Source organism: Zingiber officinale, chromosome 6A, assembly GCF_018446385.1.
Source record: "Zingiber officinale cultivar Zhangliang chromosome 6A, Zo_v1.1, whole genome shotgun sequence".
NCBI lineage: Eukaryota > Viridiplantae > Streptophyta > Magnoliopsida > Zingiberales > Zingiberaceae > Zingiber > Zingiber officinale.
Genome location: NC_055997.1, coordinates 69698669 through 69770757, shown reverse-complemented (window position 1 = coordinate 69770757; position 72089 = coordinate 69698669). Strand labels below are relative to the sequence as shown.

Below are 72089 nucleotides of genomic sequence, written 5' to 3'. Positions count from 1 at the left end.
ATAACATATTCATATTCAATCATGGCATATCATAAATCATAGCATCATCACAACATGATCATAAATTATATGCAATATGATTTTGAAAACATATATCCGAAAAACATGTGTATGTCTCATGATCTTTTAAAACCATTTCTTCTTACATATATACTTGAACATAATCTCAACATAAAGGGGCCCGGCTTAGTACCACATACATACATAATGCGCGCATCCTAAGTAGATCCAAGGTAGCTAGTCTTGAACCTACTAGGAAACTAGGCCCGTAGCTCGACCTAGGGGCACGTAAGGAGCCCACCCTTTACTAGGCCCGTAATTCGACCTAGGGGCGCATAAGGAGCCCACCCTTTTGGTACAAGCCATTCAAAGTAAAATACATGTCATACTTATACATATCATACATCATACAAGCATGCATCACTTAGGCATACATCATATAAAAGTATGCATCACTTAGGCATACATCATGTCATAAAAGTATGCATCACTTAGGCATACATCATATAAAAGTATGCATCACTTAGGCATACATCATGTCATAAAAGTATGCATCACTTAGGCATACATCATATTAACATGCATATCATAAAAGCATACATATTTTAAGCACATAGCATATCATCAAAGTATGCATATTTCCTTCCACATAGCATATCATAAAAGCATGCATATTTTAAGCACATAATCACTTCATCAAAACATGCATATTTCTATCCACATGACATATCACAAAAGCATGCATATTTTAAGCACATAGCATATCATCCAAGCATGCATATTTCTATCTACATAACATATCATAAAAGCATGCATATTTTAAGCACATAACATATCATCAAAGCATGCATATTTCTAAGCACATATCATATCATGGAAAGTAGAAATCACAAGCATACATGTTTAAGCATAAGGGTGTATCATGTAATTATACTATCATAAGAAACATGGTAACATAGTTAGCTTGGGTTCTAAGCTTCCTAATCTCTTGGGTTCTTATCATGGCCGAACCCCCTTAGATCTCAATTTAGGTAAAAACAACCTCCAAGCATGTGGAACCTAAATTATCATTACATAAATTTCATAGGAAGCATTATAAGTATGATTTACTTGGTTTCTAAGTTCTCCAAGTCCCTAAACTTCATGTGGCCGAACCCTATCAGGTGTGAAACAAGGTCCCAAATGTCATGAAAGCATGGAAACCTTAAAGCACATTTATAGCATTTTTTTCCAAGTAACATAGTAAGCATATTGAGCTAGTTCCTAAGTCCTTCAAGCCCTTAACATATGTCATGGTCAAACTTTTAACAAGTGTTCATTAGGGCTAAAAACAAATATACAATCATGTGAACTTGAACTATCATCATGTATAAATTCATAACAAGACATTATACAATATGTATGGCCGAAACTTACCCTAGCCTCAATTAGGTCATTAAACAACATATAGCATAGGAACTTTGTCTTTCTACTTATCATATTTCATGTAGAGTGACATAAGCATATTTAATTTTTGTTCTAGGGTTTCTAGGGCATCTATCCCTTCATGGCCAAAACATACAATGGTCCATTTAGGTCATGGAAAAATTGTACAAGCATGTGACACAATCAACACATTATGATATTTCCATAAGAAGCATGTTTAACACCTTTGGTTTCATTTCTAAGGCCTCTAGGTCTTTTAAACCCTACTTGGCCGAAACTCAACAGTATATAAACTTGCTTCAAATAGCCTAAAAGCATAAGAAATCATACAAGTTTCATAGCATGTATAAAGACAAGCATAATAAACATACATGTGAATTGTGTCTTAGGCTTCCTAGGTTTCTTTCCCTTTTCCTTTTATTTTTCCTCATAGCCGAAACCTACCAATCTCTAAACTAGGTTTTAAGTGGCCTAAATCATGGAAAACCTAAGTAAGTTTCATGGCAAAAATTACTAAGAACATCATATACAAAGTTGGTTCATAAACAAGCTAGGACCCTTGTGATCTTACATGTCATATATCATGTAACTAATTTTCTATACTCCAATTAAACATGAGAGCATTAAATAACTTTCATATCATAATATCACAGAGGTCTTGAGCATATTAGAATTTTGTTTAAGCTTTTCTAAACTATCCATCTTATCATGGCCGAAAATCTAAAATAAGAGTTCATGAATTTCTAGCAATGTTCAACATGCAATTCTTTAAGAGAACTCTATATTCTATCATACAAACATGGTTACTTAAATTTAAAGGTCTTCCTAACCCTAAGCCCTTTTCTTGGCCGAAACATATAAGTGGATTTCTTTTGGTTCCAAGTAACTTTTAAGCAAGAAAACCAATAAAAGATCCTTAGTAGTTCATGGAGGGAATCTTGTACTAGTTTGGTTACACAATATTTTCCCTAACCTCCTTAAAATATTTTTGGCCTAAATTCTAGGGTTAGGTACTCCTCTGATCAAGCATCATTTAGGTATAAAAACATGAAGAAAATCCTTCCTACATAGCATAGAAAAATATCATGAAATAAGGACTTGTTTAAACCTTCCTAGATTTGAAAACCCTTTCTTTGGCCGAATTTTTCTTAAATTCTTTCCTAGGTTTTCTAATCCTTATAAAATCCAAAAATCACATAAAAAGCCTTGTACCACAGGTGAGGGGAAGCTTACATCCTTTTCGCTTGTGGATCTAAGGTATGGTGATGGAAGAAGTAGCCTCTTCTTCTAGTTCCTTTCCCTTGATTCCCTTGCTTAGTCCTCCTTGTATCTTAGGCTTTCTAGGAGAAAACCTTGGCTTTGGGGCCGAAGGTGGAGGAGAGGGTGTTGGTGTTCTCGGTGAGGGAGAGGGAGGATGAGAAAATGAGAGAAAAATAAACTTCTCTTTTCTTGCTCCCTTTTATGTTAAGGGGGAAGAGGTAGAAAAATTGATTTTTTTGCTTTCCTTCTCCCTTAACCCATTTTCTATTTTTCTTTCATTTATTTTATTTTCTAATTTATTCTCACCATTCATGATGAAATAAGGGGGAATGAATCCCCTTAATTCCTCTTTAAATTTTCGGCAAAAGTAAAGAGGAAGAGGGAGAGAAAGGGAGGAAGGCAAGTTGCCTTTCTCTTGCTCCTTTCTTGTTTTCTTTTGGCTAGCTTTTACTCTTACCTTTATCATGAGTTTCCCTCCTTTGCTATCAACATCTTCTCTCTATCCCAATTGGTTTCTACTAATTAATTCTATGAAATATAATATAAGAGGTTCAAGGTTCAATCCTTGACTTCCTCTTCTTTTTATTTCATTTTATTTCTTTTTGCTTCAACTCACTTCTTATTATTTTTCTAAGGCAAAATCCCATATTCATATGTTTATCTTAAAAGCTTAGTGGGTGTTACATTCTCCGCATCAGCCTTGTACTCTTTGAACTAATCAAAGTACTTAGTCTTGCGGTACATTAAGTAAATTTATTTGTATATTGAATAGTTGTCTATAAGATAGACGAAATATTCAATACTACCTCTTGTCTGGATAGTCATAGGATCACACAAATCAGAATGAACCAATTTTAACATATCTTTGACTCCATACTCGTTAGACTTAAAAGCTTCTAGGTTATTTTTCCTTCTAAGTAAGACTCGCAGGTTGGAAAGATTTCCACTACTAATGAACCCAAAAGTTCATCAGCTACCAATGAATCCTACTCAAGTTAATATAACCTAGCCTTTGATGCCAAAGATATAATTGGTTCATTTCCGAAGGTTACTTTCTCTTAAAGTTAGAAGATGTGTTACTAATTTTCATTTGTTGTATCATGAGAGTTATTGGATTTATAAATTGCCAACCAACGTACCAGAACAGATAACTTCCCTCTTTTTCTTAATAACAACTTTGTTATTAAAAGAGACAGAATATCAAGTTCTTTGAATAGTTTAAAAACTGAAAACTAGTTCTTTCTAAACTTGGTGCATAAAGACAATTACTCAAAAATCCAAATTTTATTCCTATTAGAGAATAAACCTCTCCCACTGCAATAGCTGCTACTTTTGCAGTAGTGCCCATGTGGACGGTGTTTTTTATTTTCATTTAGTTGTCGGGTTTCCTGGAACCCTGCAATGAATTACAGACATGATTAATGGTATCTGTATCTACACTCCAGGTTCTGGTAGATAACACCACTAGACATGCTCCAACTAATGAATTAAATATACCTAAATTGTTCTTAGTTCTAAGAAGACAGTCTACCTTAATGTCCAAGTCCTATTTCCAATCATTACAATTGGGACTACTAAGTCTTTTCTATAGTATGACTACTAGGGGATTGATAAACATTTTAAATCCTAAGAATCACAAAAATATTTGGTCAAGATCAACTTCTTAAAATCCCCATGAATTTTGTATGCCACGATAGTGTGAACGCATACAAAATTGAAGAGGAGAGTTTATTCATTAATTTTATTATCTCGTCAACTTTACTTTATGACGAATAAAATTAATAGTTGATCTGTCTTTGATCAAATATTTGGTCAAAACTTTTTGAATTTAAAATAACATTGATTCGTTAAACAATATTATTTAAATTCACCAACATCTCAAACACCATGAATTTTGCATGCCACGATAGTGTGGACGTATACAAAAATTACTAGTTATACCTTTTAGAAAGACCTCTTGATCTTCTACCGTATTCCTCTTCTAACCTCGGACGTTGTGTGGGCAACGATCTTCCGAGATGAGAACCACCTAGGCACCTTCTTCCTTCTTCCTTCAAGTTTCGGCCAAGCATAAGAACTTCCAAAGGTTGAAGAATTTTCCACCAACCAAGCTCCAAGGGATGCATGCTTTCTCTCCTTCTTCTCTTTCCTTGATCCGGCCACATCCTCCAAGCTCCAAGAGATGATAGATTTCGGCCACAACAAGAGGAGAGAAGAGAAAGGGAAGGGTCGACCACCACACCAAGGAAAAGAGGGAGAAAAATAGAATAGAGTCCTTAGCCTTGAAGCCTCCTCTACCCCCTCTTTTATAATCCTTGGTCTTGGCAAATAAGGAAAATTTAATAAAAACTTCCTTAACTCTTTTTTCATTGAAAAGGAAAATTTATTTAATTAAAACAATTTTCTCTTTTCAAATTACAATGACCGGCCATAACAAATAAAATCTCCAAGCAAATAAAATTTTAAACACCAATTAAAACTTCCTTATTTGCTTCCGGAAATTTATAAAAATTTCTCCAATAATTTTATCCCTTCATGATTGGTTTATAAAAATGAAATTTAATAAATTAAAATCTTTCTTTTAAACATGTGGATAAAAAGAAAATTATCTCTATAAATTAAAATCTCTTTTAATCTACAAATAAGAAAAGATATCAAATCTTTTCTTAATCTTTTGTAGAAACTTATAAAAGAGAATATTTAATTTTAAACTCTCTTTTAAATCATGAACATGGTTAAAAAGGAAAGTTTTCTTAAAATTTAAAATCCTCCTTTAATCAACAAATAAGGAATGATTTCAAATTTTAAACTCTTTTTTAAACATGTAGATGATTTACAAATAAGGAAAGTTTTTACCAAAAATTAAAACCATCCTTTTAAACTACAAATAAGGAAAGAGATTAATCTCTTTTCTTAATCTTTTGTAGAAAGCTATAAAAGGAAATTTTTAATTTTTAAACTCTCTTTTAAAATCATGATATCCACATAAGAAATAATTTTAATAAAAATCCTTTTTAATATTCTAGTGGCCGGCCACCTAAGCTTGGGACCCAAGCTTTGGCCGGCCACCTACATGGTTCATCCACTTGGTCTTGGCCGGCCCTAGCTTGGGTTCCAAGCTAGCTTGGCCGACCCCATTGGATGGGTAAGAAGGTGGGTATGCAGTGGGTATAAATCTCTATATACTAGAGGCTACGATAGGGACCGAGAGGAGGAATTGATTTTGGTCTCCCGATAAAATTAAGCATCCCGTGCTCGCCCCGAACACACAACTTAATCTTATCAATAATAATTCATTCCACTAGAGAACTATTATTGAACTACCGCACCAATCCCAAATTACATTTTGCGCTCCTTCTTATCATGAGTGTGTTAGTCTCCCTGTGTTTAAGATAACAAATGTCCACTAATTAAGTAAGTTACTGACAACTCACTTAATTAATATCTAGCTCCAAGAGTAGTACCACTCAACTTCATCGTCATGTCGGACTAAGTCCACCTGCAGGGTTTAACATGACAATCCATATAAGCTCCTCTTGGGGACATTCTCAACCTAGATTACTAGGACACAGTTTCCTTCTATAATCAACAACACACACTATAAGTGATATCATTTCCTAACTTATCGGGCTTATTGATTCATCGAACTAAATCTCACTCATTGATAAATTAAAGAAATAAATATCAAATATATGTGCTTGTTATTATATTAGGATTAAGAGCATACACTTCCATAATAACTGAGGTCTTTGTTCCTTTATAAAGTCAGTATAAAGAAACGACCTCTAATGGTCCTACTCAATACACTCTTAGTGTACTAGTGTAATTATATAGTTAAGATAAACTAACACCTAATTACACTACGACCTTCCAATGGTTTGTTCCTTTCCATAATGGTCGTGAGCTACTGTTTATAATTTATAAGGTACTGATAACATGATCTTCTGTGTGTGACACCACACACCATATTATCTACAATATAAATTAATTAAACAACTATATTTATCACAAATGTAAACATTTGACCAATGTGATTATTATTTCTAGATAAATGTTTTATACCAAAAGCTAGACTTTTAGTATACATCCTAACACAGGGCTAGCTGGGTTTATCAATTTTATGAGTGCCAGTTATGTCTCGGATTGACTAAGTTTGTCACGTTCCGAGGGTAAGGTTGTCGGATAAAAATTGAACAGTACCTCCCTTGTAACAATGATAATTGAAATCTTGATACATGGTCATAAGGCAATACAATACATGAATTAGTTCGGAAAGCTAATACATGAGTAAGAGTAACAGCAGAAACAAAAACTTCCGATGCGACATAGGACTGGCACCATGACATTTAAGCGACACACATGTTGTTGGATCCCCGTGATAGTTTTGATGTAATCAACCAAGTTAAGTTAGGTTTTGTTGTGTTTAATCCTTATGTCTAAGTGTATAGGAGCTTAGGAACACAAGAAGTTGAGCGAAAGACGCAGCTAGCGAGAAGGATTGCACGGGAAGGGAGTCGACGGGCTCGGTGCATCCGAGGGACGAGATGTTACGGAAGAGTACACTGGTGGACGAGAAGGATGCATGTGGTGGTCCGAGGGACAAGAAGCCGGAAGGAAGCTGCTCGAGGATAAGGTCGGAAAATGAATTCGATTGAGCCCTATTCTGGTTGGCCTAAATCACCCAAGTGAGAGAAGCAGTGAAAGAGCAAGAGAAAAAAAGTGGAGCTTGGTAGCAGCTATTGAAGGCGCCTTCAAGCTATTGGAAGGTGCTTTCAAGCCTTCATGGAAGAAGCCTTCAAGCTATTGGAAGACTCTTTCAACCCTTCATGGAAGGCGCCTTCAAGCACTTGAAGGCGCCTTTGACTGGGCAAAAGTGAATGTTGAATAAGGATAAAGCTTTATCCTTTCTTGCTTCGTTGGAGACTGTTGGGACCGACGTGCCCGCTAGAGGGGGGGGGGGGGGTGAATAGCGTTTCGTCGCGCTTGCGTCGGTTTACTTCATCTTGTTGTTGTGCAACAGAATACTCGAAGACAAACACTCACAATGCTAACACCTAGGATTTACTTGGTATCCACCTTAAGAAGAGGTGACTAATCCAAGGATCCACACATGACACGCTATCTCCACTAATGAAAAACCTCCTTCTCGGTCGTAGCCGGAGGCGGAGAAGCCTCGTACAAACTCACATACAACACAAACACAAATACAAGAAGAAACTCTAAGAATACAAGTGAATACACCTTTCTTCTTGCTACTTGTTGTTGCCCCTTGAACTTTGAAGATACTCCTCAAGTGCTTTCAAGAACTGGTGTGAGTGTTGGAGAAATCCCTGTGAAGATCGCTGTAAGCTCGCAGGAGAAGATCGCGAAGATCTGGCGAAGAAAACTCGATCGATTCAGCGCCTTTCTATGCTCTCGCGTCCGCGTGAGAGCTTCTGCTGCCCAATCGATCGACCGATCGATTGGCAGCTCCCAATCGATCGTCCGATCGATTGGCAGCTCGTAATCGATCGCCCGATCGATTGGGAAAGCCTCTGTGCTCGCGATTTCACATCCCAATTGATCGGTCGATCGATTGGGCCTTCCCACAATTGTAGCACAATTCAAATTGATCGACCGATTGATTTAGACCCTGTTCAATCGATCGCCCGATCAATTGAACACTCTGAACTTGACTCAAACTCATGTCCAAAGTCCCAAACTCAACTTCCAGTCAACCGTGACCTGTTGGGTCTCTATGCCTAGCATTTGGTCACACCCGACCAATCTCGAACTAGCCTTTTAGCCTCCTCCATCAGCATTGCGTCCCTCAGATATCTCCCCATCCTTCACGCCTTGCCTTCAGGAGCTTCCTTCGGCCTCATCCTAGTTGTCTCTTCCTTGCCAAGTCATACCAGAACTTACCTTACCAAGACCACATGCTTGAACTTACATCCTTTGCCAATATCATACTCGGACTTTCCAATTGCCTGGCTCCTCACCAGGACTTTCCACTTGCCTGGCTCCTCACCAGGACTTTCCAATTGCTTGGCTCCTCACTAGGACTTTCTCCTGCCTAGCTCCTCACTAGGACTTTCCAATTGTCTGGCTCCTCACCAGAACTTTCTTATGCCTAGCTCCTCACTAGGACTTTCTCGTTGCCTGGCTCCTCACCAGGACTTTCTCCTGCCTAGCTCCTCACTAGGACTTACCAAATGCCTAACATCTAGTTAAGACTCTCCCAGTCAAGTCTCCTGTCAACCTTGACCTACTTGACTTGTATTCTCATCAACCTGGTCAACCCTTTGACCATCTCCATAATTGGATGATTGCTCCAACAATCTCCTTATATTATCAAACATCAAAACTCAAATCCCAACTCAAGCTTGACTCAACTCAAGCTTAGTTAAACTGGTCAAACTTGACCTAGGGAAATTGCCCCAACAGAGACATCTTCCAATCTCGGATAAGATTTTCCAAGGGGCATAAAAAGACCCTTGGACCTAGGAAATAGACAACAACTCTTGTATTCATTTCCTAACAACTGTCTGAGCATTCAACAACTGTAATAGGCTTCTCCTCCGACATGAATGAGATCTTTTTAGCGGTTTCTTCTGTTTTGGATTAATAACCATCTAGGTTGTAACAAAATAACTCCGTTGTGTGTTTTACTTATTAGTTGCTTAATTTCCTATTTATAAGTGTGCTACTAATTTAAGTTGAAAGATCGAGAAGGGTTTTGTGTTATTTATTTTATAGGTAATTCACCCCTTTCTTGCCGTCCCTACCTGCGTCAACAAGTGGTATCAAAGTCCAACCACCTTAGAAGGACTAACCGCCAACTAAAGCACCAAAATTATGGCTGGATCGACAATGTACTCACCAAAGTTCGAGGGAAAATTTGCGTCATGGAAGAAACGCATGGAGGTATTTTTTAAAATTGATTTTGAAATTCTGTTAATAATTAAATATGATTTTGTAGCTCCCAAAAACTTCCAAGGAAATAAAAAGGAAGAATATCAATGGACTAAGAAGGAGCAAGTAGACTTCGTAGCGAACAGACAAGCCGAGTTCTACTTACTCAGCGTACTTCCACCCTAAGAAGTAAATCAGATTAGAGATTACGAATCAACAAAGAAACTTTAGGAAAAGTTCCTGGAGTTGCACGAAGGAACTTTCAAAGCAAAGCTCGTGAGACGGGATCTACTTCAGAACCAGCTGACAAGCCTCCGGATGGAAGAAGGTGAAACAGTCACACATCGGCACTCGAGGATCAAAGAACTCATTACCGGACTAACGAATCTCAAATAAAAGATAATGAACCGAGATTCATTAAGGTATGCTTTAAATGTATTTCCTAGGACACCTAAGTGGGCCTCTATAGTCGACTTGTTTTATATATCTAAAGACCTCGAAGTCAATTCATTAGAAAATCTTTTTTCCACATTTGAACTTTACGAATCTAGATGTGCAGAGAAGAAAAGGGAGCTTAGTCAGAACATTGCCCTGAAGGAAGGAATGGATGATCTAGACTCTGAAGCATCATTTGATGAAGACGAAATGACTCTAATGGTAAGAAAATTTAGTAAATTTATTAAATTTAATAAATTTAATAAGTCACAGGCAAAGAAGCACTTTAGGAGCAAAAAAAGGTCTGATGCTACAACTGCCAAGGGGAAGGGCACATTAAAGATGACTGCCCAGAACGAAAGAAAAAGGAGAAGGATAAGAGAAATAGACAAACAAGATCCAAGTATAAGAATTTGAAGGCCACATAGGATGAATCATCATTCTCTGAGTCCACGATTGAAGCTTACTCTGGACTAGCCTTATTAGCCAACCACCAAAAAGAAGATTGAAGCAGCTCAGAGATGAGCATTGATGAAGGGGGAGGATCATCAGAGGAAAGTTGCGATGAAGGGGGAGCATCAGATCACGAGATAAGTGAGGTACGTGCACTATCTCCTGAGCAGTCTTTTAATTTTATCAAAATGCTTTCTAAAAATTTGTGCAAATTAGAAAAAGAAAGTATTGATTTAAAAAAACAATTAGTTAATGCATGTCCTCTAGAATTATATGATAATATGAAATTAGAAAATGAGAAATTAAAAATACAAATAGAGAAACTGAAAGATAATCATGCAAGTTCTAATGTCTATCAAAAACCAAGATTTAAAAATTATGGAAGAATCAATTGGTATATTAGAAATCACTATGGATAAATTAGAAAAATTCTTAAAAATTATGTTCCACCAAAATTTCTGATTAATCCAGTAGGTAGGAATTTATATTAGATTCCAATATCATGTTTAAACTACAAAGCTTATAATTTTAAATGTCAGAAAGGAAATTAGATATTAATTTCTTTAAAAGACTTTATTTAGAAAGTGGTTATTACTCTAATATCCAAGAAGCCCTAGTACTTCGTCACAGCTTGGAAGCCGATTATTAAAATAAATATTTAATTGACTAACTGTTAAACGGTTGACTGTTATAATCTTTTAACAAGTTAATTTTTTTTAGAAAAATTAATTCGTATCAAAATTCGATCTATGTATTGAAATGATTACTTGTCGAATACCAAGTATGACTTTATTTTTTTTTTTTGAAAAATTGTTAACATTCTATTTATTATTATGTACCCCATCAACTTGACTCTTTATGTTATTTTTTTCCATTTTTTGATGTGATCAAAGGGGGAGGAATAGGTACAAGTTTAGGGGGGAGTTAGGATTTTTATCAATTTAAATTTTGTGACTAACTTGTTTAAGTGACTAACTTCGTTAAATTCATTTATTTTGTAATAATACTTATGTTATTGAAATTTGTTTATTTTTCCCCCTAACTTGAACTTGGGTTGATACACATCAAAAAGGGGGAGATTATTGGAACCCCGTGATAATTTTGATGTGATCAACCAAGTTAAGTTAGGTGCTATTGTATTTAATCCTTGTATCTAAGTGTGTAGGAGCTTAGGAACACAAGAAGTCAAGTGGAAGACGTAGCTAGCGAGAAGGATTGCACGGAAAGAGAGTCAACAAGCTCAGTGCATCCGAGGGATGAGGTGTTGCGGAAGAGTACACCGGTCGACGAAAAGGACACGCACGGTAGTCCGAGGGATGAGAAGCCGGGAGGAAGTCTACTTGAGGAGAAGGTCAAAAAATGAATTCGAGTGAGCCCTATTCCGGTTGGCCTAAATCACCCAAGTGAGAGGAGTAGTGAAAGAGCAAGAGAAAGAAAGTGGAGCTCGATAGCAGCTGCTGAAGGCACCTTCAAGCTATTGGAAGGCACCTTCAAGCCTTCATAGAAGGCGCCTTTAAGCTATTGGAAGGTGCCTTCAACCCTTCATAGAAGGCACCTTCAAGCACTTGAAGGCGCCTTCGACTGGGCAAAAGTGAACGTTGGGAAAGGATAAAGCTTTATCCTTTCTTGCTTCACTAGAGGTGCCTTCCAGCTTGTTGGAGGCACTTTTCAACCTCGGATAAGATTTTTCAAGAGCTATAAAAAGACCCCTAGACCTAGGAAATAGACAACTCTTGTATTCATTTCCTAGCAATTATCTGAGCGTTCAACGACTATAATAGGCTTCTCCGCCTACACGAAGGAGATCTTTTCAGCGCTTTCTTCTGTCTTGGATTAACAACCACCTAGGGCGTAACCAAGTAATTCCTTTGTGTCTTTTAGTTATTAGTTGCTTAATTTCCTGTTTAAAAGTATACTACTAATTTGAGTTGAAAGATCGAGAAGGATTTTTGTATTATTTATTTTACAGGCAATTCAACACCCTCTTACTGACCCTACCCACGCCAACACATGTCATCTACCTGTTAATCTAGAAACAAAGGAAAAGCAAGGGGTAGTGAGTATTGTTAGAATTTGAGGGATGTCCTAAGGCAATCACTTTAAGATTTTTTTTATTTATTTAATAAGTATAGATTCACTATTTGAGTACATATTATATGTTTGATTGTCTTAAACTCATTTACTGAATGTCTGTAATATAATTCATAGCATGAGAGAATTTGTGATTGGATCACAACTAGTGATTATCTCTACATGTGTAATTATGAATATATTGAAATTTCCCTAGTCATTGAATTGATGCATTCAGACATCATCAATTCTGTAAGACTAGCATGGGTTATACTCCTTAGTTCGGCCAAGCAGTTATTTTCTCACTGGCTAGAGACATTGGGTTGTTGAGAATTAAACATGGATGCTGGTTATGGTAACTAATTCATTGGAGTGACTCACTGTAAGACTCCATATGATTCTCTACATATATATAGATATGTCTGTGAAGTTCTTACTACAACATGAGTGCAAGTTTCTATCGACTTGAGGTATACAAGTCATCTTGGTCATGAAGACTTATACTTTGACATCTTAAGCAAGTATCTCATTGAGGTATGAACTCGGAATGATTGGGTATAGGTTGAAGTGCCCGAAGGTGTTTGGATAGTCCACAAAGGATTCACCGCTCCTTACAAGGAGACATATATCCTATGACCACTCGTTAGGATTATCACTCAAAGTCTTTTGCCAAAGCATCACATGTTAAGAGTGAGAGACTCTTGTACACATCTACGAGTAATTTAAATCTGCAGAATGAGGAAGTATTACTTGGGCTAGGTGTGACGTAGTCAACCTAGTGGGGACAAGACACATAGACCATGTTCTGAACCAAGTGGGTATAAGACGAGTGAAAGGAACAAGGCATGACTCACTCATGGTCATTCTATAATTAAGTAGTTAATTATGGACAGCTAAGATAAATCGGGAACCTATTGGGTCACACACACTAACGAGTCTCTAAAAGACGTAAAACAAGTTAAAGAATAGGATTCTTAGATCAAAAGATAAATATTTGGTTGGACCATACATAAGATAATTATGGAAATACTTGTCACAATGGAAGCACTGATGGGTCATATCTCTTATGGAAGAGTTGGACCATATTTGATTTAATCATGAATTAGTCATAAACCAACTTGGTTTATTTTGAACCAAACAAAGAGGTTAATGGGCTAATTTTTTATTAAGGGATAATGGGTTCGATTTGAGATTTCTAATTCAATTCATTAATGAGGGCTATATATTAATATGGTTGAGAGAAAATTATACACATAAGATCATAAATTGACTTGTAAGGTTTTTAAGAAACCTTAACCCAATTTCTCGTCTCCTCTCCCTCTCCCTGCTCTCTTTGCCACTGCCAACCAGGGGAAGCCCTTCCCTTTGTTGTCGTGACCACCAATCTCTTCCTTATATGCTTCTCTTCCTCTTCCTCTTGATCCCTCTTCTTCGCTCGTTATTAGTAACTTTCGAAGGAGAGGCTTGTACTCAAGGAGTTGTCTTAAGGAGCTCGACATGGATACGAATAGAGGTAAGGTTCGACAATGTCGCTATAGTTGATGCCTTCTCGTTACAGGTCATCCGTAAGGTACAACTAGCGTAAATTTACTTTCCGTAAAAAAAATTAATTATGCAATTATGTTTGACATGTTGTATTCTTATATACGTGTGGTGCGTATGATATAATAATTTAAGAATTATTATTGTTTTATTTTCCACTGCACATGTTTACGAAACATGTTTTAGTACACACCGCATCGGGCATATCCCAACAAGTATAACATACTCCATAGGTACAGGAAGATAGTGCATGATAATAACATAAGAAGATCAAAGGGGGCAGTCTCAAAAAAAAAAAAATACTTACTACAAAAGTAATAGTGTCATTGTAATCATTTGCTAACTAGAAGCATAACCAACATATAGTCACTGTTCGCAGGAGAACACTCTACCACAGATAATCTCGTGGGTGGATAGGATGAGGTAGCTGTCTTGCTCCCCAACCACTAAATGTAGGAGAATGCTCTACCACAGATAGGCCCGTGGGAAGTCATGGTATGTAAACAATCACTGTTTGTAGGAGAACGCTCTACCACGAATGGTCCTGTGGGCAAACAAGATCAATAAACAGTCACTGTCTATAGGAGAACGCTCTACCACGGATGCTCCCATGAGCAGACAGGATATCTAAGTGTACAAACCAGAAATGATAAGTAAACAGTAATAATCACATTCAAGAGTGAATTCTGCTAGCTACACTGTGGTATGGTCTCACTAGCATATATCAAGTATAACAACGGTTGATGACGACTCTTTCAACCATAAATGGAGACAATGGTCAACACCGGATATAACAATGTATTGATAGAAGGGTTTAACCTTACTAGTGTTTAGGCATGAGCCTAAATAACAAACAAGACCTTGTAGGATACTCGATATCTTACACTATAGTATGACCTTACTAATATATAATCCTGAGCCGAAATAACAAACAAGGATCTAGTAAGATACTCAATATCCTACACTACGGCATGATCCTACTAATACTCATGTATGAATAAATGTCAAACGGGTATCTTAGCACAATATTCTATATTTATGCTACGGTATAGCATTGCTAGCGTAGCATAAATGACTACAAATACTGTGGACAACAATAAGACTACATGAATATCAAAATAGACTAAAATATAAGATCGAGCAATGAAAGGTCTAACTAAGGAAGTAACATAGGGTGGATATCAAGGTAAAATACTACGCAATGAATACAAATAACGACATTATGCACTAAGGTCAATAAACTATGAAAGAAAGGGAAGAAAATACCCACCTTAAACTAAAAAGGCCACCTCAAATCCAAATTCAAATCCAGCAACATAAAATACATATCATAGCTACGTTCTACCATTCATCAAGTAGAAAAACCCTAATCCTAATCCAATTAGGTAATCATGTTCAATTCCACCTAATGATCCAAATCCAATTAGGAAATCCTAATCCATCCACCCTTCCAATCTGGATGTCAATTGTAACCAAATCAATCTATGAATCCTATAATTCCTCTCAATGTAGTAAATAAAATTAATTGTCAACATCACCAATTAGAACATGAGAGAAAACAAAACCCTAATTGAATCCATCTAATTTCCCCATATTTCGTTCGCATTCTAACATACATTTCCATAAGGAAATTAATGAACAAAGCATAGGAAGGGGTTTCGTTACCAATGTTTCTCCTCTTCTTTGGCAACAGTTCACAGAAGCATTGAATGACAATAGATCTGCTATCCAGATTAGATGAAGGTTGTCCAAATCCAATGAAGGGTTGCCATTGGTCGCGAGGCTGCCCACGACTGTGGCTGGTGGTGGCTAGAACAAGGGGAGTAGAGGTGAGGTAGGTATGTAGTTGGCAGGCTCGACACCAAACAATGGCAGCCAAAGCCAGCAAGGGTGAATGCCAGTGGTTGTGGTGGTTGCAATCAGCTGTCGCATCTAGCCATTGAGTCTGTGACGACCGGAGTAGCGGAGAGATGGTGATTCGATAGAGCAGAGGGATGGAGATGTCGGCTGGGGTGAGAGGTGATGGTGATGAGGCTCTCGGGCAGCCGGTGTAGCGTTGCCCCGACGTGATGCGTGCGTGAAGGGGAAGGCGTCGTGACGAGGGAAACTTGTTGGTGCGGGAAGCATCACAAGATCAAACCTGTGTTTTGATAATGACAAAGGATTCAAAGTTAAGGTTACTTGTTATCTAATAGGTTTGAATGAGCTTGCAAGAAAAGTCCTAACTGTACTTAGGCAAAAGTCCTAGCTGCGATTAGGAAAGTGGAAAACTTTAGGGGCTGGTAACCCTAAGTCCTAGGGGGTGGTAACCCTAGGTGAGGAAAATTTCTAGTTGCGGTTAGGCAGATGAAAAACCTAGGGGGTGGTAACCCTAAGTCCTAGGGGTGATAACCCTAGGCGAAAAGTCTTGGCGGGTTGAGAGCTTCGGGTAAAATCCTAGAGTCGGGGACTCTAGGTTGAAATCCTGGTATCACAAGCCGGGTGGAAGTCTAGACAGGTCGTGGAGCGGATAACCAACATAAGACTGAAAGTTTCGGACGCTGAGCCAAAGTCCAGTTGGTCTGCAGGATTAATCTGGCAATAGGTAAACTCTCCTGAGAGAAGTAGGTGAGGACGCGTTCTCCGTTGAGGGAACAGTAGGCGTCGGTTCGACCTAGGGTTTCCGGAGAAAATTTGAAGTCAGAACCAGATAGTTCAAAAGCTGTCAACTTAATTGTTTAATATTATTTGCTCTATTTGTCTAACTCTATTTTGCAGGAAACTAATAGTTCTGTAGGGTCGGACATAGCCTTGATCGGTCGACTGAATGACCTGATCGATCGACCGAACCCCAGTACACAAAGGATCAGAATCTAGCTCTCAGTAAAGGGTTGACCAGAGGGATCGGTCTACCGAACCTCGGGATCAGTCGACCGAACCGAAGATAGACAGAGACTTGGTTGAGCGAGTTGATCGGATCAGATGAGGCAGAGACCATCAGCTGATCGGTCGACCGAACGCAGGCGCTATCTAGAGAGGCTACATCTAGACAGAGGGTCGGGCAATTTCAGCAAGCTCGGTCGGGCGAAATAGGGGATCGGTCAACCGATCTGGGTCGAGTCAAGCTTGATCCTGAAGATCAGGGGATCTGGATCAGGCTTGAAGCTGCTATAAAAAGGGGTCTCGACTAGCTTCTTCGTACAATAATTCTATAAGCAATCTTTGAAGATGCACTCTACGCCGAAAAGACTCAACGACGCTCAGTTGTTGTTCCGACAATCAATGACTTCTTCCATCATCTTTTGTATTGTCGGTATGATGCTATTGTGGAAATTTCTTTTCTCTTATAAACTCATGATCTTTTCCATGTGTTTTCAATATGGGACTATGTTTGCAACCTTGCAACCCCAACACATTATTCCATGTCCTCAAATATTCACAATAAAGGAATGACAATCCAAAGTCCAAAGGGTCATTTAACCTCTTGATTGAGAGTCTACCCATTAAGAGGGTATTTCCATAACTCTCATAATCGTGCCCGTAAATGTCCTCAGATAACTATCTACAAAAAGTTGAACATTCTAATCAGAAATATAGACTTTAAAACCTTGGGAAAATGATCACGTGATCATGACCTTGAGCTACTTGATGGAGACAGTGCTAGTTGAGTTGACTAATCATTGTCTTATAACACATCACACTGCACTTGCTCTACTACAGGTTCGGAAACCTTTAGCGATGAGCAATGCACACAATGGTAAAGGAGCACTATCACTAAATAGCTGGTCGAATTAACTGTCAATTGACACTCTGCTCCTTGAAGATCATTTTCTTTAATTTTTACTTAGTAACAATTGAATTTCATAGGTGCAGGTCATATATCTCTATGTACCATCAAGGATATCTAACCATATTCGATTGATCCATGAGTCAGAATCTCCCATGGACCAGCGATAGGCGAGTCAACTAACCATTGCCTTGTTAACCATTGTTACTTGATTCCTCCTTTTCAAGTTCAAGAACCCCTGATAATGAGTTATTCCTAAGGAGTTAGAGAAGTACCCTCTCTCAAAAACATCCCAAAGTAAATGCTAAGTGATACCTTGTTCTCAAAAATCATCTTCTGCCTCTTTCTTCACGTGGTGCCTAGTCACATAAAGAATAAGTAGCTAACTTTATATTTTTCGCATCAACACAAGCCATATATCCGAATATACTCTCCAAGTTATACATCTAAGTAGTAGTTATATCTTGTAAGTGTTAAGCAACTAGCTTTACACTATTCCACATCAGTGGGGGTCATCTATCTGAATATACTTTCTAGGTTATCCAACCAGGTACATACAGTCCATGGTCAAAGTCCTCATGAAATAGAATAAATCAATCCTCTATATAGATTAGTCGAACCAACAATGATATACATCTAATTCAATCCTTTTTATGTCGGTACAAATCATGTTCTCAAATGTGCCTTCTAGGATATCTAACCAGGAACAAGCAACTCAAAGGTCAGAAACTCTATGAAACAAAGTAATTAGTCCTCTACCGAGTCAACACGAATAAATTGGTTCTCTACTGACCAAACCAACAAGGGTATGTGACTTTAATTCTCCCCCAACTGGTAGTAGCAAGAGCTAGTAATACTTGTGGTATGGTAAGATCAATTCCTTGAAACTGTGTTCCTTAATCTTCACTAGGTTGTTGACAGATTTATCCCTCACTTTCTAACTCGGTATCAGTCGACACTATTAAATCGATAAGCACGTGAGAGGGGGGGTTGAATCACGTGGTTTTAAAAACTAATTCTTTTTCTTTTTAAAATTAAGTATGAGTGGAGCGGAATAACGAGAAAATAAGTAAAAAGGCATACGTTTAGTTTTTACTTGGTTCAGAGTCTTCGGCAACTCCTACTTCAAGTCTCAGGTCCTGCGGACCTATTGACAGGTAATCCACTAAATACCTCTTTTGGAACCGCAGGAAGAGGAGATCAAGTACAGAGAAAAGTCAAGACAAGTGTAACACGGTACACTTTCCTTTATGTAGAAATTAAGTACAGTATGAAATATTTGTTACCCAACACCTTCGACGATGATCAGATTAAGCTCAGTGTTGGACGACTCCTTAATAGTAGTCGGGCATAGTAGCATTGTAGCTGAGCAGCAGCAGGAAGTTGAAATACTCGAAACATCGAATGTGTTAGGACCCTTAGCGGTCGGCTAGAGGGAAGTGAATAGTCCTGCACAAAAACAAAAGAAAAGCCTTTCTCGAATAAATAACTTGATTAAAATAACACTTACATTTAAGAAATATAAAATGAACTAAAAGATAGAGGCACACGAGTTTACTTGGTTACAATCGAAGAGATTGTTACTCTAAGACAGTGAAGTCACACTAATTTTTTCCTTCAGGTGAAGGAGCCTCTTTACAGCAATGAAAGCATAGAAAAGATGAAGCTAAACAGAAATGAAAGTGTCTACAAGTGTTGCTTGAGTGTTTCTTGTTGTTATTAGCTTCTGGGAGTAGGGATGTTTATATAGCCCTACTTAAGGCGCCTAGAAGGGTTTCAAGCACCTGAAATGGGATAATATTTTATCCCCAACGCAACGGTATGTGCCACGCTAAATTTGACTAAGAATTGGATTCCGAGCGCCCGGAATCGTTTTGGGCATCCCAAACTGCTCCGAGCGCCCCGACCAGGTCCGGGCGCCTCGGATTGGTTCGGGCGCCCCGATAGCTAGAATCAGCAAAATGCTGATTTGTGGTGTTGGGCTTCCAGCTTCGGCTCCACTTGCTTCGGTCTGGGTCTTCCACTCCAGCTCCACTAACTTGGGTGATTTCGGCCATCCAGAATAGGGCTCATCCGAACCCAACTTCTGACCTTCTCAAGCAAGCTTCCTCTTCGGCTTCTCATCCCTCGAAAACACCGCGCGCCTCCTTCTCGTCTGCCTGCATACTTTTCCGCAGCGCCTCGTCTCTCAAACGCACCGAGCCCGTCGGCTCTCTCCCATGTCGTCCTTCTCGCTAGCTGTGTCTTTTGCTCGACATCATGTGCTACTAAGTTTCTGCACACTTAGACATAGGGTTAAACACAACAGAACATAACTTAACTTATTTAATCATATCAAAACTACCTTGGAGTACCAACAGAATGAATGTGTAGAAGCTTGTAAATGAGGTTTGTTTGAGTTATTGGTTGAGAGCCTCTTTTATTGAGTGTTGAAGGTGCCTTCCGTAGCACTAAAGGCACCTTCAACCCCCAAAACTTATCCCGCAACTTCAACTTCTTATCATCGCTGAAGCCTTTTGCGTTATTCGACTGATGGCGCCTTCCATGAATAGTACTCAAGGCGCCTTCTGTCGCATGGAAAGCACCTAGGATATTGTTCACCCTAGGTAACTTGTGCTCCTTTTGCTTTGCAAGTTGATGTTAGCCCAAAACAAATAATAGCCTACAAAATGTAGTTAACATAATAAAAATAGTATTAATTAGTAATTAGATCTTATCTCCTTGAGACCAGGATCTAGTCAGGGTCTTAATTTAGGTTTTCAAAATGGACCTAAATTAGACTGACATCTATTGTCCCCTCAACCAGGATGCGTCCTCGCCGAGTCAGTCTCTTCTAGTGACTTATCTCCACTTACCAAATATCAAGTTACCTCCTTGACGTCCAATCTAACCTACTAGGTCTTCCTACCTTAATCGCATATTCAGACTTCACCAATCGGGAATCGACCATCAGATCTCCTGCCAGAATCACACATCTACACTTCAACCCATCAGGAATCGAACATCCTGACCTACTGCTAGAATCTCATATCTAGACTTCGACAATCAAGAATAACACATCCTAACTAGACTTCCTGCCTAGTGTATGGTCTTCTTGATTTGTTAAATTAGTCAACCCTACACATTCAGTAACAAGGTTAGATCACAAACACATCTAACTTTAATTCATTTCTCATTCATTAAAACCTGAGTTTGATCATTAGTGCTAATTGTACCAACAAATAATACTAGAGAAACAACATTCTCTTCATCAAGGTCGAGTCCTCAACGCATCACTAGTCGCTACGATGGTCGACCTCGACCACAATTACGAATAGGCTGATTGGCTAAGTGCTATCATGCTACACCAAGTCAGTGAATGCCTACTAGACAGGCATAGAAACAAATACACAATCCAACTAAGTTGAAGAAAGTCTAACTAACCATGCATTCATTCTTACAACATTCAACTAATTTAACAGTATCTAAACAAGGTAGTGAACCAAATAGGTATAACAATGCTAGAGATATACCTTACTTCCTTTAGCTCAGAGATGTCCTGTCACTACCTGGTCCCAAAACTTAAAAAGTCACATCAAGAAAATAAAAACACAAAATATGCATCGTAAATTAAGTTTTGATACCATTAATGTCAAATATGGAAACCAAATAATAATTAAATAATGACATTAATTAAGAAAATGCCTTGTAAGAATATTTAGAGATTTTTAGAAATTTTTTGGGATTTAATCCTAGCTTGGATGACACATTTTAAGGGATAGATTTAGTTAGCTAAGAGAAAGTCTATTTGGAATATCACTAAATGGGAGTTGATTGATTTAATTAAACCTAAGATTTATTTAATTAACTCTATGTATATAAAGGAATGCTACAGTGCCCTAATATCATCGATCGCTGCTTCTCTCTCTCGAACCTCTCTTACATTGCCACTTTCGTCTTTCTCCTTGCGACCACCAATGGCGACGACCATAACGACTTGGTCATCACCAGGGAAACCTCCCTACGGTCCCTATCACTAGCAGTAGTAGTCGACTTCCTCTCGAGTTTCCCTCACTATGTTGCCTTCCCTTTCACGCACAGATTGTGTTGGGGCAACGCCGCACCGACTGCCCAAGAGCCTTATCGCCAGCACCTCGTACCCCAGCCGACCTCTCCTTCCCTTTGGTCTATCGAATCACCATCTCTCTGCTACTCCGGCCACCACAAACTCAATGGACAAATGTGGCAATTGACTGTAGCCACCACAGCTACCGACATTCACCCTTGTTGATGCTGGCTGCCCTTGCTTGGTGTCGAGCTTGCCAACTACATACTTGCCTCACCTCTACTCCAGCCACCACAGCCACCACCAGTCGCAACCACCACCAGCCATAGCCGTGGGTAGCCTCGCGACCACGACAACCCTTCATCGGATCTGGACAGCCTTCATCTGATCTGGATAGCAGATCTATTGCCGTTTGACGCTTCTATGAACTGCAGTCGGACAAGAGGAGAAACATTGGTAACGAAACCTCTTCCTATGCTTTATTCATTAATTTTATTATGGAAATAGAGGTTAGAATGTGAATGAAATATGGGGAAATTAGATTAATTCAATTAGGGTTTTGTTTCATCTCATGTTGTAAATGGTGATGTTGATAATTGATTTTATTTACTACATTGAGAGGAATTATAGGATTCTTAGATTGATTTGGTTACGGTTGAAGAGTGGATGGATTGCGATTTCCTAATTGGATTTGGATCATTATGTGGAATTGAACATGGTTACCTAATCAGATTAGGATTAGGTTTTTTCTACTTGATGTACGATAGACCGTAGTTATGCTATGTATTCTACGTCATAGGATTTGGATTTGGATTTGGATTTGGGGTAGCCTTTTTGGACAAAAGACATCCAACATGACCTATATTTAAGGTGGGTACTTTCTACCTTGCTTTCATAGTTCATTGATCTTAGTACATGATCCTATTATTTGTATTCATTGCATAGTATTTTACCTCGATATCCATCTCATGTTATTTCCTGAGTTGGACCTTTCATTGTTTGATCTTATATTTTAATCTATTTTGATATTCATGCAGTCTTATTGTTGTCCATGATATTTATGACCATTTATGCTCAGACTATCATGCTAGCGATGCTATACCGTAGCATAGATGTAGAATATTAAGCTAATATACCCCGCTTGACATTTATTCATGCTTGAGTATTAGTAGGACCACACCGTAGTATAGGATATCAAGTATCTTACCTGATCCTTGTTCGTTATTTTAGCTCAGACCTAAACGTTAGTAAGGTCATTCTGTAGTATAGGATATTGAGTATTCTACGAGGCCTTATTTGTTATTTAGGCTTATGCCTAAATGCTAGTGAGGTTAGACCCTTCTATCAATGCTTTATTATACCCCGTGTCAACCATTATCTCCCATTTGTGGTTAAGAGAGTCATCAACAATCATTGTTATACTTGATATATGCTAGTGGAATCATACCACAATGTAGCTAGCATAATTTACTTTTGAATGTGATTGTTACTGCTTACTTATCATTTCTGATTTGTACACTTTGATATCTTATCTGCCGATGAAACCATCCATGGTAAAGCATTCTCCTGTAGATAGTGTCTATTTATTTATCTTGTTTTCCCACTGGATTATCCATGGTAGAGCGTTCTCCTACATACAGTGATTGTTTATATACCCTAACTGCCCACGGGTTCATCTGTGATAGAGCGTTCTCCTGCAGCCAATAGCTAGGAAGCTAGATAGCTATCTCATCTTATCCGCCCACGGGACCATTGGTGGTAAAGCGTTCTCCTACGGATATTGACTATATATATATATATATATACGAGATCCATTCATGGTTGCAGTTTGAGCTAATCAGAACTTGTTATATGTTTGTTATATACTAGTTATACATATGTTCATGCATGTTTAGAGGTACAATATGTACTTCTGATTTATTGGTCACACCTAGTTAAGTAGCTTAGTGGAGTATTATTATTGTTGGTTATGCTTCTAGTTAGCAAACGATTACAATGACATTCTAACTTTTGTAGTAAGTATTTTTCTTGAGATTGTCTCTTTTGATCTCCTTATGTTATTATCATGCACTATCTTCTTGTACCTACGGAGTATGTTATACTTACTACCCCTTACTTTTCCTCTGTTTCCAGGTTAGTAGGTAGATCACATGTCGTGTCGCTCAGAGGTCCTGGCTGTCAGTCCCACGTCGCATCGAGAGTTTTTGTTTCTGCTGTTACTCTTACTCGTATTTTGACTTTCCGAACTAATTCATGTATTGTATTGTCTTATGGCCATGCATCCAAGTTTCAATTGTCATTGTTATAGGGGAGGTTCTGTCTGATTTTCTTGGACAACATAACGTTACCCTTAAGGCATGACAATTTTATTGGTATCATAGCCATGGTCCAAACTAGATGTTATGTGGGGCGACCTTGAATGAAGTTGAGGGTGGGCCAGGAGTAGGTCAGGGTGACCAGATATTCTTGGGGAGGCTCGGAGCAAGTCAGAGTGACTGGCTACTCACAAGGAGGCTTGAAGCAGGTCAAGAGTGACCGGATCCAGATGCTTACGGGGAGGCCCGAAACAGATTAGGATGACTGTATGCTCACGGGGAGACCCAGAAGAGTTCAAGAGTGACTGGATGTTCACGAGGAAGCCTAGATCATGAGAGTAATGATGACCCTTCATTTGAGGGGAGGATTGTTGGAATTCAATTAAAGTTTCACATTGGAAAAATTTAAAAAAGATCATAGGTTTAAAAGGATACATGATATATCTATTGACATGAAGTCTTTTGGGTAAAGACCAAAAGTAAAATTATGAGAGCCTAGACATAAAATAAGTAATATCATATTATTATGAAGATACTTATATTCATCTGACTACAAAAAAATTGATGGATAGATCAAATTTTGATAAATCCTTTACTAGACTTCCGTCCATACACTTGTTAGTTTAGGTTCTTACATTTACCATATAACCTACGACAATTTACCAAATCACGCACCTAGACATCTTAATTGACCAAAAAGAGTATACTACTTTGGTATTTACCAAAGGACACACTTTTTCAAGTGCACTTCCCTTTTTATCCTTCTGACAAATCAAAAAATTTTTTTGTCGTTTTTCTTTTCTCCCTCTTCTCTTTCCTATCTCCTCTTTCATCAACGACATTTAAAATTTAGCTAATTTTTTTATAACATTTTAATACATTTAGAGAAGCTAAAATAAACTATGAATAACAAATTTGAACTCCTTGCAACATCAGGAATCTACAGGAACTGAAATGAGTGTAATCTGAGGTCTCTAGGTCCATCAGTGGGTTTCGGTCAAAACCCACTAATGGACCTAGAGAGTGTTGGTGCAACATCCCTCAGGTCAAGGTTGACCTGGTTGACCAAGCTTGAGTCTTGGTTTGAGTTTCGATGTTTGACAATGCAAGGTTGATTGAAGAAGAGTCAAGTAGGTCAAGGATGACCGGATACTTGACTGGGAAAGTCCTGGTGAGTGAAGCCAGGTGAAAGACCTAGTGAGTGAAGCTAGGCAATTAGGAAAGTCCTGGTGAGTGAAGCCAGGCAAGAGAAATCCAAATGGGTCAAGGTATGACCAGACATTTGGTGAGAGTCCAAGTAGGTCAAAGGGATTGACCGGATACTTGGCACGAGAAAGAAAAGTCCAAGTAAGTCAGAGGGACTGACCGGATACTTGGCAAGAAGAGAAAAGTCCAAGTGAGTCAAAGGGATTGACCAGATACTTGGTGAGAGAGTCCTAGCCGGTCAAGGGTGGTCGGATGCTAGGTCTTATGTACCAACAAGTCATGGTTGACTAGATGTTGGTTTAGGGGGCTTTGGACTTGGTTTTGGGCAAAAACCAAGGTTTGGATTGATCCGTGGATTGATCCAGCAGGTTTGGATTGATCCGTGGATTGATCCAGCAGGTTTGGATTGATTCGTGGATTGATCCAGCAGGTTTGGATTGATCCGTGGATCGATCCAGCAGATCTGGATCGATCGGTGGATCGATCCAGAAGATTTGAATCGATCCGCCGATCGATCCGGCGAGTCCCCGCGAACAGAACCCCTCCGGATCGATCCGGGGATCGATCCAGAGGTCCCAATCGATCAGTGGATCGATTGGGACGCTGCTGCTTCGCGCGATAAGCGCTGGATCGATCCATGGATCGATCCAGGCATGTTTCCAGAGCACAGAGGCGCTCTGGATCGATCCGTGGATCGATCCAAAGCCTCCCCGATCGATTGGGAGCAATCCAATCGATTGGGATTCGACCGTTGGCATCGTTTATAGCTGTTGGCGTGCGATTCCTTCGGCAGTACTTCACCGATTCATTCCAGATTCATCACAGCTCCTCCCCAGCACTCTCTAAGCTCCTCACCGCCAGTTCTTGAAGGTTCTTGGAGGTTCATCCAAGTCAAGAGGCGATTTGCAATGAGAAGAAGAAGAAGCTAGGGTTTTTACTGCATCTCTTGTAAGCTTTTGCTTATTCTTTACTACCCTTTCTTCTACTTGTATTGAGAGTCTTGTAGGGCTTCTCCGCCTTCGGTAGTTACCGAAAAGGAGTGTTTATTAGTGGAGGGTGTGTGTGTTGGTGTGGATCCTTGGATTAGTCACCTCTTGTGAGGTGGATACCAAGTAAACCAACCGTGTTAGCGTTGTGTGATTGTTTCTTTGTATTTCCGCTGCACATCTTTGAAGAAACAAGCACCGCCGAGCACCGAGCGAACGAGACGAGCTATTCACCCCCCCCTCTAGCTACTTTTCGGTCCTAACAAGTGGTATCAGAGCAAGGTTGCTCTTCACCGGAATCACCGCCGGAAGGGGCAAACATAACAAGTAAAGCTAGAGGGTGAAGAAGTTGGAGCAAATTCATCAAAGTCAAAGAATTCAAGAAGCTCAACTTCAAGATGCAATTCCAAGATGGACTTGGATTTGATACAAGGGTGGCTCCACCATACACATCCACAAGCTTCGATTCTTGGAGATCAAGAATTGAAAATTTCTTGATGATGGAGATAGAGCAATGGTTTGCTCTAATGGAAGGTTTTAAGGCTCCAAGGAATTTAAAGGGCAAAGTTCTCAAAAGGAGCAAATGGAGCCAAGAACAAATCCAAAGATGTGAGGCCAATGACAAAGTGACCAAGCTTTTGGTCAATCTATTGCCGAGAAACATCTTGGAGGAAATTGGAGAAGTTGAAGATGCCAAAGAGCTATGGAGCAAATTAGAAAAGGCTCATGAGATCCCCTCCACTGTACCTAACCAAGAAGAATCCAAAGAGGGTGACTCATTGGAGCAAGATCAAGAGGAGGACTCCGAAGTTGAGAAATGCTCAACTTCCGAAGAAGAGGAAATCCAAGAAGCTTCATTCTCAAGGGAGTGTAATCAAAAGAGCAAGGAAGGAGCATATTCCTTGTTTCATGTACAAGAGGATGAAGAAGAAGGTGAAGCCTCCACCTCTAGGATTGAGGGGGAGCAACTCTTGGTGACACCGGATCAAGAAGAAGGAGAATCCTCCGCATCCGGGTCAAGAGAAGAAGAGGATGAAGAAGCTTCCACCTCCACAAGTCAAGATAAATCAATTGGAGGGAAATCGATTTCGGATCAAGAGGAAGCCTCTACATTCATATCAAATGGAGGAGCAAGTGTCACCCCTACACAAGAAGGTATAAATAGTTCAATTAATAATAAGAATCATATTATATGTTTTGAATGTAGGGAACATGGGCACTACAAAAGCAAGTGCCCTAAATTGGCCAAGAAGAAGGGCCAAGTGGCACCTAAGGGCAAGGAGAAGTCAAAGGAGACCATCCCCGGAACAAAGAAGAGCAAGGAGCACATTGTGTGCTTCTCTTGCAATCAAAAGGGGCATTACCGGAGTCAATGCCCGAAGGGGAAGAAGATGGTCAAGGCTCAAGGAGGCACTAGTCAAGGGGGAGCCTCCAAGGTAAAGAAGAAGGTAACATTTATTGAGCCTACCCCTTTACGTTATGGTAAAACGCATGATAGTTCTAATTTTTATCATTTTAATGCAATTTACCATAAGAATAGAAAGCATGAGGGCATTAAGGAAAAGCATGTGGCCCTACATGCCAAGACTACCAACCTAAGGTTAGGAAGGTAGATAGACATTTGGGCAAGAACACTAAGGATGAGAGATACAAGCCCAAGAATAAAAATGCTCATGGATCAAATGAAAAATCAAATACTAAGGACTTAGTGAGGGAAAATCAAGTCTTGAGGTCAAGACTTGATAAATTAGAAAAGACCCTAAAAAGATTGGAAAATATCCTATTAGGGCAAAATGAGCATAACCTAGGTTTGGGATACAAAACCAAAGCAAAAAATGATGTGCCTAGTTATCATAGGGTTCCATATAGTTATGGAACAAACCCTAAGTCTAGAGGTCAAGTCAAGGATACAAGGGAAGATATCCCTAGAAGTATCTTTGCAACCAAAGTGACTAAGACTTCTAAGAAGTCTAAGAAAGTCACTAACAAGGTCACAAGGGAAGAAATCCCTAGAATTGACCTAGAAAAGGTGACCAAGGCTTCTAAGAAGCCAAACAAGGTCACTAGGAAGGTATCTAGGGAAGTTATCCCTAGTGAATACCTAGAGCATCCAAGGAGCACCAATAGGTGTTGGGTTCCTAGGAGCATTTTCTCTACCCCATAAATGGGTTAGAGAGTGTCAACTCTAAGTGAAAGGGTAGTTAACCCAATCATGAAGAAATTGACACTCAAGGAGCATTTTCAAGGTTTTTGTTAACCTTTGAAAATGAAATTGAATTATTATTTACTCCTTGAAAGAGTAAAATGTGCCTAATGGTGAAAAATTGATTTTATCTTAAAATGGCATAAATTGGGAAAACCTAGAGAAATACCAAGTTGGGATTTTGGTATTCTCTTAGAAATTTAAGACAATCCGGGTCTTGATTTATGTGATTATTCTTGAGGAAAAATGGAATATGCCAACATTTGAGGATATGCTTAATTTTTAAGTGGCATAAACAAATCAAGAGAAATAGAAATGTCAATTTAGGTTTTGGCATTTCTTTGAAGCATTTAGGGCAATCTAGGTTTAACGTTTTAAGTTAAAAACAAGTGGGGTTAGCTAAGTGGGTAAGGATACTTAGAAAGGTAAGTTAGGTATATGTTAGTTATGCTGAATCTTGCCATGATTGTTTGCCCATTATATGTCATGACATCATGTTTATTTTTGCACTCATATCTTATTATGAAAATACAAAAATATCATGTCATGTCATACATACATCATGTAATTATAGGAATCTTTCTTTTGAAAGTTATTTCATTTTAATGTATGCCATAGCATAATCATGCATTAAGTTTAATTCCTTGTAATTAAGGATAAATGACATTTAACAACACTTATTAACAAGTGACATCCTGGGTGGATGTCTAATATCTCTAAAATGCCTAGATAGATATGCATGATCCCTAGAATAGGGCAAAACCAAATTTTACATCTCACAAAGACCTATAAGATGACTTGTATGTGTTTTGTCCACAATAGATACAAGTGAGATGTTAGGATGATGAACAAAACTCAACATGTTGATTTAGTGCATTCTTTTGAGTTTTAGGTTCATCAAAACACATAGTTATGTGTTTTCCCATCATTGGGAAAGCTAATGTACAAGTCATGTGCATTAAGCCCAAGGAATGTGATGGGATATTGATTTTGAAAATTATTTTAAAAGACTTTTGGAAAACCTTGGTGAAAGCTATCTTTTGATAGTAATCACCATTGAATAGTTAGACACAAACTTGAAGAAAACGCTAAAGTTTTTGCAAGTTCTCAAGTTTGTGTCAATCTTTGAAAATATGATGTATTTTCATAGAAAACTATTTTTCCATGATAAATTATACCCTAAATAATGTCTACACAAATTTTTACGATTTTTGGAATTTTGTAGAATTTTCTAGGGGTTTCTGAAATTGGCTGAAATTGAATTTCAGCAATTTCAGGCCTCCAATCGATCCACTGCAATTTCAGGCCTCCAATCGATCAGTGGATCGATTGGAGTGCCTCAATCGATCAGTCGATCGATTGAGAAGGCATTTCTCGCGAGCAGAAGCTCGCTGGATCGATCAGCCGATCGATCCAAGAAGACTGAATCGATCAGTGGATCGATTCAGCAGGGTTCAATCGATTGGAACCCAACTCCAATCGATCGAAGATGCTGATTTTGGCTGGAAAAGCTTATTTTCAGCATTTTGAACCTATTCTAGTCTAGGTAACCATTCCAAACCCCTGAAAATACATTTGTATACATAAAAAGGGTGTTTTCGTGTGGAAAACAAGGATGGATTGGTTAAGGAAGGCTAAGTTGAAGTTTAGGTTGAGGTTTGTTTCAAATTTTGAATATTTGAACCTCAAAACTTCTAAAATTGGGTTTCCTAAAGTTTTGGGGATTCCAAGTCATTGTTGGTGCAATGACAGAAGTTACCACCATGTCTTTAGGGGGAGGGACTTTTTAAAGACATGAAAATTATTTTTCATGAACCTTGGAAGGTGGTCAACCTTCCGTCAAAGAACATGCTCAAGGTTGAGCGTTTGAACTTTAATGGGGAGTGGATAACCTCATTGTTCAAGTGGCTTCAAGTGGATAATGCTCAAGGATGGGCATTTGCCTACATTGGGGGAGAATGTAGGGTTAAGGTTAATGAAAGGTATGGGACCTTCATTATCGTGTTGGTCACAACGAGTGAAGTTGTGAACAACGATGAGCAACTCTTCAGGGGGAGAGTTTTCAACAATGGGGCATTTGTTGAAGAGTGCCCAAAATTGAGACACGGGTTGATGTGTGCTTAAAGATGGTTTGATGTGTGCCAATAGGGGGAGAATGAAAGGGAGTAAGTTAGGCTTTCATTACCTAGAGGGAGTTTGCCCTCTTAGGGGGAGAATGAAGGGCTTAACTTAAGTATTCATTACCTAGTGGCATGAAGAAGGTTTAGGCTATGGGATTAGCCTAACTTACATGTGGTATTGTAAGTGATAGTGTTGGTATTGTCAAACATCAAAAAGGGGGAGATTGTTGGTGCAACATCCCTCAGGTCAAGGTTGACCTGGTTGACCAAGCTTGAGTCTTGGTTTGAGTTTCGATGTTTGACAATGCAAGGTTGATTGAAGAAGAGTCAAGTAGGTCAAGGATGACCGGATACTTGACTGGGAAAGTCCTGGTGAGTGAAGCCAGGTGAAAGACCTAGTGAGTGAAGCTAGGCAATTAGGAAAGTCCTGGTGAGTGAAGCCAGGCAAGAGAAATCCAAATGGGTCAAGGTATGACCAGACATTTTGTGAGAGTCCAAGTAGGTCAAAGGGATTGACCGGATACTTGGCACGAGAAAGAAAAGTCCAAGTAAGTCAGAGGGACTGACCGGATACTTGGCAAGAAGAGAAAAGTCCAAGTGAGTCAAAGGGATTGACCAGATACTTGGTGAGAGAGTCCTAGCCGGTCAAGGGTGGTCGGATGCTAGGTCTTATGTACCAACAAGTCATGGTTGACTAGATGTTGGTTTAGGGGGCTTTGGACTTGGTTTTGGGCAAAAACCAAGGTTTGGATTGATCCGTGGATTGATCCAGCAGGTTTGGATTGATCCGTGGATTGATCCAGCAGGTTTGGATTGATTCGTGGATTGATCCAGCAGGTTTGGATTGATCCGTGGATCGATCCAGCAGATCTGGATCGATCAGTGGATCGATCCAGAAGATTTGAATCGATCCGCCGATCGATCCGGTGAGTCCCCGCGAACAGAACCCCTCCGGATCGATCCGTGGATCGATCCAGAGGTCCCAATCGATCAGTGGATCGATTGGGACGCTGCTGCTTCGCGCGATAAGCGCTGGATCGATCCATGGATCGATCCAGGCATGTTTCCAGAGCACAGAGGCGCTCTGGATCGATCCGTGGATCGATCCAAAGCCTCCCCGATCGATTGGGAGCAATCCAATCGATTGGGATTCGACCGTTGGCATCGTTTATAGCTGTTGGCGTGCGATTCCTTCGGCAGTACTTCACCGATTCATTCCAGATTCATCACAGCTCCTCCCCAGCACTCTCTAAGCTCCTCACCGCCAGTTCTTGAAGGTTCTTGGAGGTTCATCCAAGTCAAGAGGCGATTTGCAATGAGAAGAAGAAGAAGCTAGGGTTTTTACTGCATCTCTTGTAAGCTTTTGCTTATTCTTTACTACCCTTTCTTCTACTTGTATTGAGAGTCTTGTAGGGCTTCTCCGCCTTCGGTAGTTACCGAAAAGGAGTGTTTATTAGTGGAGGGTGTGTGTGTTGGTGTGGATCCTTGGATTAGTCACCTCTTGTGAGGTGGATACCAAGTAAACCAACCGTGTTAGCGTTGTGTGATTGTTTCTTTGTATTTCCGCTGCACATCTTTGAAGAAACAAGCACCGCCGAGCACACGCGAAGCTATTCACCCCCCCCTCTAGCTACTTTTCGGTCCTAACAAGTGGTATCAGAGCAAGGTTGCTCTTCACCGGAATCACCGCCGGAAGGGGCAAACATAACAAGTAAAGCTAGAGGGTGAAGAAGTTGGAGCAAATTCATCAAAGTCAAAGAATTCAAGAAGCTCAACTTCAAGATGCAATTCCAAGATGGACTTGGATTTGATACAAGGGTGGCTCCACCATACACATCCACAAGCTTCGATTCTTGGAGATCAAGAATTGAAAATTTCTTGATGATGGAGATAGAGCAATGGTTTGCTCTAATGGAAGGTTTTAAGGCTCCAAGGAATTTAAAGGGCAAAGTTCTCAAAAGGAGCAAATGGAGCCAAGAACAAATCCAAAGATGTGAGGCCAATGACAAAGTGACCAAGCTTTTGGTCAATCTATTGCCGAGAAACATCTTGGAGGAAATTGGAGAAGTTGAAGATGCCAAAGAGCTATGGAGCAAATTAGAAAAGGCTCATGAGATCCCCTCCACTGTACCTAACCAAGAAGAATCCAAAGAGGGTGACTCATTGGAGCAAGATCAAGAGGAGGACTCCGAAGTTGAGAAATGCTCAACTTCGAAGAAGAGGAAATCCAAGAAGCTTCATTCTCAAGGGAGTGTAATCAAAAGAGCAAGGAAGGAGCATATTCCTTGTTTCATGTACAAGAGGATGAAGAAGAAGGTGAAGCCTCCACCTCTAGGATTGAGGGGGAGCAACTCTTGGTGACACCGGATCAAGAAGAAGGAGAATCCTCCGCATCCGGGTCAAGAGAAGAAGAGGATGAAGAAGCTTCCACCTCCACAAGTCAAGATAAATCAATTGGAGGGAAATCGATTTCGGATCAAGAGGAAGCCTCTACATTCATATCAAATGGAGGAGCAAGTGTCACCCCTACACAAGAAGGTATAAATAGTTCAATTAATAATAAGAATCATATTATATGTTTTGAATGTAGGGAACATGGGCACTACAAAAGCAAGTGCCCTAAATTGGCCAAGAAGAAGGGCCAAGTGGCACCTAAGGGCAAGGAGAAGTCAAAGGAGACCATCCCCGGAACAAAGAAGAGCAAGGAGCACATTGTGTGCTTCTCTTGCAATCAAAAGGGGCATTACCGGAGTCAATGCCCGAAGGGGAAGAAGATGGTCAAGGCTCAAGGAGGCACTAGTCAAGGGGGAGCCTCCAAGGTAAAGAAGAAGGTAACATTTATTGAGCCTACCCCTTTACGTTATGGTAAAACGCATGATAGTTCTAATTTTTATCATTTTAATGCAATTTACCATAAGAATAGAAAGCATGAGGGCATTAAGGAAAAGCATGTGGCCCTACATGCCAAGACTACCCAACCTAAGGTTAGGAAGGTAGATAGACATTTGGGCAAGAACACTAAGGATGAGAGATACAAGCCCAAGAATAAAAATGCTCATGGATCAAATGAAAAATCAAATACTAAGGACTTAGTGAGGGAAAATCAAGTCTTGAGGTCAAGACTTGATAAATTAGAAAAGACCCTAAAAAGATTGGAAAATATCCTATTAGGGCAAAATGAGCATAACCTAGGTTTGGGATACAAAACCAAAGCAAAAAATGATGTGCCTAGTTATCATAGGGTTCCATATAGTTATGGAACAAACCCTAAGTCTAGAGGTCAAGTCAAGGATACAAGGGAAGATATCCCTAGAAGTATCTTTGCAACCAAAGTGACTAAGACTTCTAAGAAGTCTAAGAAAGTCACTAACAAGGTCACAAGGGAAGAAATCCCTAGAATTGACCTAGAAAAGGTGACCAAGGCTTCTAAGAAGCCAAACAAGGTCACTAGGAAGGTATCTAGGGAAGTTATCCCTAGTGAATACCTAGAGCATCCAAGGAGCACCAATAGGTGTTGGGTTCCTAGGAGCATTTTCTCTACCCCATAAATGGGTTAGAGAGTGTCAACTCTAAGTGAAAGGGTAGTTAACCCAATCATGAAGAAATTGACACTCAAGGAGCATTTTCAAGGTTTTTGTTAACCTTTGAAAATGAAATTGAATTATTATTTACTCCTTGAAAGAGTAAAATGTGCCTAATGGTGAAAAATTGATTTTATCTTAAAATGGCATAAATTGGGAAAACCTAGAGAAATACCAAGTTGGGATTTTGGTATTCTCTTAGAAATTTAAGACAATCCGGGTCTTGATTTATGTGATTATTCTTGAGGAAAAATGGAATATGCCAACATTTGAGGATATGCTTAATTTTTAAGTGGCATAAACAAATCAAGAGAAATAGAAATGTCAATTTAGGTTTTGGCATTTCTTTGAAGCATTTAGGGCAATCTAGGTTTAACGTTTTAAGTTAAAACAAGTGGGGTTAGCTAAGTGGGTAAGGATACTTAGAAAGGTAAGTTAGGTATATGTTAGTTATGCTGAATCTTGCCATGATTGTTTGCCCATTATATGTCATGACATCATGTTTATTTTTGCACTCATATCTTATTATGAAAATACAAAAATATCATGTCATGTCATACATACATCATGTAATTATAGGAATCTTTCTTTTGAAAGTTATTTCATTTTAATGTATGCCATAGCATAATCATGCATTAAGTTTAATTCCTTGTAATTAAGGATAAATGACATTTAACAACACTTATTAACAAGTGACATCCTGGGTGGATGTCTAATATCTCTAAAATGCCTAGATAGATATGCATGATCCCTAGAATAGGGCAAAACCAAATTTTACATCTCACAAAGACCTATAAGATGACTTGTATGTGTTTTGTCCACAATAGATACAAGTGAGATGTTAGGATGATGAACAAAACTCAACATGTTGATTTAGTGCATTCTTTTGAGTTTTAGGTTCATCAAAACACATAGTTATGTGTTTTCCCATCATTGGGAAAGCTAATGTACAAGTCATGTGCATTAAGCCCAAGGAATGTGATGGGATATTGATTTTGAAAATTATTTTAAAAGACTTTTGGAAAACCTTGGTGAAAGCTATCTTTTGATAGTAATCACCATTGAATAGTTAGACACAAACTTGAAGAAAACGCTAAAGTTTTTGCAAGTTCTCAAGTTTGTGTCAATCTTTGAAAATATGATGTATTTTCATAGAAAACTATTTTTCCATGATAAATTATACCCTAAATAATGTCTACACAAATTTTTACGATTTTTGGAATTTTGTAGAATTTTCTAGGGGTTTCTGAAATTGGCTGAAATTGAATTTCAGCAATTTCAGGCCTCCAATCGATCCACTGCAATTTCAGGCCTCCAATCGATCAGTGGATCGATTGGAGTGCCTCAATCGATCAGTCGATCGATTGAGAAGGCATTTCTCGCGAGCAGAAGCTCACTGGATCGATCAGCCGATCGATCCAAGAAGACTGAATCGATCAGTGGATCGATTCAGCAGGGTTCAATCGATTGGAACCCAACTCCAATCGATCGAAGATGCTGATTTTGGCTGGAAAAGCTTATTTTCAGCATTTTGAACCTATTCTAGTCTAGGTAACCATTCCAAACCCCTGAAAATACATTTGTATACATAAAAAGGGTGTTTTCGTGTGGAAAACAAGGATGGATTGGTTAAGGAAGGCTAAGTTGAAGTTTAGGTTGAGGTTTGTTTCAAATTTTGAATATTTGAACCTCAAAACTTCTAAAATTGGGTTTCCTAAAGTTTTGGGGATTCCAAGTCATTGTTGGTGCAATGACAGAAGTTACCACCATGTCTTTAGGGGGAGGGACTTTTTAAAGACATGAAAATTATTTTTCATGAACCTTGGAAGGTGGTCAACCTTCCGTCAAAGAACATGCTCAAGGTTGAGCGTTTGAACTTTAATGGGGAGTGGATAACCTCATTGTTCAAGTGGCTTCAAGTGGATAATGCTCAAGGATGGGCATTTGCCTACATTGGGGGAGAATGTAGGGTTAAGGTTAATGAAAGGTATGGGACCTTCATTATCGTGTTGGTCACAACGAGTGAAGTTGTGAACAACGATGAGCAACTCTTCAGGGGGAGAGTTTTCAACAATGGGGCATTTGTTGAAGAGTGCCCAAAATTGAGACACGGGTTGATGTGTGCTTAAAGATGGTTTGATGTGTGCCAATAGGGGGAGAATGAAAGGGAGTAAGTTAGGCTTTCATTACCTAGAGGGAGTTTGCCCTCTTAGGGGGAGAATGAAGGGCTTAACTTAAGTATTCATTACCTAGTGGCATGAAGAAGGTTTAGGCTATGGGATTAGCCTAACTTACATGTGGTATTGTAAGTGATAGTGTTGGTATTGTCAAACATCAAAAAGGGGGAGATTGTTGGTGCAACATCCCTCAGGTCAAGGTTGACCTGGTTGACCAAGCTTGAGTCTTGGTTTGAGTTTCGATGTTTGACAATGCAAGGTTGATTGAAGAAGAGTCAAGTAGGTCAAGGATGACCGGATACTTGACTGGGAAAGTCCTGGTGAGTGAAGCCAGGTGAAAGACCTAGTGAGTGAAGCTAGGCAATTAGGAAAGTCCTGGTGAGTGAAGCCAGGCAAGAGAAATCCAAATGGGTCAAGGTATGACCAGACATTTTGTGAGAGTCCAAGTAGGTCAAAGGGATTGACCGGATACTTGGCACGAGAAAGAAAAGTCCAAGTAAGTCAGAGGGACTGACCGGATACTTGGCAAGAAGAGAAAAGTCCAAGTGAGTCAAAGGGATTGACCAGACACTTGGTGAGAGAGTCCTAGCCGGTCAAGGGTGACCGGATGCTAGGTCTTATGTACCAACAAGTCATGGTTGACTAGATGTTGGTTTAGGGGGCTTTGGACTTGGTTTTGGGCAAAAACCTTGGATTGATCCAGCAGGTTTGGATTGATCCGTGGATTGGTCCAGCAGGTTTGGATTGATCCGTGGATCGATCCAGCAGATCTGGATCGATCAGTGGATCGATCCAGAAGATTTGAATCGATCCGCCGATCGATCCGGTGAGTCCCCGCGAACAGAACCCCTCCGGATCGATCCGTGGATCTATCCAGAGGTCCCAATCGATCAGTGGATCGATTGGGACGCTGCTGCTTCGCGCGATAAGCGCTGGATCGATCCATGGATCGATCCAGGCATGTTTCCAGAGCACAGAGGCGCTCTGGATCGATCCGTGGATCGATCCAAAGCCTCCCCGATCGATTGGGAGCAATCCAATCGATTGGGATTCGACCGTTGGCGTCGTTTATAACTGTTGGCGTGCGATTCCTTCGGCAGTACTTCACCGATTCATTCCAGATTCATCACAGCTCCTCCCCAGCACTCTCTAAGCTCCTCACCGCCATTTTTTGAAGGTTCTTGGAGGTTCATCCAAGTCAAGAGGCGATTTGCAACGAGAAGAAGAAGAAGCTAAGGTTTTTATTGCATCTCTTGTAAGCTTTTGCTTATTCTTTACTACCCTTTCTTCTACTTGTATTGAGAGTCTTGTAGGGCTTCTCCGCCTTCGGTAGTTACCGAAAAGGAGTGTTTATTAGTGGAGGGTGTGTGTGTTGGTGTGGATCCTTGGATTAGTCACCTCTTGTGAGGTGGATACCAAGTAAACCAACCGTGTTAGCGTTGTGTGATTGTTTCTTTGTATTTCCGCTGCACATCTTTGAAGAAACAAGCACCGCCGAGCACCGAGCGAACGAGACGAGCTATTCACCCCCCCTCTAGCTACTTTTCGGTCCTAACAGAGAGCTCTGATTGCACCCATTTCAGTTTCTATGGATTTCTGGTGTTGCAAGGAGTTCAAATATGCTATCCATTGTTTTTTTGACTTTTATAAGGTGTTAAAATACAAAAAGAAAGAATCAACAAAAAAAATTCATATCAGGCCTAACGTGGAGTCTTTTGCTGATTCTTTCTTTTTATATTTTAACACCTTCTAAAAGTTAAAATAAATAATGGATAGTAAATTTGAACTCCTTGCAACATCAGGAATCCACAGAAACTGAAATGGGTGCAATCGGAGCTCTCTAAGTCCATCAGTGGGTTTTGATCGAAATCCACTGATGGACCTAGAGACCTCAGATTACACCCATTTCAGTTCCTATGAATTCCTGATGTTGCAAGGAGTTGAAATATGCTATCCTTTGTTTATTTTGACTTTTAGAAGGTGTTAAAATAGAAAAAGAAAGAATCAGTAAAAAGACTCCACGTTAAGCCTGATATGAATCATATTAGGCCCACGTTGGGCCTGATATGATTCCATATCAGACCCAATGTGGATCTCACTCTATTAGGAATGCTCAATTGTTTTAGGAACTCTTCATTTCCAATGTAGCATTTTATTTTGACTTAAATCTCAGTTCATGATGTATGTCTTTATTGGGGGTTTGAAAAATTATGCACATTGGAAAAGTCTTAACTGCTGAATACCTCTTCAAATATGCTAGATTGGATATTGAAAAGTAACGATTTTTGTAATTCCTCTGCCTTTTGCTTGGTATCTTTTTCCTATTTAAATAATTGACACACTTTTCTTTCAGCCTTCAGAATTTGGAGTGGTGTCTCTTTGTTCTTTTCCCTAATTTCTCGTAAGTGATCTCATTTTCTGAATTAATTTTCTTTTACAAAGAAAGAAGAAATAAGTGAGTCATGACTTATTTGCAGTTACATGCTAGTAGAAGAATTAGATCTATCTGGTATTGTGTCAATTCTATTTATTGGAATTATACGTATCTTCTCTTTTTTCAATAACTATACTATGACTATTTGTTCTAAGTGTTTGCATATGTATTTCTTACAGGTAATGAAGCATTATACATTCTCTAATTTGTCAGAGAACTCTCAACATTTTGCTACTGTCTTTTTCCACTTGATTTCATCACTAGCTGAAACATTTATGTAGGAGGATATGTATTGATGCCCTTATCTATTTTTCTACTTAGAGCAATCATAAACACATCCATTATGAAATGAAGAGTTCCTAAAACAGTTGAGCATTCCTAATAGAGTGAGATCCACATTGGGCCTGATATGGAATCATATCAGGCCCAACGTGGGCCTGATATGATTCATATTAGGCCTAACGTGGAGTTTTTTTGCTGATTCTTTCTTCTTATATTGAACACATTTTAAAAGTCAAAATAAACAATGGATAGCATATTTGAACTCCTTGCAACACCAAGAATCCATAGAAACTGAAATGGGTGCAATCGGAACTCTCTAGGTCCATTAGTGGGTTTCGACCGAAACCCACTAATGGACCTAGAGAGCTCCGATTGCACCAATTTCAGTTCCTGTGGATTCCTGATATTGCAAGGAGTTCAAATTTGTTATTCATAGTTTATTTTAGCTTCTCTAAATGTATTAAAATGTTATCAAAAAATTAACTAAATTTTAAATGTCGTTGATGAAAGAGAAGATAGGAAAGAGAAGAGGGAGAAAAGAAAAATGACAAAAAAAAAAAAAGAAGTTTGATTTGTCAGAAGGATAAAAAGGGAAGTGCACTTAAAAAAGTGCGTCCTTTGGTAAATACCAAAGTAGCATATGTCTTTTGGTCAATTAAGATGTCTAGGTACGTGATTTGATAAATTACCGTATAACCTATAGAGCGGCTGATTTGACAGTTCCGTATTTTTTTTTCTATTTTTTAATGAGCGTCAATTATCCCCTACTCAAATAACATTTGAACATCAAATAAACAACAAACATAATCTTATATACTTAAGTTTTTTATTTTATAAATAAAATAAAATAAAATTTCTTGATATGCTCTCATATATATTTATTACTCCGATATTTAAAAAAAAAGGTGCTATAATGTCTTTAATTCATTAATATTTAAATCACACCTAACTTTATATTATAAAAATTTATAAATTTTATGTATTTAATAAAAAGTTATGAATAATTTTTATTTGAATTAATAAATAAGTTTATTTATAAAATATTAAACAACTTTGTTCAACATTACTAGAATTCAAATTTATTTATTATATATATTTGTTATTATTAAACAAAGGCAAACAAACAAGTTGATTTATGAATATTTGATTCATTTATAAACCTAATTGATTAAGTCATATATATCAATAATAAAAATTAGATTTTAAAAAATATTCTACTATGTTTTTTTTTAAAAAACTTTATTCTAATATTATTAAATCATAATTATTGTAACATGTTACACTAAACCACCTTAATTTATTTAAAACTATTATATATATAAAATATTTTTTTAATCAATTCGATTAAAATTATTTATTCAATATTGTTTAAATTTTTTCGGCTGCTTTGCAGAACTAGTCTCCGCCCCAATCTATTTAACTACCGTCGCCTTTAAACCCTTTCCAGCTCCACCTTCCTCTCCGCTGCTTGCTCCGATGGCCACAGGCGCCGCCTCCACCAACTTCGCTTTGTACAGAGACAATGCTACCTCCAACAATGGGCTTGCCGACTTCCTCCCCGCGCTCTTCCTCTTTCTAGCGGTCATCGGCGTACTAATCTTGCTACTTTGGCTTAAGCATTGTTTTGTTTTGGCTGAGGCCCAGGGCCTCGAGCTTGTTAACGGCCGCGGCCGCTTCGACACCTCCCGTCCGAGACAGGAAACCTCTGGCTATTCCTCGCAGATGACCTTCGACACCTCCCGTCCGAGACAGGAAACCTCTGGCTATTCCTCGCAGATGACCGTCGTCTCCCGAAGCAATCATCCTTCAGTCGTCCAAGCGATAAACTCGAACGGAGCCAGGGACGAGGCCGCAGTGGTCGCGGGGGTTAGTGAGTCGACCAGGGCCGGGGGCACGACAACCGTGGATGAGAGGCCGGTGGTCGTCGTCCCCGCCGGACTCAATGAGTGGGTCATCAACGCGCTTTGTATCTCCGAATACAAGGCCAGCGAGGGCCTCCACGACGGCTCCAGCGGCGAGACCTCCGAGTGCATGATCTGCCTCGACGAGATCATCGACGGGCAGATCGTCCGGTTTCTGCCGGAGTGCTGCCATGTATTCCACGTCCAATGCATCGATGCATGGCTCATAGAGCACGGCAGCTGCCCTCTCTGCCGGAGGGCCATAATTAGCAATTCCGCCGTCTAACTCTTCTGATATCTCCGGGGAACTTCCCTTTCACGGGAATTAATTATGATTCGTTCTGCAATTGACAGAGTCCAGATTGAGAAGCAAATCTCAAGTTGTTTAATTGCTCCGTTTTAGTATACGCATTATTATTTTTTGGATTAATTGCTAAAACAAACTTCGTTTATCTTGATAAATCTTACCATAAACTTTTAAAATTAGTATGCGTGTGCATAGGGGTGTAAATGTGTCAAGTCGTGAGTTATTCGAAGCTCAATTCGATAAAAGTTTATTTGAACTCGTTTAATGAGGCTGATTAAAATAAACAAATCAAACTCAAACTTCATAATATTCGACTCGTTAAGTTCATAAATCAACTTTTAAATAAAAAAATAATAGTTTTGATATTAAATTTATAAATTTTACACTCTACTTATGAAAAATATAGACAAATATATTAAATTTATTTATTAGAATAAAATTATATATTTTAACAAGAATATTATAGTTTTTATAAAATATATAATTTAGTTTTTAATGAATATTTAAATTTATAATTTATATTTATTAAGCTCGTTTAGGCTCGATGAAAGTTTGAATCAGCTCGGGAGCCATGAATATATTCGTTAAATAAAGCTCGAGCTCGGCTCGATTATAAACGAGCCAAACTCAAACATCTAAGAGTTCGGCTCGACTCGGTTCGATTACACCCCTACACGTGCTGAACATAAGCGTCATTTTATTTATTAATTTTAAATTAAAAAATCAACATTTACTACTATAAATCTCAAATATATTAATATATCACATAAATAAATTACTATACTCCATGAACACTTAATTTTTTTTATTTTTTATTTTTCTTTTAACTAAATATTATAATCTAATTAAAATAATTGGAAAGCCTAAATCCCAGGACTAAGCTTAAATTTTTTTCATTTAAATTTTTTTTTTAATTGAACACTATTGGTATATCTAAAATCTTAAAATTTGAGTTAGGAAATGTGGTACGTCTATTTTTTTGTATTTTAAATTAGATTATATTGTTTAAGGTAAAATTTTTTTAAGATTTTACCTTTAGGTATGGTTGGATGTAATGTAATCGAGCTTGTAATATAATCAAATTTGTAAAGTAATGTAATATAATCTTGATTACATTACTACGTTTGGTAATATAATGTATGTAATCTTTGATTACAAGGTGATTACATTCTTTTGTTTGGTATCCATTATTTTTTATAAGAAATATAATTCATATTATTATAAAATAACAAAAATATCCTGCAACTTCTATCGACGGTCGTTGCATTTCTGTCGGAGCTTGCGACGATCGGCGACGACCGACGACAACCGACGACGGTGGCGACCGACGACCGATGGCGATGGTCGACGACTGGCGATCGACAGCGATTGACGACGGCCGGCGATCGGCGGCGGTGGCGATCGGCAGCCGACGGCCGACGACCGGCGACGAGCTGTGGCGACCGGCGACCGATGGCGGCGGCGGCCGTCGACCGGCGACCGGTGGCGGCGGCGGGCGACGGGCGACGGGCGGTCGTCGGGCGACGACTGACTAGGTGTATATTCGACATTCAAATTTTGATTAAACAGTGACCTCGTAATGTAATCGGATTACATAGTATTTGCTTTGTAATCCAGATTACAAAACTTCAATATCTTTCGTAATCTAGATTACATTACATTACATGTTTAAAGATAAAATAAATAAAATAATCAATCTATATATATATATATATATATATATATATATATATATATATATATATATATATATAAACATCTCTTCTTGTAAATCTCAAATACATCGAGATATATCTCGTAAACATATTACTATACTTTTTAAATACTTAACAACAATAACTAAAACCTAACTATGTATAAATGATAAAATTTACATCATAATTTTACACTGTGATACAAACTTAAAATTAACAATAATGCATAAGCGAAACTAAACAACATGCGGAACTAAATAATTCAAAATGCATAAGAACATAACCACAAAATAAAAGATGTAAAGAAACTAAGTTAACCAAACCACTCTTTCACGAATTTGTTCCAAATGACTACCCTCCGTCGTCACCCAAAAGGCCTACAGATGGAACCACCAATGCCAGTGAACAACGACAAAGATGACTGACCTCTAAGCGACTGCTTCCCGCAGCGCAACCCACACGAAGTTGATAGCTAGGATGTACAGGGGAACAACACCGAATTATAGCACCATAGAAACCAAAACAAGATTCTAACAACCACAGAGGAAGAATTTAAGCATCAATCTTGTTGTATCTCTATTGGAATTGAAGAAGAATGGGACTGAACGGTGGAAGTGGCGACTGGAATTGGAGTGAAGATACTAAATGCTCTACCGGAATTGTGATGAACACACTAAATATGCTGGAGACTCTTACTTCCACAGCCACATCCGTAAGGGGTCCACATCAGCCTCAGTGTCAGATTCAGAACTAAACTCACAAGAGAAGAAGAATGAAGTTGGCGTCCTCCTCTATTGAGATCTCCTTGTGTTCACAACCACGTTGGCAGGGAGCTTTGTCAGAGGTAGGGAGGAAAGGAAGGGAATCGCCGGAGCAGAACCACTCCGGCAAAAACGCTAGATCTGAGATAAAACTACCGTTGCTGGATTAGAGAAGATTGATGAGGGGAATCACTCTGCGCTAGAGAAGAACCATAAGATAAGATCATTGCTACTCGCAAGGGTCACTGGAGTCACTGCCCTCGCCATTTAGAAGAAATTGTGGAAGAGCAGCAAGGGGCGTCGAGCATCGGGAGGAAGAACACATATAGTAATTAGCCTTAGCCCTAGCACTATTCATCGGCGTGAATTGGAAAAAATAAAGGTTTCCATTTCAAATCTGAGTCGTCCATCTTCGGAAGGAAGGGATATGAAGATCTGATCGTTCGATCTTGAGATGAGCAGTTTAGATCCATTTAGATTAAGATTGATTTCCTCTTTTGACCAAATAATTTGCATAGCTTCAAATCTTGATGGAAAGGTAGATGGCTTAAATCTAAACGAAGGAGCAAGATTTCTCTACACTTGGATCAATGGTTCAAATTGATTCAACTTGATCTTTATTTGACCTCCAAATCAAGTCAGATTTGATCTGACTCGATTCTAATCTATAACTTTTTGGATTTCCTACAAAATCATATTAAAACATGAGATTTAACTTTATAATGGTAGAAAATTTACAATTAAGTCTAAAGTAAATGCTTACTTATAAAACATGATATAAATACCAAATTTATCATATGAGAAGGTAAAAATACCAAATTTAAGAGCCAAAATAAAAGATAAAAATGCTAGTTATCAATTCTCAAGGAAAAGTTTTTCTTAATCACATCAAGCAAAGTACGAGAAAATATCCTCAGGAATGTCCTCAAAATTTTCTAGCGCCGAATAAAATTCTTAGGGAGGTTCACCATTAGATGGTCAACTTCCCTAAGCTTCTTTATGGCTCCTTCTGTGCCATATTTGAACATCTTTGAGGTTTGACAAGCAAGCATCATATCGAAGTCTCGAGAGAGCAAATAATCCACTTTAAAAGCCTCTAGTCGATCAGGCTTTCTCGCTTTGTAATTTGCCAACTTTTAAGGTCTCCAGCTCGGTATCCTTGGCATCAAAGACATGTTGTTTCTCTTCAAACTGAAGGTCCTTGATAGTCAATTCATCTTCTTTTCTAGATAGCATGGAGGTAAGGGTGTCCTCTGTTTCTTTTAGCTTCTCAGCTATGGCTCATATTTCAGTACTCTTCAGGTCTAGATCGGCTATGACCTGTAGTTTTTAAGTGTTTTCCAATTAGAGACAATACTTAGAAGTCTACAATTACTTCTGGAGCCTCTCAATTTGGACTGTGTGGTCGTGTCCTCTATCCTTTTCTTCTATAAGAGCCCGCTCGACTTAGCTCTCAAGTTCTCCCTGTAGATGAGCCACTTCAACTTGGAAGTGCTCGGCAGAGCCTGGAGAGGTCCCTGCTCCTCCCGCTGAGCCCTTCAAAGTCTGGTAATTGTGATTGACCTCCACCATTTTTTGGCATATGGTTAAACCATTCACCCTGAACTGATGAAACAATGAAAAATTAAAGCGAGACACATCAGAAAGATGAATATATGATAGTTGAAAAAGTTTACCCTTATGACATCTGGGCATAAGCGATTAACCATCTCCTCTAGGGAATACTCAGTTGTGTGTACCCATGAGTACACCCTATTCTAAGCCAGTGGGTCTTGTATTTTTATCAGATGCTGGGGGGAGAGTAACTCGGAGGGGTTGGTGCAGAGCCACTCTTGTGAGGGAAGCCTAAGTGTAGCATTGACTCTCTTGGGCTTTTTGTGTCCGCTCGACTCCTATAAGCTAGACTTAGTCTTAGACTTTGATCTAGGAGTGGAGTATGTTTTAGAGCGGGGCTACAATGATTTGGTTGGAGGGGGCGGTAAAAATAAGATAGGAAGCACAACATTCACTCCGATCTGTGGTGCAGACGGTGATGGTGTCCACTTAGACGACACAGGGGTTGGACGGTCGGTTCCGAGTGTTAGAGGAATAGACGAAGAACTCTCTCCCACTTGGATGGTGGATGGAACACAGTGCTTCTATAGAAATTGGTTGTATGGGTGTAGCCGATCGGCACCTCTTATGTCATTGTTGTTGAAGCAGGGGTTCATCGAAGGCAATCAGAAGGGACTTCCACGGCCTTCATAGAAGGCCGAAGGGGCAACAACTTCTCAGTGTTAGCAGCTGCATCGCTTTCCATGACTTGTCTAGCGCCCTCTTCACTAGTCGGCTCCTCAGTCGATCCGATAGGTAAAAGCCCATGGCTCGTCAGCTCTACCTCACCATGTGGATCCATTTCCTCGTCATCTAACTTTATGGAATTTCTCAGGCCAGCTTTTCACATCATTTTGGCTACAAAACAGGAAAAGAAATAAGTTAGATATAACAATAAAGGGAGGTTAAATTTCTCACTGAAGCTGTCTGATAGTTTGATTTGGATGGGGCTAAGCTCGAAGATATACAAAACACCCTCCATGAGTAGCTGGTGAATGTGGAACTTCAGGCTGGACAACTGACTGGAGACATTGAGGTACACTAGCTCCCATCAGAATACATCATGCTCAAGAGCAGGGGCAATTCCATTTACAGTCAGTCTGGAAGGCTACTAGAGAGACATAGCTGATGTAAAAGTAATGAGACTTCCAACCTTTATTTGAAGTGGGTATCTTGTCGAAGAAAATGGAGCCCGTTCGAGCTTGGAGGATAAAATGAGCTTAGGAGTGCACGGACCTTGGGAGATCCCCAAGTGACTGCTCCAAAAGGGATGCGCAATGAAAAAGAGCTCTCTCCTCCATCACCAAATCAGATTCAAGTAGATGAGGAGAGTACCACTAAGGTTGAAGAGACTCTTCCACTCAACCATCAAAATATAGCAGTCCCTTTTCCTCAAAGATTGATCATGTTAAAGAAAGATGAAGAGTTTGACAAATTCTTGGAGAAGGTGAAAGAAATTTGTGTGGAGGTACCACTTATTGATGCAATTCTCCAAATGCCCAAGTTTGACAAATTCCTGAAGGACATCATGTCAAATAAGAGAAAGAAAGGAGACATAGAGACCATTGCACTTACAGAGGAATGCAACGCTCTTTTGGGAAAGAATACTTCCCCAAAGTTGAAGGACCCCGGAAGCTTTTATATTCCTTACAATATAGGAACTGAATTTATTGAAAAAGTTTTTTGTGATTTGGGGGCAAGTGTTAACCTCATTCCTTATTCTACTTGTAATAAGTTAGGTCTCAAAAACTTTAAACTTACTACCATGGCACTGCAACTTGCTGATCACTCATGCAGGTACCCTATGAGTACTATGGAAGATGTGCCGGTAGAAGTAGGTGGGAGTATAATTCCCACCGATTTTGTTGTGTTAGACATGGAAGAGGACCGAAAATCCCGATTATATTGGGAAGACCATTCCTTGCTACAGCAGGAGCTATTATTGATGTTAAAAATCATAAACTTTCTTTGGTGATTGGTAAGGCACAGTTGGAATATGATTTGTCTAAAGTCTCTAACCATGTCTCTTCTCTCTTGAATGCTTGTAGCAGGACAAGCATTTACCAATTGGAAGAATGGAATTTTCATCCTCATGGGAGGCCACCAAATGAAGAAAACTATGTGGTGGAAGATGTTGGGAGGAGACCTCCTAACAAAAATGACAAATATGTTTACCCTCCAAAGGCAAAGAAAAGAGAGGAGTAATTAGATTGGTCGAGCTAAAGACCTTAAACAAGCGCTTCTTGGGAGGCAACACAAGGGTTTTTTTTAGTTAATTTCATTTCATGTCTCTATTATTCATTATTAGTGCTTTTACTTGGTTTTTGCTTTGTTTTCAGGTTGAAATTTAACTTCCATGAGCTGGCCATGATTTCTTCATGGGCATGGAAGTGTGGGAGGAGCTAGAATGGAGGAGAAGTGTCAATTGGAGCAAAACAGAGCATGACCGTGTGTTGCACATGACTAGGCTTACAGTGCAGAAAGTGGAGATGCTTGGGCCGTGTCTACATGACACGGCCATGTGGAGTCTCCAGAGAAGAGAAGGTATGTGGCCGTGTCTCTAACACGGCCGTGTGAAGAATCCAGAGGAGGAAAGCTTCTCGGCCGTGTCTCACACATGACCGTGTGAGGGAACCAATGCAAAAGCCTGCACTGGCCGTGCCATCTGACACGACTGTGTGAAGAATCCAGAGGAGGAAGCTGTTGGGGCCGTGTCCTAGACACGGTCGTGCATGGGTACCATTGGGGAAGAAGGAGATGGCCGTGCCAATTGGCACGACCGTGTGACTCAACCCGAGAAGGAGAGGGATAGGGTCGTGTAGATTTACACGACCCGTGTGGGGAAACTCTGCCAAGCCGTGTCTGCTATACACGGCCAGATCCAGACCGTGTCCCCCACACACCCCCTTCATCTTTGCACCCCCTTCTCTCCAAAACTACTCTTTCATCAAACCTCTCTTCCAAGTTCTCTCAGATCTAGTTCTAAATGCAACACCCATAGGATCCCTAATAATTTCATATGAATTGTTGCATGAATTAGAATAGGCCTTATATGGATTTTTCCAAAATAAAAGAAAAATAGAACCAAAAAGAGGCATGACCAAGGTTTGAACCTTGGACCTCTTGTTAGATGCATGTATGTGATAACCAGTAGCTCCAGCAGGGGTATGTTGTTAGAAGGGAAGGGGACATGGTAGTTAAAGGTAAGGAAAGACTTCCTCCACTTAGAAAGAAAAGCTTGAGTTTTCTTCTTCTTCTTTCAATGAAAAGTTGAGTTTGCCTTCTTCTTTCATTTAGCATAAATAAGAGAAAGGGAAAGAGAACTCCATTTTTTCTTCCCTCTTCTTCCTCCCTCCTTCTCTCCACCGAAAACCAAAGTGCTCTCCTTCCTCATTGCCGAAGTCAAGCTAAGGCCTCCTTCCTAGGCAAACTTCACAAAAGCAAGGGCAATTTCCCTTAGGACCAAGCGAAAGGAAGTAAGTATCCTCTCGCCTGCAGTACAAGTAGTTGTTTTCATGCTTCCTATGGTTAGGTTCGTCCACAACAAGAAAGATTAGGTCAAGAAGCTATCTAGGGTTTCTAAGGCCTCATATGTTATGTTAGTACCTTGAGAACTTATGTTAGTGATTTACATGTCTTTATGTTGTTGAAAAATCCATGATTTCATGCCTACATGTTTCGGCCACAACAAGAAAAGTTAGGTCAAGAAGCTACCTAGGGTTGTTGTTGAAAAATCCATGATTTCATGCCTACATGTTTCGGCCACAACAAGAAAAGTTAGGTCAAGAAGCTACCTAGGGTTCCTAAGGTCTCATATGTTATGTAGTTACCATGAGAACTTATGTTAGTGATTTACATGTTTTTATGTTGTTGAAAAATCCATGATTTCATGCCTATATGTTTCGGCCACAACAAGAAAAGTTAGGTCAAGAAGCTACCTAGGGTTCCTAAGGTCTCATATGTTATGTAGTTACCATGAGAACTTATGTTAGTGATTTACATGTTTTTATGTTGTTGAAAAATCCATGATTTCATGCCTACATGTTTCGGCCACAACAATAAAAGTTAGGTCAAGAAGCAACCTAGGGTTCCTAAGGTCTCATATGTTATGTAGTTACCATGAGAACTTATGTTAGTGATTTACATGTTTTTATGTTGTTGAAAAATCCATGATTTCATGCCTATATGTTTCGGCCACAACAAGAAAAGTTAGGTCAAGAAGCTACCTAGGGTTTCTAAGGTCTCATATGTTATGTAATTACCATGAGAACTTATGTTAGTGATTTACATGTCTTTATGTTGTTGAAAAATCCATGAATTCATGTCTATATGGGTCGGTCAAGATAAGAAAAAAAAAAAGGGACAAGGAGTTACTTAAGGTTCCCATGATATGATACGAATTTTATGTCACCATGTTATTCAATATGTATGCTTATGCCATTATGATATGCGTTCCCATGATATGTCATATGTTATGTGCACTTACGCCATCATGTTAAGATTCTTTATGATAGGCTATATGTTAAGTGCACTTTATGCCATCATGTTATGCTTATGCAATGTTTATGTAAGATGAAAAGCCTAAGAGATGCTTCCCTATAAGTTGGGACTAAGAGCACTCTTCATGATATGACAAGAAACATGATATGTTATGATGTGACAAGAAACATGATATGCTATGATATGACAAGAAACATGTATGCTATTTTACTTTTGTATGGCTTGTACCAGGGATGGGCTCCTAAGTTGCCCATAGGTCGATGGTCTATGAAACGGGCCTAGTAAAAGGGATGGACTCCTAAGTTGCCCCTAGGTCGATGGTTAATGAAACGGGCCTAGTTCCTAGTAGGTTCAAGATTAGCTACCTTGGATCTATTTAGGATGCGCACATTCATGTATGTGGTACAAAGTCGGGCACTCATGTTGAGATTATATTTAAGTATTTATTTAATATATGTTTTCAAAGGACATTTGGCATATACTCATTTCATGATTCATGTTTTCAAAAGAACATCTTGCATCTATATGTTCATGCTATATGTTTTCCTCTATGCTATAGTAAGATGATCTTGAAGATATGTCTATGATGCTTAAATGATCATGATACTACTTTATGTTTATACTCTCACATGCTATGGTATGATTTGCTTAAATGAGTATGACACTACTTTATGATAGCATGCAAGTTGTTATATCTAGATGTTGGTTAAAAGAACATGTCACCACTTTATGTTTGATTCATGATTTGTGGTTGTTTTTGTGAGTAGGAAAGGAACTTACTAAGCCTATGTGCTTATAGTTTACTTTTCCTTATACTGCAGAAAAGGGTAAAGAGTGGCTAAACTAAGGGAGCAGCAGGAAAAGCAAAGATGTGTGTGGAAGTGGCATGGTGGAAAGAAGATCTATTTTATATTTCAAGACTTATTCATTCTCTAAGTTTTGCTTATGAACTATTTTTCCTACTAGATACTTTTGGATGGTTTATACTTGATGTGAACTTATGTTTCATGCTTTATGCTTTAGTAAGATGATCATGTTGCAAGTAGTAAATATTGAATCAAGTTATATGCACTAGCATGTTGACACGTTTATGATGTTACATGATTTTATAGCTCACATGCCATGTTTTATTAATATGCTTTTATGATAGCATGATCAGTAGTTTAGTTTTTAGTTAGTGTGTCATTTTATTTCATATAATTCCGCTGCGATGATTTATATTTATGCATGCATGTATGTATGTTGTAAGTAACCCCGTCCTTCCTAAGGTAGTAGTGGAGGGGCGGGCGTTACACTAAACCCTTCTCTTCTTCATAAATTTTTCCTAGATCTAGATCCTTCTCTTCTCCTAGATCTAAGATCTCCATTTCCTTAACTTAAGATCTTGTTCTTTGAGACCCATTTCCTCAAGATCTAATTCCTCTAAGCATAAATAGTACCCACCCCTACTTAAGCTAGACATTATGTCCAATCTTTTGAAGAAACTACGCAAGGGAGGTGGTGGTTCAAGTGGAGACAAAGGGAAGGAGCCAAGCAAGGACAAGGGGAAACAACCAGTCAAAGGCAAGTGAAAGAGGACATCACGCGACGAAGGTAATGACAATGAATTCAATATTGTATTTAGAAATGATGATCAAATAACTAGATTTGCAATTATTATCAATAGAAAGATTGTGTGTACTCGGTATATGGACCCAACTGTTTTAGATATGATGGGAATTAGGGACGATATAGATTGGATGATAGGGTTCTTAGATTGGAGTGATATGTTGTACTCACATCTACCAACTTATCCTCGCCTTGTTTTGGAGTTTCTGAGTTCGTTAGATGTCCATTTTTCCAATGAGGACGATTATGTTGGCAAAATAACTTTTAGATTAATGAATCAAGAATTTCAATGGACATTTAGTGACTTTAATACTTGTTTTGGATTATCTTCCGGTAGCTCTCGAAGGTTTGATTCTAGGTTTAATTAGAACCATTTTGGAATTCAATTACTAGATTAGATCATCCTTATGAGCCCTCTAGAGTCAAGGCTTCTCACATGCAAAACCCTATTTTTAGATATCTACATAGAATTATGAGCAAAACTATTTTTGGTAGGGGTGATAGTGATGGAGTCGTCAAAAAGGTAGAACTTTATTCTCTATGGGCTATGCTATACAAGGTTGATTTTGATTCCGATTTTCATTTCTTACAAACCTTAGTGAGAACTACGAGGGCATCTTCAGGATCAATAGTGCTTGGTGGTTTGATTACCCAAGTAGCCATTAACTTGGAACTTGATTTAGAAGGGTTAGAAGTTATTCATGGCAATGATATGATTGACATGGATGCATGTCTTGTCATGAAGATGATCGTTCGGGATGAGAATGTGTTTGCATTTCCTAGGAGAAATGGTTTTCCTCTACCTCTTCCTTGTCCTGAACGAACATCTATTCGCAACCTTGCTAATTGGGTAATCACCGATGTCGACCCCGAAAATGTTCCCTCTATATCCGGAGACACAGAGCTACACATTGAGCCCTTGACATCTGGATACCCGCAGCCTTCCAAACATCTGGATCCTGCTAGGCATTCTTTTGCCTATGGTACGGGTCCCTCCAGATTTGACTTTTCTGATTTTCGTACTTCTCTAGAATCTTTTCTCGAGAAGCATGATGCCCAACGAAGAATGTTGGAAGGTCACTTCTCTTTATCAGATAATCAGTTTAGAGAAGTACAAGATCACTTTCAGTTCACAAGGAACTTTTAGGGTCAAGTGGCCGAATTTGTTCAGGATTATGATACGGATCAAGCTAGAATGAGAGATTTTATGCAAAGCATGAGTGTCACTAGCCAACAAGTAGATGCTTTGTTTGAGTATCATATAATCCTGAGTGAAACTCCAGGTTTCCCTAGTTTTCTCGTTGGTCATCCACGTCGTAGGCACCCTTTTCCTCATCCACCTCCACCTCCGCCTTCACCATATTGATTTCATCGGGACGATGAAAAGTTTGAGTCTGGGGGGTGTCAAACCTGATTTCTTTTTGCGTTTTAGTTTTTAGTTTTTGCTTGTTTTCTTATTTTCTGCATGTCTAGCTTTTGTTTTGCATTCTATTTTGATTGTCTTGCTTGAGTGTTTGTTTTGATAGTCATTTGATTATCTTTTGAAATCTTGTAGCATACATCTTGAGAACATCAAACTTCACTTATATGCTTTCTTGTCTTCAAGATAAAATATTAGCACATTCATTATCTAGATTCATGATGTTGTAAATGATGCTAGTAGTATGCCTAGTGTACTTCTTTTCTCTATCTTGAGTATCATGAAATAAGCTAAGTATCTTTTAGAGATAAGTTTTAGTCTTTGCTTGACCTTAAGAATCTTACTTTCACTACACTTTGACTTGATGCTTGAATGGTTTGATATCATTGAAATAGTCATGATTCATCTTGTTTGTTTAGTACTTGGTTTCCATGGTGATTTTTTCAAACTTCATTTTGGTTACTGGATGAGGCTCAACTCATGCAAGCTCATTTGGAAAAATCAAAATATCCTAACATTTGTGCTAAAAGTACGTTTGTGAAATAAAATTTGCACAATGCAAATGCTTATGGAAAAAAATTGAAAAAAAAGCAATGAAAAAAAAGTGAATATGGGATATAAAAAACAGTTGTCGTGAGTGAAATCTAGCAAGTCACCCCTTTAAGACCGAGTTGGGTTACTGGGGAAATGACTGCTTAGTTTCTCTTGAGATTGAGCACGCCTTTGAGACCATGGGTTGATTGAGAAATATAAACCAAGTGTTTGGAAAGTAAGTGTCTATCACTGGTTACTTGTCCATCACTGGAAACATTAGGAATTCAAATTTGATGATAACTTGACTAGGACATAGATTGAAACTTGAAGAGTTTTGAGTTGTCTTTGCACTATGCACAAGATACTTATGCTTGAGCTATACTTGACTTTGTTTTCATGATCATGCTTGTTAGTGAAACTTTTTGATAGAGTTAGGAAAGTACATTATGGTTTATAAATGTGTAGTAGAACATATGAATGTAGATTGCAGCATTTTGCTTGAGGACAAGCAAGGTTTAAGTCTGGGGGTGTGATGTGTGTAGATTGTATACACTTTTATGCATGTTTTGATGCACATTCACATACTTTGAGCATACTTAATCTATGCATTTTCGTACTTTCAGCTTTCCTTTTTAGCATATTTACTCTTTTTGTTCGGAGATCTGCTTTTGGTGCATTTTATGTACACAAGAGTCGATATTGGTGAAGATTTCGTGTTTGAAGCCAAATCTGTAAGCAAAGGAAAGGGAAGAAGGTGCCCTACCTGAACCACACACTGTCCTGCTCTGGGGGGTTGCCCAGGCCGTGTGGAGATCATGGGCCAGAAGGCTGCAGCAGGAAACAAAGAGGTCATGGCCATGTGAACCTCACACGACCGTGCAAGGATCTGAAGAACCCAGATTGAGAAGGAGCCTAGGCCGTGTGCACCACACGACCATGTGAGTTTTCCAGAGTAAGGAGAAGCCTCGGCCGTGTGTCTCACACGGCTGTGTGAGGTTCTCAGTGGCAAGGAAGGAAGCAGGCCATATGTATCACACGACCGTGCCAGATTTCCAGAGACTAAGACAGTTCAGGCCGTGTAGATCTACACGACCGTGTAAAGGGGCTATTGGGGATGTTTGCCACGGCCGTGTCTCACACACGACCGTGCAAGGCTGGCAGAGAGGAGAGTGGGCAGGGCCGTGTGAACCTCACACGGCCGTGTCATGGGGCCGTGTGGCGCCCAAACTTCACCTCTATTTAAACCTTTCTTCAAGATTTGAAAGGGGATCTTCTCCCTCTTGGGGAGAGAGCGAGATTTGGGTGTTTCCTCTAAATCTTGGGAGGATTTCTGGGCGATCTAAAGGAGGATCTTCGACGGAATCGACTCTGGGAGCATGGATTGGATCCGAAGACTAAGTTTCATCTTATATAAGTTTTCTTTCTCTCCTCTTCTTGGATTGGGGGATCAAGAAATGCTTGTAATCTTTGTATTTTCGGATTTCTCTTTTCGATTCATGGAGTAGATCTCTTTGTTTTAGGATGGAGGGAGTATTTGTATGATGAATTGATGAAAACTCTTGTGGATTTGCCATTTCCTTGTTTCTATGATATTGTCTTGTTTGTATCAATTCAATTTTGGATGTATTGTTGTGATTTGGACCTAATTCACATTCTTGATTGATTGTTTGAATGTCTTGTGGATCTTGTAGAGATTATCTCTCACTCGATTTTCCAAGGGAAGCACGCGTAAGGTGCAAGCCCGTGTAAGGACGTGTGAGGGATAAGCTTTAGGGGGGAAATAAGATAATTCAAGAGGGTAGGATAGATTTATGAATTAATCTTTATATCTTATGGGTTGAGAGGTAATGATTTCTATGTTGATTTTTTGAGGGATCTTCGTGACAGGAACATGCCCGTGTAAGGATAACATAGGCTCATATCTAATTGATTGCATTTAGATATAGATTTCAGTCCTAAGCCGGTTATCTATTGCAAGAGAGAACCAACAACCTTCTATAAATGTTGGACAATTGAGAAATAGGATTTAGTAGATCATTTACATTGAGGAATCTTACAAAGAAATCAAAACTCCTAAAACGTTCCTTTATCATAGCTCATAATCTTGTTTGTTGATCTTTCATTTCTATGTTTACTTTTCATTAGTTACATTTAGCTTTTGGAAACCAATTGATTAGTTGTTTGGCTAACTCGTGTTGAAACATTTCTAGTGTTTATTCCAGTCCTTGTGGATACGATAATCTTTTATATTACTGACGACGTAACCGTACACTTGCGGCGACGTAACAATTGGAAACAAAACTTGGATACTAAGGTGGACTGCCCTCTTAGAAATGAGAATAATAAAGGTGTATTTTATTCATTAGTTGTTGAAACATGTTTAGTGGTGTTATCTACCAATACCTGGTGTGTAGATATGGGAGCCACTGATCATGTCTGTAATTCATTGCAGGGGTTCCAGGAAATCCGACAACTATATGAAAGGGAAAATACCATCTACATGGGCACTGTTGCAAAAGTAGCAGCTATTGCAGTGAGAGATGTTTATCCTTTGATAGAAATAAAACATTAATTGTCTTTACGTACCAAGTTTTAGAAAGAAATTAATTTCAATTTTTAAAACTTTTTAAGGATGGATATTCTGTCTATTTTGATGATAAAGTTATTATCAAGAAAAATAGGAAAGTTATCTGTTCTGGTACGCAATATTACCACAATGCAACAAATAACACATCTTCTAATTTTAATAAGAGAAAGAAACCTTCGGAAATGAACCAAACATATCTTTGGCATCTAAGGCTAGGTCATATTAACTTGAGTAGGATTCAAAGGTTAATAGCCGATGGACTTTTGGATTCATTGGTGGAGGAAAACTTTCCAATCTGCGAGTCTTGCTTGGAAGGGAAAATGACCAAGAAGCTTTTTAAGACTAAGGGGTATAGAGCCAAAGACGTGTTGGAGTTGGTTCATTCTGATTTGTACCTATGACTATCCAGATAAGAGGTGATTTCGAATATTTCGACTATTCGAGATACGGGTACATTTACATGATGCACCACAAGTCTGAGTGCTTTGATGAGTTCAAAGAGTACAAGGCTGATGTGGAGAAACATCATGATAAAAGTATCAAGACACTACGGTAAGATCGTGGTGGCAAGTACCTCTTAGGAGAGTTTAGGAGTCATGTATCAGAAGTTAGGATTCAATCCCAATTGTCTGCATCTGGTACACCTCAACAGAATGGTGTGGCGGAACGAAAGAATAGGACTTTTATGAAAATGGTTAGATCGATGATGAGTTATTCAGAATTACCAAATTCGTTTTGGGGATAGGCACTGGAAACAGCAGTCTACATTCTGAATATAGTACCTTCTAAATCAATATCATTTACTCCCATAGAATTATGGAATGGGCATAAGCCTAGTCTGAAACGCATTCGGATTTGGGGTAGTCCAGCACATGTGCTGAAGGGAGACACTGACAAGTTGGAATCACATACAGAAGTTTTTCTGTTTGTGGGATATCCTAAAGGAACGAAAGGTGGTTTGTTTTATAATCCTAAAAATCAGAAGATCATTGTTAGCACCAATGCTCGATTTTTAGAGGAAGATTATGTAATGAACCATAACCCCATGAGTGAAATTGTTCTAGAAGAAATTTGAGAGGACACGTCTAGTCTAGTACCAACAGTACAAGATGAAATACCACAAGAAACTGCAATACGTGTCACAAATGATGCACAATTACAGACAGTGCCTCGTCGTAGTGGGAGGGTTGTGAGGTAACCTGAAAGATTTATATTTTTGGGAGAGTCTTCAGACTTGATCCCAGGTAAACATGAACCTGATCCCCGGACATATGACGAAACACTCTAAGATAAACATGCAATATCTTGGCAAACAGCGATGAATTCTGAAATAGAATTTATAAGGTCTGGGAGCTTGTAGAACCACCAAATAGTGTAAAAGCTGTTGGATGTAAGTGGATCTATAAAAGGAAAGAGGGACAGATGGGAAGTTGGAAACCTTCAAAGCAAGGCTTGTTGCGAAGGGGAATACTCAGAAAGAGGGAATCAATTATGAGAAAACCTTTTCGCTAGTAGCTATGCTTAAATCTATCCGGATACTTTTATCTATTACTGCTCATATGGATTATGAGGTTTGGAAAATGGAAGTCAAGACAACTTTCCTTAATATAAGTATTGAAGAAAACATCCATATGAAGCAATAAGAGGGGTTTATTGCAAAGGGCAAAGAGCATCTAGTGTGCAAGCTCAATCAGTCGATTTATGGACTGAAGCAAGCTTCAAGATCTTGGAACACCCGGTTTAATGAAGTAATCCAGTCATATAGATTTATTCAGTGTCCGGATGAGTCTTGCGTATGCAAGAAGTGTGATGGAAACGTGGTGATATTTCTTGTACTATACGTAGATGACATTTTGTTAGTTGAAAACAATATCAAAGTGTTGTCAGAAGTAAGGGTATGATTGTCTAAGCAATTCGATATGAAGGACTTGGGAGAATGCGCACATATTCTCAGGATCAAAGTAATAAGGGATCGCAAGAAAAGAATGTTGTGCTTATCCCAAGCTTCACATATCGATACAATCCTAGCTCGTTTTAGCATGCAAGACTCCATGAAAGGTTTTTCTACCTTTTGGGCAAGGAGTAGCTTTATCTAAAGAGATGTCTCCGAAGATATCAAAGGAGATAGAGGACATGAAGGCAGTTCCTTATGCTTCGGTAGTCGGAAGCCTAATGTATGCAATGTTGTGTACAAGACCGGATATCTGTTTTGCCATGGGCATAGTTAGCAGATATCAAAGTAACCTTAGATAAGGACATTGGACTACTGTAAATCATATATTGAAGTACCTGAGAAGGACTAGAGATTATATGCCAGTATACCAGTCAAATGATTTGCTCCCTATGAGTTACACGAATTCAGACTTCCAATCTGATAGGGACAATAGTAAGTAAACCTCGAGGTTTTATGTTTATTTTAGGAGGTGAAGTCATAACTATAGAGGAGTGTTAAGCATTGGTGCTTTTTCGGACTCCACTATGGAAGCTGAGTATATGGCAGTCTCTGTGGCAGCTATAGAAGCTATATAGCTCAGAAACTTAATGATGGATTTAGATATGATTCCTGGTTTACCCAAAAAAAATTATTACAATTTATTGTGATAATAGTGGTGCAGTAGCAAACTCGAAGAAACCATGAGTCCATAAGGGAAGTAAACAAATTGAGCGCAAAGTACCACCTAATACGAGACATCGTATAAACGAGGAAAAGTTGTTGTCACCTAGATTGCATCAGATGATAACCTGGAAGATCCTTTCACTAAGGCCCTTAAGGCAAGAGCTTTTGATGGGAATGTTGAGGGGTTGGAAATCATATGTATGGTAGCGTTTATGGCAACATAGTCTTTTAGTATAAGTGGAAGATTGTTGGAATGTATACTAAAAGTCTAGCTTTTTATATAAACATTTATTTAGAAATAAGAATCACATTGGTCAAATGTTTACATTTATTCTAAGTGTAGTTGCCCATTTAAATTATATTGTAGATAACATGGTATGAGGAGACACAAAGAAGATCATGTTATCAAATTCTTATAAATTATAAATAGTAGCTCACAACCAAGATGAAATAGACAAACCATTGGAGTGGTTGTAGTGTAATTTGGTATTAGTTTATCTAGACTATAAAATTACACTAGTACACTATGAGTGTATTAAGAAGGATCATTTGAGGTAGTATATTTTTATATTGACTACATAAAATAATAGAACCTCAGTTATTATAGAAGTGTGTACTCTTAATCCCGATATAGCAACAAGCACATATACTTAGTATTTATTTCTTTGACTTATCAATGGGTGAGATTTAGCTCGTTAAATCAAAAGGCCTGATAAGTTAGGAAATAATATTATTTATATGGTGTGTTGTTGGTTATAGAAGGAAACTGTGTCCTAGTAATCTAGGTTGATGATGTCCCCTTGAGGAGCTCAAAAGGATTGTCATGTAAATCTTGCAGGTGGACTTAGTACGACATGACAATAAAGTTGAGCGGTACTACTCTTGGAGTTAGATATTAATTAAGTGAGTTGTCAGTAACTCATTTAATTAGTGGGCATTCAATATTTTAAACACAAGGAGATTAACACACTTATGATAAGAAGGAGCCCATATAGTAATATGAGATTGGTGCGGTAGTTCAATAATAACTCTTTAGTGGTATGAGTTATTATTGATGAACTCGAGTTGGATGCTCGGGGCGAACACGGGAAGCTCAAGTTCATCGGGAGACCAAAACTAATTCCTCCTCTCGGTCCCTATCATACCCTCTTATTTAGAAAGTCTTATATCCACCTAAACCCAACTTCTTACTCATCTTAAGGTGGTCGGCCAAGCCTAGCTTGGAGCCCAAGTAGGGTGGTCGGCCACATTAGATTAAAATAGTTTTAATTTTTTTAAATCTTTGCTTATGTGGAAGCCATAGTTTTAAAAGAAAGTATAAAATTTAAATATTTCCTTTTATAGCTTTGTACAAAAGATTAAGAGAAAGATTTGATATCTTTCCTTATTTGTAGTTGAAAAGGAAAATTTTAATTTTGGAGAAAACTTTCCTTTTTGTAACCATCCACATGTTTTAAAAGAGAGATTTTAATTTATAAAAGTTTCCTTTTATAACCAACCATGAAGGGAATTTAAAAAGAGAAATTTTTATTTTAAAAATTTTTTGGAAACAAATTTGGAAGTTTTAATTTTGTGTTTAAAACTTTCCTTGTTTGGAGCTCAATGAGGTGGTCGGCCATAGCAAGAATAAAAGAAAATTTTAATTAAATTTTCCTTTTATTCATTGGCAAGAAAAATAAAGAAGTTTTACTTATGTCTAAAACTTTCCTTATTTGCCATGACCAAGGATTATAAAAGAGAGGGAGGGGTTGTCCCATGATAGAACACATCTTTTATTCCTCTCCTCTTTTTTCCTTGGTGGTGGCCGACCCTCTCTCATCCTCTTCTCTTCTTCCTTGGAGGTCAGCGGCATCACATCTCTTAGAGCTTTTGGTGGTCGGATCTTGCTTGAGGAAGAAGGAGAGAAAGGAGGCTTTATTTCCTAGCATCCCTTGGAGCTTGGTGGTGGTGGCCGACCCTCTCCTCTCTTCTTTCTCTCTTCTCCTTTTGTTGAAGTCGGCACTTGGAGGTCTTGTTTCATCTTGGTGGCCGGTTGCTTGTGGAGAAGAAGAAGAGAAAGAAAGGTTCCCTTGAAGAATAGTTGGGTGTCAAAATTTGCAAGGAGAAGAAGTAAGCTTGGGTGGATTCTCATCTCGGTAGATCGTCGCCCACACAACGTCCGAGATAAGAAAAGGAATACGACAAAAGATCAAGAGGTCTATAAGATACAAAAGGTATAACTAGTTATTAGTTCTCGCATCATAACTAGTTCATTCTTTTATTTAGATTTTGAAATACCAAACACAAGAGGCTTACGGTTTTTACATTATCGTTTTGTTATCATTTGTCGATTTTATGTTCGATACTGTGCTTCTATTGAGGTCTTTGTAGTTAAACTTAGTTTACTATAAGAAGTTAAATATTCGATTTCTTTGAAAGGCTTTGTCGAGGCAGTGGTGGATGATCTTATACCCAAGAAGGCCTAGTGCCTCGCCATGTTTGACCTGGGAGCCGATCCTTGAAATAGATATTTGATAACTTTTGTAATATGGTTTAACTTAAGAAGGACACATCGGTTAAACTTGGATTAATAATGTTAATTTCCGTTTGCGATCCAAGTTTAACTCCTGAAGATTGAACTTGAATCAATAATGTTAAGTTCTATTTGCGATTCAAGTTTAACTTCAGTAGAGCACAAGGGTAGCTAGGAAAGTTATATGCTTGTACAAAATTTTTGTACAGGAGAACTAGAGTGGTCTCCAGGTATAGCAACCAACAGTCTTGAGATCCTATTTGTTCTCCTTAAAGTGTGTACTTGTTCTACTGGCTGTTGGAGTATGAGCTCTATTATATTAGTTGTGGAATTGTCTCGAACCTCTTCGAGTTCTATCATCCCACCCTTTCTATCTACTAGAAACTCCTTTTCTAAGAAGGTGGTATTTCTTGAAACAAAGACTTCTGTTTTCTTGGAATTATAGAAATAATATCCAATAGAGTTCTTTGGATATCTTACAAAATAACACAAAATGGATCTACTATCTAGTTTATCTCCCACTGCCTACTGACATAAGTAGGACATCCCGCCCGACCTTCTTTTTTAGTGAGCAAGCTTGATCTCGATCAGCAGGCATATTACCCGATCAGAGAAACTCAATCAAAGGCATTCTCTAGTTGTTGGAAGCTCCTCCTTCAGTTGGCCTATCAATGTGAGCTACTAACATTATCTACTCGATCGGCTTATCTAACACCACCGGAGTTAAGGAGTACTTACTAATATTGCCAGTTCGTCCGCATATTGATTCTCTACTTAGGGGATCTTTTGAATAATAACATCTTGAAATCCAACATTCAATTTTTTAAATGCCTCCGCATATAGCCTTAGCCTAGCATTTTTTATTTCAAAAGTCCCTGAGAGTTGATGTGTGGCCAATTAAGAGTCTGAGTGGATGAGGACTCGCGTATCTCCCACATACCTTGCTGCTTGCAGACTGGCTATTAGTGCTACATACTCTGCCTCCTTGTTCATGGCTCTGTAGTCTAGAAGAAAGGATAGCTGCATTCAATCTTCGCATGATTATATTAGAAGTATGTCCATGCTGCTACCCTACCGAGTGGGTGATCAGTCAACATAAGTCTTGTAAGATACTTCTAGCTTGGCGTTTTGTACCTCTAGAACAAAATTGACTAAGGTTTGCAGCTGGATCGTCGATCGGGGCTGACACTGAATGTCAAATTCGCTTAACTCCATGGTTCACTTGATTAGCCTACGAATGCTTCAGGGTTAAGGAGAATGCACTCTAGAGTGTTGTTAGTCAATATAATGATTGGATGTGACAAAAAGTATGGGTGTAACCTCTGAACAGTGAGGACTAGCCTGTACGTCAGCTTCTTGGGGTAGGTGTAGCGGCACTCAACATCTTTCAATATATGGCTTAAAAATACACCAGTTGTTGTTTAGTGTCATTCTGCCATACCAACACTAAGCCAATCGCTCGCTCTGTTGACGCCAAGTATATCCAAAGCGGCTCACCAGCGATAGGTTTTGCAAGCATAGGTAAGGAGATTAAATAGTTCTTGAGCTCCACTCGGCGCCCCATTGAAATTTTGTAACCTGACAAACAAACTTGAAGAACACGCTTCAGTTGGAAGATTTGGAGATGAACCTGAACAATGCCATGATCCGCTTGGTTAGTCGTTGAGCCTCCTTGAGGTTGTGGGGAGGGAGCATGTCCTAGAGTGCTTTTACTTTCCTTGGATTCGCCTTGATCCCCTGTTCGGTCACTATGTAATTGAGGAAGTGTCTGCTCCTTACTCTGAACATACACTTGTTTGGATTAAACTTGATTATGTACCTTCTCAGCATTCGGCAGGTTTCCTCTATATCTGCACAGAGATCAATGGCTCAGAGAGATTTTATCAAAATGTCATCGATGTATACCTCGATCTTTCGGTTGATTCGCCTTCAGAACACCTTGTTCATCAGCCTCTAGTAAGTGGCTATGGCGTTCTTTAGTCCAAATGACACCTTGTTCAGCAGAAGGTTCCATTGGCCCTTATGAACCTGACCTTCTCTTGATCCTCTTTGATGTATGACACCTGGTGGTAGCCCTGATACAGATCCAGGATGAAAATTAGCTCACAAACGGTCATTGAGTCCACCATCTGATCAATGCTTGACAACGGGTAGTAATTCTTCATACATCCCTTGTTCAAATCTCAGAAGTCAATGCAGATATGTTAATTTTTGCTCGACTTAGAGACTAGCACCACATTAGTTAGCTAGCTCGGGAATTGTACTTCGCGTATGTGGCCAGCCTCCAGCAGTTTTTCTATTTCTGCCTGGATGATCTAGTTTTGCTCCGAGCTAAAGTCTCTTTTTTTTTTGTTTCACCGGCCTAGTGTTCGATCGGATCTATAGCTCATGCTGCACTATGGTTGATGAAATACTTGGGAGCTCATGCGTCTCCCATGTGAACACATAGTGATTTTGCCTAAGACCGGCAACTAGCTCCTCCTTCTTTTTTTGCAGTAGGTTGGCGGCTGTGAAAGTAGTAGTCTCCGATCGGCTAGGATGGACTTGAACCTCCTCCTTTTCTTCGTAGACCAAGGCGGGAGGCTCCTCTAAGATTGTGTTTACCTCTAGCCATTGGGCCTTTTAAAAGACTTTCGACTCAATTTTGACTATCTCGATGTAGCATCACCGGGCAGCCAGCTGGTTGTCCTTTACTTCACCGACCAAGTTCTTGATAGGGAACTTTATCTTTTGGTAAAATGTGGAGATGACCGCTCGAAATTCATTGAGAACCGGTCTACCAAGTATGACTTTATAGGTAGACTGGGCATCCACCACAATAAAATTCATCATCCTTGTCCTCCTAAGTGGCTCATCCCTGAGAGATATGGCTAACCGAGCCTGGCCAATCAACAATAGTTCGTTACCAGTGAACCTGTATAATGAAGTTGTCATGGGCTGTAACTCACTCCGGTTGATTTATAGTTAATCGAACGCCTTTTGAAAATAATATTCACCGAGCTACCTGTATCTATAAAAGTGTGGTGAATATTATAGTTAGCAATTACCACTTTGATAATCAATGAGTCATCATGAGGGACCTCCACTCCTTCTATGTTTCAAGGACTGAAACTGATCTCTGGTCCTTTTACTGCTGCTTTGCTGCACTCAATGGCATGGATTTTGAGGCATCGGGTGTGTGAATTCTAGGCTCGATTGGAGTCGTCGTCAGTCAGGCCTCCCGTGATCATACCTATGTTGCCCCGAGCGATGTTGTTGCGATTCTCCTCCTCCCGAGCTGACAGACGAGACTGCTCAATAGATGCCTTGGTGGGTCCCTCATAATCCTTTTGTTAGGTCGGCTGTTGGTGCGGCCCGGGCACCGACCTTCTATCTTCGCACTGCACTCCTGATCGGTGGTGACTGTGTTGGCTAGGAAATGGGGATCGATGGTTCAATCTTGGTGAAGCCGCTCGGCAGGGCTTCGATTTGAAACTATAGCAATCTTTGGTGTTGTGCGTGTTAGTATTAGCCCTAGTAGCAGTTATGAGATGATTGACAATGACCCTTTTTATATCATATTTCACTTATTAATGAAAATGCAAAGGTGGTTATTATATTTACTTTATTTTAGTGCCGAATGAATAAGTATAATAATATCCTAGGGTAGTTGGTTCTAATCTACAACATATCAATTGGTTGAATTGATAGTAGGATATTGTAGATATATATAGAATGATACTCTTAACTATTTCTAGTCAAACGTTAATATACAAGGACAATATTAATACGTTGAGACTACCATGTAGGACAACGGATGACTTAATCTCACAAGTCATGGATATACAATATCAGATTAACACATGAGTATATATTAAAGAATATGTACTAAACTGACCTACCATGAGATGTTTCATGGATCGTTATATGAGTGTCATAAACATTCTTATAGTGACTATTAATATGAATAGTCCTTAGACCTGAAGTCACTATGGTTCCCTACATAAGGAGTTATGTACTTTGGTATCGACAAGCGTCACTTGTAACAAGGTGGACTATAAAGTTGATCACTAGGTATGCAATAAGTTATATAGAGGGATGTGAGCGATGTAGATGGGATCTATCCCTTCCATATGATGGAAGTGATATCTATGGACCCCTTGATTAGTAGGACATAGGAATGCATCACCTTGCTCAAATGAGTTAATATGTGATATTGAGCTTATTTGATTGAGTGTATCTACTTAGAGATCAAGAAATACAAAGATTGATAAAAGGATGGCATAGTCTATGCCTCATTGATCAATCTAGATATCAAAGATAGAAGCACTGAGTCATACAAGATAATAGACATGAAAAGGTTAGGTCGGATCTCGACATTCTCGTCACTTGGGTAGCAATGATGCATTGCTAGATGTCACTCATTGATTAGGTATCTAAAATAATTTTAGATATATTGCCAACATTATGAGAGTTTATTGGGTCACATACAAAAAATATATTGATTTAGAGATAGATTATAGGGTTAGCACAATAAAGGTTGTTACTTCTTCAAGTTGTGAGTTCATGATACGGACAGAGAACGTATTAGTGTGGATACCATAGAGGCACGGACTTGTTGATCGCGCTGAGATCTACATCCGAATCAAAGTTTCTATTGAGAGTACTAGTTCACACAACAAAGGTAACTATTCTATATGATAGAATAGAAAAACATAGTATACAGTATTCGCAAGGATCTCTGGAGGGATCCTTTGTTTGATGCATTGTGTGTTGTTTTATGCATCAGATCCCTATAGTGCATTGCTACCTGATGATAAGAGCAGAATAGAGACATCCATGGTTGACCTTTTGTGGGCCTCGTCTGCTCAACCTCCACATGTTGGACTGCGTGTGTATGGGGCTCTTGATGTTGTTGTACTGTTCTCACTTGTGGCCCCTTTGGTGGTTGATGTGTCTAGGTCGTTCGGCGCTCCGGGGCAGCAGCTGGCACATGGAGTGATTCCTTCCTCTAAGCCACCTATGCTTCTTCAACATTGATATACTCGGTAGCCCATCCAAGTAGGTGATCAAAGTCGCTCGGAGGCCTTTGGATGAGTGACCAAAAGAACTCGCCTTCTACAAGTCCTTGGGAGAAAGGCCTTATCAGAATCTCGGGTGTGACTAATGGAACTTTCATAGCCACTTGGTTAAACCTTTTAATGTAGGTCCACAATGCTTCCATGGGCCCTTGCTTGGCCCCGAACAGGTTGACATTTATCTTCTAGAGATGACGACTGCTAGCGAAGTGTTGTAGGAACGTTGAGAGGGAGTCTTTGAAATTGCATATATATCCAATCGGCAGCCGCCTAAACCATCTCTACGCTAATCCGGAGAGTGTGGTGAGGAAGAGCCGACATTTGACTCTATTGGTGTACTAATGGAGTGTGGCCATGTTTTCAAATTTAATCAGATGGTCCTCGGGGTCAATCGCCTCCGTGTATTCTCTAATTGTCTAGTATTTCCTGTGAGAACTATCTATTTATCCACTTGGGAGAATCATCGAGCCTTGACACTTTACCTTTTCGCTCGTCTCTAATAGGTGTATCCTTTGATGAGGATCCTCGTGCCCATCCACTCAACCTTGTTCCTTTGAAGGGGTGCAGAATTGTGCTCAGTGATAAGGGATCGACGCATTCGGTAAATCTCCAAATGTGCCGATCATCTTGTTGTTGGTCTTGTGAGCGGTAGGATTTTCCGCTTGACTTCTATATTCTACTTGTTGTTCCATCGCCGACATGGCGGGCTCATCCCTCAACAACCGGGCATTGCCTGCTGCTATTCCAACATCTTTGCAGTTCACTCTTGTATCAACATATCCAATTCTTCTGGTTTTAAAGTCACTATGGTGTGTGAGTCATCCAGCGCCCTCCATCTTCGCATTTCGACTATAGGTAGTGTTCCCACAGATAATGCCAAATATGATCCTATCTAAAAATGATCAAGACGGCAAGCTAGGGATGTGGCTTGAAGGTTGACGAAGCGAAGGCTCCACATAGTCCTACAACAAAAAAGTGTTAGTGATGGGTCGGGAAGGGGTTCCCGGCATTGACCCTCCAATGCTTAAGTCAGTCTCCGGTGATCTCAAAGGATGAAGAACTGTTGATAAAATGCATAGAAAATAAAGTTACGCATACCTTTCCCTATAGATGAGAACCCCCACTTTTATAGCAGCACTGTAGTGTTCATGCATGTGCCTCAAAGTATAGGCATGTTTTCCTAAGTGTCCTAAGAAAATATAGGTAGAAAAAGTGTTCTTGACACCATTCTTTAAGTAGCCATGAAATCCTATGATTTGATAGCCTGGAAGCTTCTAAAGTACGATATGTCTGTTGGACATGCTCTGCTGTCAACAATACAAACTCCCAAAAGGATATGATAAGATATTTGGTGGGGTCATGCACAACCGATCGGAATCCTCTTGGCCGAGCTACCCTGCTCGGAAGTATCCATCAGACCTATGGCTTTTCATTTTCCTTACTTCATGATCATCATCGGTTATCTCCGTCTGACCGGAGGTGGAGACTAGTCAGCAAGATCAACTGCTACTTAGTTTTCTTTGTGGTCGCAATGCTATCTTTACCCAGACGAGAAATACTCAGCTTGCTCATCTTATAAGATTGTGCAATCCGCTCGACCATATGATGTGATGAACCACAAGCACATAGTCGTCATCAAGTAATAAAATTTATAAATCAATCCGATGAGGACTGAAAATTAAATGTTAGTTCATTTTACACTTCAAATTTAGATTGACAAAATCGATAAGTGGTTGTTTTGAGATTTTCAACTAAAATGTGAAAGTAAAAGAAAGTAAATTGAAGAAGTCCTTAGTTCAGTGAATGTTCTAGGCCATTGGTTTCATTGTAATGGTGGATGTTATGCTATGAATTTATCCTTTCCTAGTTCTCTACTTATATGATTGTGGGGCAATCTAAATTACTACTGATTACCACCCCGCGACGGTGTGTCGAAGTACTTCCCCTACCAGTAACCATGTATGCTATCAAGTGAAGAAGTAATCAAGAGAGTCTGGGTTTTTAGTAGAGTACCTCTTGTCACAAGGTCTTCCCTGGGTTTATGTTTCTAGATTACGTAGGTCACTTGTGTAGCCTATGATTAGGGAAAGTCCATTAGGTCAAGTGATAGACTTGTCTATACATAGAATTATTCTCCCTTAGGAGATTACGTTCCATGTGAAAGGATAGTTACCTTAGATACTCAACTCCAAACAAGTATCCTAGGTCATGCCGAATTATATCGAAACGTACACTCAGAAGAGACAACAAAATATGCATCTATCCAATAAAAATTCAGGTTCATGCTCAGACCCAAACATAGACACATAGCAATATATCTATTATTGAAATGAGATCTATGCATACAGAAATACAATCCAGATAGGTAAATTTATGTCCATAAAAAAAGAGTCTTTTTACAAGAAATTCATCGAATAGATCATATGCATACAAGCTTCATCAAACAAGGAAATTGGTAATTCAATAGACTTTATAACATCCACACATGACAATTACTTCCTACATCCTATAACAGTTTAAATCTACTACATATAATAGCTATAAATGCAATCCAAAGACTCATAATAATAGAAATCCCAGAAAATGAGGAGGAAATCTTATCCTTTGATGTTGAGTAAAGACTTTGGATGTAGATCTTGGCTTGCTAACGAGGATGGAGCAGCAAGACGGCCTTGGATCTCCCAGATGATGCCTCTGGATGCAAGGATTTGACCTAGATAGTCTCCTCCCATCCACCAAGCTTCCTCCCCTGTGGAGGAGATGAAGTGCCCTTCTTATAGAGGTGAGGCACGGGGTGGTCGTGCCTAAAGGCATGGCCAATCTGCTCCCTGGGCATCTGGCCTTGCCTTTTGGCATGACCAGAGATAAATTAGCTCTGGCAAGATAGCTTGGTCGTGCCATTTGGCACATCCAAAGCTATCTCTGGCTTCTTGGCAATGCCTTTTGGCACAGCCAGAGCAAAGACTGCTATGTTTTTGCCTTCTAGGACATGCCATTTAGCACGGCCTGATCTTCAATCCTATATTTTTGGAGGCATGGTTGTGCCTCAAGGCACAACAACCTCAATTCCTCTCTAGAATTGGCGCGAGATGGCTCCTAGCCGTGCCATTTTACACGGCCAGAGTCAGTTCTTCTCTAGTTTCTTCCCTTGGCCATGCAATTTGGCACTGCCAACTCCTTGCTACTTCCATGGTCGTGCCTAAGGGCATGACTTCAATTTTTCTCTAGAATGGTTGTTGGATGCACTTCACTCCATGAGGTTGGAAAGGATAGGTCATGGTCTTCATCAAATGATCTTTATTTGCATGTTTAGAGTCCCTTTGCACTCTAGCTTACTTCTGAAAGTGAAAACAAACACCGAATAGATCTCTAGATGAAAAATAGTAATTATACTAAAATATGATAGAAAAGGGTGCAAAAGCATAGATCATAGCCAAATAAATACAAAAAGATATGTATTAAACAATATAAAATAACATATATAATCTACACACATCACCATATTCAATCCACTCGGTCATGCTTGGTATGCTTGGCCATACTTTGTCGGCCATGCTTGGTCTGCTAGGCCATACTCGGTCTACTCGGTTGACTTGGACATCCTGCTTGACCTTGTCTTCCACATCAGCCAGTCTTCCTTACTTTGACATCTCCTTAGTGGGACCACTCATCATTATCATATTAGGGGAGAATGTATGGTTTAAGTTAGGAAACTTTCATTCATGATTTGGCATAAGATGTAAGATAAAGAAGGAAAGTTGGGCTAATGATTTAGCCTAACTTAAATATATTGTCAAACATTAAAAGGGAAGAGATTATTGGTGCAATCAACCTCAGGTCAAGGTTGACTAGGTTGACCGAGCTCGGGTTGATACAAGTGTGAATTTCGATGTTTGATCAATATGTTAGTAAGATATCAAGTAAGTCAAGGTTGACCAGATTCATGATGGTAAAGAAGTCAAATAGGTCAACGTTAACCAGATACTTGATAATATGAAATGTTTAATATATAAGTTTGAAAGAGGGAAGGCCAAGTGAATTATAGAGGACTAGACACTTGGTGATCGGAAGTTCAATCGAGAGTTGGAAAGAGAGAAGTCCAAGTGGGTCATGGAGGATTGAACATTTGGTACTAGAGGAAAATCTAAGTGAGTCATGGAGGACAAAACACTTGGCATAAGACAAAAAGTTCAAATGAGTTATGGAGGACCGAACTCTTGGTGATTGGAAGTTCAATGGGGAGTTGGTAAGAGGAAAGTCCAAATGAGTCATGGAGGACCGTACACTTGGTATGAGATGGAAAGTCTAAGGGGTCATGAGTGATCGAATACTTAGCAACAAGGCGAGAAGTCTCGGTAGGTCAAGGTTGATTGGAAGCTAAGCAAAGAAAGTCTTGGAAGGTTGAAGTGAATTGGATATAGGCAAAGTGAGAATTTAGCTTAGGTAAAGCTAAATTAGAAGTATTAGTCGATATGGTGTATTGATTGACAAATCGAAGAAACTACTCCAAACCCTGAAATTAGGGTTTGCTATAGTACCACTACAGTGCTACAATACTCTATAGTGTGCTATAGTACGCTATAGTTAGTCAACTGATAAATTTAGAAATTAGAACAGAAGCATATCAGACTTAGTTGCTCAGTTCGACTAATGAGATCAGCTGGCTAATGAGTTACATTAGTCGACTAATGTATTTGTGAAGAGTACAAAAGTGAGTGGGGCTCACGTGCTATGTTCGATTGATGTAATCAGTCAATTGATGTTGGATATCAATCAACTGATGTCGAATTAAAGAGCATAGAAGTGAGTGACTTGCTTGCTCAATTCGACTATTTGAATTAGTCAAATGATGGTTGACAAATCAGATAGATTTTAGAAGCGTCAGTGGTCATTCAATGACATTAATAGTATCAGAGATATATCAATCAACTGATGGATAAGGTCAGTCAACTAATGGGCAGAAATTAGCCGTGACTCAAAGGGTTTAAGAGAAGGGTTTTGAGGAGTTTTTCGCTACGAGTTCTTGGAGGTTTTGGAGGATAGTGCTGCTATATTTCTAGACCAACAAGAGGCATTTCCAAGCTACAAGAGATTAAGCAAGCAAGGTTTTGATTATAAAATTATTTTTGATTGTATTATCTTTGCTTTCTTGTTTCTTATTGTTTTCTTGAAGAACGAGTTTGTAAAAGGCTTCTTCGCCTCTGGAAAGTTTTCGAGAAGGAGAGAGTCCTACCCTCTGTTTGGATGGAGTGAGGGAAGGTTCATTAACGGAAGGGGAAGGGAGGGGAAGGAAGGGGAAGTAAAGTATTTAACTTCTCCTTGTTTGGGAAGAAGGGAAGGTTCATTAACGTAACATGTGTTACTTCGTTTGGGAGGAAAGGAAGGGGAATGAAGGTTAAATAGATAAAGTTACAAAAATATCCTCACTTTTTAAATTAGACATTTTTCATAATATTAATATTTTTTATAAATATAAATTAGATATTTTTAATAATAAAATTAATTTTTTTATATTATCATTTAAATTAGTTATTTTTTAATAAAAAAATAATCTTTTTATACTATTCATAATAAAATAATGAATTATCGATAATCAAATAATTAAATGAGAAATAATGAAAATAATGATTTTAAAAACCTTAAATAAAAAAATTTGAAAGATAACGACGAGAATTCTTATTCTTTAAAAACTTATTAATTTTTGATGGAAAAATTTAAAAATAATAGATATCCTCTTAAATTTTGACGATAAAAATGGTTTCTCCTTTCAATTCAGTTAGAAGACGTGTCAGATCCCCTCTAAT

At 39.0% G+C, this 72089-nt stretch overlaps 1 protein-coding gene across 1 annotated transcript; it reads left to right on the top strand.

Moving 5' to 3' along the window:
- Positions 1-40670: 40670 nt before the first annotated feature.
- Positions 40671-41381, top strand: LOC121994896 (RING-H2 finger protein ATL74-like). The gene has a single exon (XM_042548781.1). It carries the CDS (start codon positions 40671-40673, stop codon positions 41379-41381), a length of 711 nt encoding a protein of 236 aa, XP_042404715.1.
- Positions 41382-72089: the final 30708 nt, after the last annotated feature.

Coding starts and splice junctions, on each gene's coding strand:
- LOC121994896 (XM_042548781.1), top strand. CDS start 40,671: ATGGCCACAGGCGCCGCCTCCACCAACTTCGCTTTGTACAGAGACAAT.